The sequence below is a fragment of the Budorcas taxicolor genome, chromosome 25 (genome assembly GCF_023091745.1).
Source record: "Budorcas taxicolor isolate Tak-1 chromosome 25, Takin1.1, whole genome shotgun sequence".
In the NCBI taxonomy this organism is placed as follows: Eukaryota; Metazoa; Chordata; class Mammalia; order Artiodactyla; family Bovidae; genus Budorcas; species Budorcas taxicolor.
In genome coordinates, this window is record NC_068934.1 from 13,459,137 (window position 1) to 13,531,225 (window position 72,089).

The 72,089-nt window shown below is 42.4% G+C and overlaps 1 protein-coding gene across 1 annotated transcript; it reads left to right on the forward strand.

Moving 5' to 3' along the window:
- Positions 1-46,001: 46,001 nt before the first annotated feature.
- Positions 46,002-47,498, forward strand: FAM181B (family with sequence similarity 181 member B). Its single transcript, XM_052662507.1, has one exon. The coding sequence runs from the start codon at positions 46,002-46,004 to the stop codon at positions 47,274-47,276; it is 1,275 nt and encodes a 424-aa protein (XP_052518467.1). The 3' UTR covers positions 47,277-47,498.
- The last annotated feature ends 24,591 nt before the right edge of the window (positions 47,499-72,089 follow it).

Consider the following 72,089-nt stretch of genomic DNA (forward strand, 5'->3'; position numbering starts at 1 on the left):
TCTAGAAATTCATAGGGTCTACCTCCATTTCACTCTCAAATTATGGCTAATTAGTAAGTTCAAACCTCCATTTAAATATTATCTTACTCAGCTTACTTGTTCAGCCAATACCTTTAAGCAAATAAATTCATTTTTTTTAATGGACAAATAGCAGTGTAACAGAGTGTAACAATAATTGAGAGTATTGACAAAACAGTAGCTGAGGGAATCAATCCGTGGAGTTTAGATAGAGCTGAGGTTGGTAGCCTGAGATAGCATGGAAGAATTGAAGGACAGAGATCTCTTAGGTGATAGGAGAAGCTTATGTCAAAAAAGAGACAGAGTATAAAATTTGGAAAAACTGGAAGTTGTCATCAAAAAGTGAGATATTAGGGTATAATTTTTCAGAACTGAAAAATTTTCACATTTGGATCAAGCCCAGGGTCTGACAAGGGCAGTGGGTAGTTGAAATTAAGTGGTTTTCTGTACTTTTCCTCTTCCCTGGAACAAGGACACCTTTCCCTTTGCCATTCTTACTGACCAACTTCTGCTCAGTCTTCATGTTTCAGGTACAAAATTATCTCACAGAAGACTTTGTTGAGAAAAAGTGTCTAGAACATAGAAATAAGGCAAAAAGATAATTCCATGTCTTTTCATTGTCATACTAAAAAACATCTGATAAATTTGTCAAAGGATCATCTGACTTAGGGAGATAAAATTTGTTATGGTTTTATTGCCCTGTAGAACATCAACTTAGCAGTCTTATTTTAGGATTCTATTTTTTCCCCACTGATTTTGAACTGATTTTGTTAACCTACTCTTTCCCTTTGTTGTTCAGTCTCTAAGTCATGTCTGACTCTGTGACCCCATGGACTGCAGCATGCCAGGTTCCTCTGTCCTCCACTATCTCCTGGAGTTTGCTCAGATTCATGTCCACTGAGTCAGTGATGCTATCTGACCATTTGATCTTCTGCTGCGCCCTTCTTTTGCCTTCAATCTTTCTAAGCATCAGGATCTTTTCCAATGAGTTGGCTCTTTGCATCAGGTGGCCAAAGTATTTTTTCACTGATTTTGAACTGGTTTTGTTAACCTACTCTTTCCCTTACTTGTGAGTTAATTAAAATTATGGCACCCAATTTCTAGGTATTTTTTATGAGAATTATATTTTTAGCATTTTGAGAATTATACTTTGAGTCTTTCTCCCCCTTCTTCTATTATCTATCTCTCCCTTCTCTTCTCATAGCTTCCTATGCTTACTCCATACATTATTATCTGTCAGTTTCATTCATTTGAAGAATGTGTATTAGATTCCTCTTAGGATAAGTGCAGTGATGTGAACAAGGCAGATGTGGTCTAGCTCTCATGGACTTTTTCTATTGTACAACCTTCTCCACCTATCAGAGTGAAAGTACCATAAAGGTAAAGACAGTGTTTAGCATTGTGCTGGCCTGCGAATGTTGCCCAATAAATATTTGTTGGTAAGTACATAGATAAATGTTTAACAGTGGAAACATGGCATTCATATGCTATTATGTTAGATGTCTCCTTGAACATTAAACTAAGGCAATGGCAGGTATTAGAGCAGAGAAGCAGAGTACAATTCAGTCTTCAATAAATGGAGAGAGGAGACTGACTTGTGACAATAACCTTAAAATACAGGAGTTATTTTCATGATTGGAAGAGGAGAAAGGGCTGATACTGGCCCTGGGAATTGAATGCAATGTAAGACAAAATAGGATCCTTGGGGTAAATTTAGGCTTTAATTAAGTCAAGATGGTAGATGGAATTTGAAAGAAGAGTTGAAAGATGTCACGGGAGTTATTTTCAACGAAATAGATTTCTAGAGGGCTCTGAGGAAAAGTTTGGGTTAGAGGAATTGGGAACAGTGAGAGGTTGATTCAAATCAGAGGATGAATAGATATGACTTACATTTTGATCAAAACTTAAAATTGACCCTATCAAAACTCTCTCTTTCGAGTCCTGTTTTATGGCACTTTATCTCCTGCTGCCTGGCCTTGTGGTCATTCTCCCCATTGATTGATGGTGCCAGGCCCTAGCTTCCATGCCACTCTCCAGGCCAGTGTCTATCATTATCCTTAGTGACTTTTATATCTATATGGATAAGCCATCCAAACCTTTGTCTTTCTCTTTATTGAGCTCTTTATCACAAATGTTTATTGAGTGTTTTATTTCATTTACTATAATACATGGTAGGTTGGGAATGATTTTTAAAAAATGCCTCCCATTGTCAAGAAACTTACTCTATACTGCATGACATTGACAATTAATATAAATACGCAAGGAAATATATAATTGCATTATTTTGGTGCAAATGTTATGAAAGCAACAAGGTACTCTGATAGGGAATAATGCTGGAATCACATTTAGCTGGAGGGCCAGTAAAAGAAAGTCTCTCTAAGGAAATAATATTTCAACCAAGCATAGAAGAACAAGCAAGAGTTATCCAGAAAAAGAATGGAGAAAATAAATATTCTGGTGAAAATAGCTCTGGCCTAGGAGACAGAGTGATGTTCAATTACAGCTGGCTTGGATTGAGAAATTGTTTTGAGACTGAGAAACTGTCTTAGACAAGTCTTATTCCCTTTTTAATGTAAGTTTCTCCGACTTTCTTTTTGGAATGTCTGAGGATATTCTAATGGCAGATACACATTATTTTCATACTACTTTTATTTTCACTTTCTTGTAAGGAGTATGGTGGCTGGTTGGAAGGCCTTTAATTTAGCCAAGGCCTTGATGGATTTAGATAGGCAAATCTGGAGTTAGCGGTTAGAGAAAACTGAACTATCTTTTATAATAGAAGGAACAGAATCCAGTGATGACTGGGGGTGGGGGGCACACAGTTCAGGAAGGAAAGGATGAAGCAGTGATGAGTGAGTACGGGAGGAGGAGAGGGAGACTGGAGTCAGGGGCATAGCAGGATTTTGGGTATGATCTCAGATTGTAACAAATGCTACTAAGAAGAAAGCCAGAATAGAGTGGCCAGTCAGAGGAGACAGTAAGTGCAAAGGCCTGATTAAGGGAAAGGTTGGTGTATCTGAGGAACTGGTCAAAGCCAGTTGGATCTTTCTCTGCAAGGAGAGCCATCTCACTACTTCTACTTTATTCCAGTTCGTTTTCCTCTCTCTCACATAGTTCTGAGCACACTGGCTTTAACCAGCGGTGAAAGTGGACACCCTTGTCTTGTTCCTCATCTTAGGGAGATGCTTTCAGTTTTTCACTATTGAGAATAATGTTTGCTGTAGGCTTATCATATATGGCCTTTACTATGTTGAGGTGCGTTCCTTCTATGCCTATTTTTTGAAGGGTTTTAATCATGAATGAGTGCTGAATTTTGTCAAAGGCTTTTTTGGCATCTATTGAGATGATCATATGGTTTTTATCTTTCAGTTTGTTCATATGGTGTACACATTGATTGACTTGTGTATATTGAAGAATCGTTGCATTCCTGGAATAAACCTAACTTGATCGTGGTGTATGAGTTTTTTGATGTGTTGTTGAATTCGGTTTGCTGAGGATTTTTGCATCTATGTTCATCAGAGATATTGTCCTGTAGTTTTCTTTTTTGTGTTGTCTTTGTCTGATTTTAATATCAGGGTGATGGTGGCTTCGTAGAATGAGTTTGGAAGTGTTCCTTCCTCTGCAATTTTTTGAAAGAGTTTTAGAAGGAGAGGCACTACCTCTTCCCTAAATGTTTGATAGAATTCTCCTGTGACACCATCTGGTCCTGGAGTTTTGTTTCTTGGGAGATTTTTGGTCACAGCTTCAATTTCAGTGCTTGTAATTGGGTTGTTCATAATTTCTGTTTCTTCCTGTTCAGTCTTGGAAGATTGAACTTTTCTAAGAATCTGTCTGTTTCTTCCAGGTTATCCATTTTATTGCCATATAGTTGTTCATAATAGTCTCTTATAATCCTTTGTATTTCTGCATTGCCTATTGTAACCTCTCCTTTTTCATTTCTAATTTTGTTGATTTGATTCTTCTCTGTTTCTTGATGAGTCTGGCTAAAGGTTGATCCATTTTGTTTATTTTCTCAAAGAACCAGCTTTTAGTTTTATTAATCTTTACTATTGTTTCTTTCATTTCATTTTCATTTGTTTGGCTCTTCATGATTTCTTTCCTTTTACTAATTTTGCGATTTTTTTTGGTACTTCTCCAGTTGTTTTAGGTGTAAATTTAGGTTGTCTATTCAGTGTTTTTCTTGTTTCTTGAGTTAGGATTGTATTGCTATAAACTTCCCTCTTAGGACTGCTTTTGCTGCATCCCATAGGTTTTGAGTTGTCATGTTTTCATTGTCATTTGTTTCTAGAAATTTTTAAATTTCCCTTTTGATTTCCCCAGTAACCTGTTGGTTATTTAGAAATGTGTTGTTAAGTCTCCATGCATTTGTGTTTGTTACCGTTTTTTCCTGTAATTGATGTCTAGTCTCATAGTGCTGTGGTTGGAGAAGATGACTGATATGATTTCAGTTTTCTTAAATTTACTGAGATTTGATTTGTTACCCACACACCCTGGAGAATGTTCCATGTGCACTTGAGAAGAAGGTGTATTCTTCTTCATTTGGATGGAATGTCCTGAAGATATCAATGAGATCCATCTCATCTAATGTATCATCTAATGTATCATTTAAGACTTGTGTTTCCTTATAAATTTTCTGTTTTGATGATCTGTCCATTGGTGTGAGTCGAGTGTTAAAGTCTCCTACTATTATTGTGTTACTGTCAATTTCTCCTTTTATGTCTGTTAGTGTTTGTCTTAAATATTGAGGTGCTCCTGTGTTGGGTGCATAGATATTTGCAACTGTTATGTCTTCCTCTTGGATTAATCCCTGATCATTATGTTGTGTCCTTCCTTATCTCTTGTAATCTTCTATATTTTAAGGTCTAATTTGTCTGATATGAGAATTGATACTCCAACTTTCTTTTGCTTCCCATTTGCATGGAATATATTTTTCCATCCTCTCACTTTCAGTCTATATGTCTCTTTAGGTCTAAAGTGGGTTTCTTGTAGACAGCATATATATAGGTCTTGTTTTTGTATCCATTCAGCCAGTCTGTGTCTTTTGGTTGGAGCATTTAATCCATTTACATTTAAAGTAATTATTGATATATATGTTCCTATTGCCATTTTCTAAATTGTTTGGGGTTGCTTTTGTAGGTCTTTTTTCTTCTGTTGTATTTCTTGACTATATAAGTCCCTTTAACATTTGTTGTAAAGCTGGTTTGCTAAGTCACTTTAGTCGTGTCTGACTCTGTGCGACCCCATGGATGGCAGCCCACCAGGCTCCCCCGTCCCTGGGATTCTCCAAGCAAGAACACTGGAGTGGGCTGCCATTTCCTTCTCCAATGTATGAAAGTGAAAAGTGAAAGTGAAGTTGCTCAGTCGTGTCCGACTCTTGGCGACCCCATGGACTGCAGCCTACCAGGCTCCTCCATCCATGGGATTTTCCAGGCAAGAGTACTGGAGTGGGGTGCCATTGCCTTCTCCAAAGCTGGTTTGGTGGTACTGAATTCTCTTAACTTTTGCTTGTCTAAAAAACTTTTGATTTCTCCATCAATTTTGAATGAGATCCTTGCCAGGTACAGTCATCTTGGTTGTAGATGTTTCCCTTTCAGTACTTTAAATATATCCTGCCATTCCCTTCTGGCCTGCAGAGTTTCTGCTGAAAGATCGCTGTTAAGCACATGGGGTTTCCCTTGTATGGTACTTGTTGCTTCTCCCTTGCTGCTTTTAATAGTCTTTCTTTGTGTTTAGTCTTTGTTAGTTTGATTAGTATGTGTCTTGGCATGTTCCTTCTTGGGTTTGTCTTGCATGGGACTCTTTGTGCCTTTTGGACTTGACTGACTATTTCCTTTACCATGTTGGGAAAATTTTCAACTATAATCTCTTCAAAAATTTTCTCATACCCTTTCTTTTTCTATTCTTCTTCTGAGACTCCTATAATTTGAATGTTGGTGCGTTTGATATTGTCCTAGAGGTCTTTGAAACTATCCTCAGTTCATTTCATTCTTTTTAGTTTATTCTGCTCTTCAGAAGTTATTTCCATCATTTTATATTCCAGCTCACTGATTCGTTCTGTTTCAGATATTCTGCTATTGATTCCTTCTAGAGTATTTTTAATTTCAGTATTTGTGTTGTTTGTCTCTGCATGTTTATTTTTAATTCTTCTAGGTCTTTGCTAATTGATTCTTGCATTTTCTCCATTTTGCTTTCAAGGTTTTTGATTGTCTTTGCTATTATTATTCTGAATTCTTTTTCAGGTAGTTTGCCTATTTCCTTTTCATGTAATTTGGACTTCTGTGTTTCTAGTATGTTCCTTCATTTGTATAATATTTTCTGCCTTTCCATTTTTTTTTTTTTAAACTTATTGTGTTTGAGGTCTCCTTTTCCCAGGGAACAAGGTTGACTTCTTTCTTCCTTTTTTTGGTTTCTGCCCTCTAAGGTTGTTCCAGTGGTTTGTGTGAGCTTCTTATAGGGTGAGATTTGTATCCAATGGATCATGGAAAAAGCAAGAGAGTTTCAGAAAAACATCTATTTCTGCTTTATTGACTATGCCAAAGCCTTTGACTATGTGGATCACAATACACTGTGGAAAATTCTGAAAGAGATGGGAATACCAGACCACCTGACCTGCCTCTTGAGAAACCTATATGCAGGTCAGGAAGCAACAGTTAGAACTGGACATGGAACAACAGACTGGTGCCAAATAGGAAAAGGAGTACATCAAGGCTGTATATTGTCACCCTGCTTATTTAACTTCTATGCAGAGTACATCATGAGAAACGCTGGGCTGGAAGAAGCACAAGCTGGAATCAAGATTGCCAGGAGAAATATCAAGAACCTCAGATATGCAGATGACACCACCCTTATGGCAGAAAATGAAGAGGAACTAAAAAGCCTCTTGATGAAAGTGAAAGAGGAGAGTGAAAAAGTTGGCTTAAAGCTCAACATTCAAAAAACTAAAATCCTGGCATCTGGTCCCATCACTTCATGGGAAATAGATGGGGAAACAGTGGAAACAGTGTCAGACTTTATTTTTTTGGGCTCCAAAATCACTGCAGATGGTGACTGCAGCCATGAAATTAAGACACTTACTCCTTGGAAGGAAATTTATGACCAACCCAGACAGCATATCCAAAAGCAGAGACATTACTTTGCCAACAAAGGTCCGTCTAGTCAAGGCTATGGTTTTTCCAGTGGTCATGTATGGATGTGAGAGTTGGACTGTGAAGAAAGCTGAGTGCTGAAGAATTGATGCTTTTGAAGTGTGGTGTTGGAGAAGACTCTTGAGAGTCCCTTGGATTGCAAGGAGATCCAACCAGTCCATTCTAAAGGAGATCAGTCCTGGGTGTTCATTGGAAGGACTGATGTTGAGGCTGAAACTCCAGTGCTTTGGCCACCTCATTCGAAGAATTGACTTATTGGGAAAGCCTCTGATGCTAGGAGGGATTAGGGGCAGGAGGAAAAGGGGATGGCAGAGGATGAGAAGACTGGATGGCATCACTGACTGGCTGGACATGAGTTTGAGTAAACTCCAGGAGCTGGTGATGGACAGGGAGGCCTGACGTGCTGCGATTCATGGGGTCACAAAGAGTCGGACACTACTGAGCGACTGAACTGAATTGAACTAAACTTGGTTTGTTTGGGCAAGGCTGAGTGAGGTGGTAATCCTGTCTGCTGATGATTGGGGTTGTATTTTTGTTTGGTTTGTTGTTTAGAAGAGGTTTCCTGCACAAGGTGCTATTGGTGGTTGGGTGATGCCAGGTCTTGTATTACAGTGGCTTCATTTGTGTGAGTTCTCACTATATGATACCCCTACGGTTCATTCTCTGATAGTCTAGGGTCTTGCAGTCAGTGCTCTTGCTCCAAAGGCTCAGGCTTGATCTTGAGTTTTGCGTGGGTCTATACATTCTTTTCTGCTGGTCAGTACTCCTGTCAGCTCTTAGCTGGTTTTCTGCATGCACTTCTGTGTCTGAAGGTGTATTCCTGATGTATCTGTGGAGAGAGATGTATTCCATGTCCACCTACTCCTCTGCCATCTGTTCCTCTAACACTCTGTTCTTAAATGACATATTTATTCATACATGTTGTGATTTTCAGCCAGCTATCATCTTTGTATGGGCTGGCTTACTCTCTTCATGTCTTGCTGGGCTCCATGTTATACTCTGTAAAACCTTCCTCTTTTCTGTCTTTGCCTCTAACATATTATTTCATAATTAGAGCTGCTAAATACAATTGTCTCATATTTCTTTGTAAGGTCTAGGTATGCTTTCTTTGTTTTTTTTTTTTTTTTGAGAGTGGATAATTGATTGTTAAAACATTTCCTCAGTGATGAAAAACTGATCTTATTATATGTTGTTGTTTAGTCACTAAATAGTGGCCAACTCTTTGCAACTCTATGGACTATAGCAGCCAGGCTCCTCTGTCCATGGGATTCTCCAGGCAAGAATTCTGGGGTGGGCTGCTGTTTACTTCTCCACATTTACTTTTAATCTACACGTGTTTTATATTTCAAGAGGGCTTTTTTTGGTGGGCTGTAGGTAATTGGGTCTTGTTTCTTAACCTAGTCCAATAATTTGTCTTTAAGTTGATGCATTTAGACCATTATTGTTCAAAGTAGTTATTGATATAGTTGGATTAATATCTATTATATTTAGCACTATTTATTATTTGTTGCCCTTGGTCTTAGGTCTTTTTTTTTTTTTTTTGGTTGTTATTGTTGTCTTCCACTCTTTTTCTGCCTTTTGTTTTTTTAACTGAGCATTTTGTATGATTCCACTTTCTCTCCTTTCCTAGCACAGCAGCAGTTATACATTTTTTTTTCTTTTTTAGTGCTTGCCCTAGAATTTGCAATACACATTAACAACCAATCCAAGTCTACCTTCAAATAACACTATACTGCTTCATGGGTAGTGCAAGTGCCTCAAAATGACAAAATAATTCTAATTCCTCCTATCTCGTGTGTCACTGCTGTCATTCATTTCACTTACACATAAACCTACATAAGTGTATTGATAAATACATATTATGTATGTGTACATAAGTATCTATAATAAAATACATTATTACTGTTATTGTTTTGAACAAACTTATCTGTAAAATCAATTAAGAATAAGAAAAATAAGGACTTCCCTGGTGGGTCAGTTGTAAAGAATCTGCCTGCCAATGCAGGAGACACGGGTTTGATCCCTGATCCAGGAAGATCCCATGTGCTGCGGATCAACTGAGTCTGTGTGCCACAACTATTGAACTTGTGTTCTAGAGCCCAGGAACTGCACCTGCTGAATTCTGTGTACCACAACTACTGAAGCCCATGTGCCCTGAGCCCATGCTCTGTAACAAGAGAAACCACCACAATGAGAAGCCTGTGCACCGCAGCTAAGAGTAGCCCCCATTCACCACAACTAAAGTAAGTGCATGCAGCGATGAAGACCCAGCACAGCAGAAAAAAAAAAAAAAAAAAAAAAAAAATATATATATATATATATATATATATATATATATAGAGAGAGAGAGAGAGAGAGAGAGAGAAATAGAAATTTTATTTTAGCTTCACTATTCCTTCTCCAACATTCTTTCTTTATTTTTGTAGATTTGAGTTTCTGGCTTAAATTATTTTCTTTCTCTCTAAATAGTTTCTTTTAACATTTCCTTTAAGGCAGGTGTACTAGTAACAAATTCTTTCAATGCTTGTTTATATGAGGGTGTATTTATTTCTCCTGTACTTTTGAAGGATAATTTTATGGGGCACAGAATTTTAGGCTGACATTTTTTTTCCCTCTCCACACTCTAAGTATTTCCTTTTATTCTCTTCTTGCTTGCATGGTTTCTAAGGAAAAGCTGGGTGTAATTTTTATCTTTGTTTCTCTATAGTTGTTTTTTCTCTCTGGCATCTTTGAGGATTTTTTTGTCTTTGATTTTTGTAGTTTGAAAATTATATCGCTAAGTGTAGCCTTTTTGTTTGTTTCTGGTTTTCTTTTTCTTTTTTTTGGTGGGGGGTGGGGGTCATTTATCCTGTCTGGTGTCCTCTGATCTTTCTGAATCTATGATTTGGTAAACTCTATGATTTCTCCCAAACATTAACTTGGGAGAAATTCTCAGACATCATTGTTTCAAATATTTCTTCTGTTCCTTTCTTTCTTCTCCTTCTGATATTTCCATTACCCATATCATTTGTAATTGTTCTACAGTTTTTGGATATTCTGTTCTGTGTTTTCTTCAGGTCTTGTTCCTTCGTTTCTTAGTTTGGGTTGTTTCTCCTGAGATATTCTCAAGCTTATAAATTCTTTATTGGCCATGTCCAGTCTACTGATAAGCCCATCAAAGGCATTCCTCATTTCTGTTACTGTGTTTTGGATCTCTTGCATTTCTTTTTGTTTTTTCCTTAAAGAGTCCATCTCTCAACTTACATTATCCATCTGTTCTTGCATGCTGTCAACTTTATCTATTAAATAGATAAATGTTTTAAATTTCTTGCCTGGTAACTCCAGTATCCCTGCAATATATAAGTTTGGTTCTGAGGCTTGTTTTATCTTTTCACACTGTGTATTCTTTTTTTTTTTTTTTTTTTTGCCATAAAGTATACCTCATAATTTTTCTTCAATAAAATTCCAGGTAAAAGGAACTGCTGTAAATAGCACTATAATAATGTGGTAGTGAGGGGTAGGGGAGAGGAAGCATTCTGTGCCTATGATTTGGAATCATTCTTTTAGTGAACCTATGCCTCTGGACTGTAAACTTCACAAGTTCATCTCAGGGTTTTTTTCCCCCTCCTCTAAGTGAAACAAGATGACTAGAGTAGGCTGGAACTGGGTATTTTCCTTTCTCTAAGTAGGTTAGGCTCTGGTTAAATAGTTTCTTCTGAGGACTGACTTTGTTTAAAACTAGGAGTGGTGGCTGCACGGGTGCAGGAGGGCCAAGAGGAGCTATTCCACGTTCAAGGTCAGGAGGGGCGACCTCGTTCAAGGTAAGGAGCAGTGGCTGCGCTTTGCTGGATCAGCTGTGAAGAGATACCCCACGTCCAAGGTAAGAGAAACCCAAGTAAGATGGTAGGTGTTGCGAGAGGGCATCAGAGGGCAGACACACTGAAACCATAATCACAGAAACCTAGCCAATCTGATCACATGGACCACAGCCTTGTCTAACTCAATGAAACTAAGCCATGCCATGTGGGGGCACCCAAGAAGGATGGGTCATGGTGGAGAGGTCTGACAGAATGTGGTCCATTGGAGAAGAGAATGGCAAACCACTTCAGTATTCTTGCCTTGAGAACCCCATGAACAGTATGAAAAGGCAAAATGATAGGATACTTAAAGAGGAACTCCCCAGGTTGGTAGGTGCCCAATATGCTACAGGAGATCAGTAGAGAAATAACTCCAGAAACAATGAAGGGGTGGAGCCAAAGCAAAAACAGCACCCAGTTGTGGATGTGACTGGTGTTAGAAGCAAGGTCTGAAAAAAAAAAAAAGAAATTAAAAAAAAAAAAAAGAAGCAAGGTCTGATGCTGTAAAGAGCAATATTGCATAGGAACCTGGAATGTTAGGTCCATGAATCAAGGCAAATTGGAAGTGGTCAAACAGGAGACAGCAAGAGTGAACATCAACATTCTAGGAATTAGCAAACTGAAATCGACTGGAATGGATGAATTTAACTCAGATGACCATTATATCAGGAATCCCTTAGAAGAAATGGAGTAGCCATCACGGTCAACAAGAGAGTCTGAAATGCAGTACTTGGATGTAATCTCAAAAACTACAGAATGATCTCTGTTCGTTCCCGAGGCAAACCATTCAATATCATGGTGATCCAAGCCTATGCCCCAACCAGTAATGTTGAAGAAGCTGAAGTTGAACGGTTCTATGAAGACCTACAAGACCTTTTAGAACTAACACCCAAAAAAGATGTCCTTTTCATTATAGGGGACTGGAATGCAAAAGTAGGAAGTCAAGAAATACCTGGAGTAACAGGCAAATTTGGCCTTGGAATATGGAATGAAGCAGGGCAAAGGCTAATAGAATTTTGCCAAGAGAAGGCACTGGTCATAGCAAGCACCCTCTTCCAACAATACAAGAGAAGACTTTACACATGGACATCACCAGATGGTCAACACTGAAATCAGATTGATTATATTCTTTGCAACCAAAGATGGAGAAGTTCCATACAGTCAGCAAAAATAAGACCAGGAGCTGACTGTGGCTCAGATCATGAACTCTTTATTGCCAAATTCAGACTTAAATTGAAGAAAGTAGGGAAAAACCACTAGACCATTCAGATATGACCTAAATCAAATCCCTTATGATTATACAGTGGAAGTGAGAAATAGATTTAAGGGACTAGATCTGATAGAGTACCTGATGAACTATGGACGGAAGTTCATGACATTGTATAGGAGACAGGGATCAAGACCATCCCCATGGAAAACAAATGCAAAAAAGCAAAATGGCTGTCTGGGGAGGCCTTACAAATAGCTGTGAAGAGAAGAGAGGTGAAAAGCAAAGGAGAAAAGGAAAGATATAAGCATCTGAATGCAGAGTTCCAAAGAATAGTAAGGAGAGATAAGAAAGCCTTCCTCAGTGATCAATGCAAAGAAATAGAGGAAAACAATAGAATGGGAAAGACTAGAGATCTCTTCAAGAAAATTAGAGATACCAAGGGAACATTTCATGCAAAGATGGGCTCCATAAAGGACAGAAATGGTATGGACCTAACGGAAGCAGAAGGTATTAAGAAAAGGTGGCAAGAATACACAGAACTGTACAAGAAAGATCTTCATGACCCAGATAATCACGATGGTGTGATCACTCACCTAGAGCCAGATATCCTGGAATGTGAGGTCAAGTGGGCCTTAGAAAGCATCACTACAAACAAAGCTAGTGGAGGTGATGGAATTCCAGTTGAGCTATTTCAAATCCTGAAAGATGATGCTGTGAAAGTGCTGCACTCAATATGCCAGCAAATTTGGAAAACTCGGCAGTGGCCACAGGACTGGAAAAGGTCAGTTTTCATTCCAATCCCAAAGAAAGGCAATGCCAAAGAATGCTCAAACTACCGCATAATTGCACTCATCTCACATGCTAGTAAAGTAATGCTCAAAATTCTCCAAGCCAGGCCTTAGCAATACATGAACCATGAACTTCCAGATGTTCAAGCTGGTTTTAGAAAAGGCAGAGGAACCAGAGATCAAATTGCCAACATCTGCTGGATCATGGAAAAAGCAAGAGAGTTCCAGAAAAACACCTGTTTCTGCTTTATTGACTATGCCAAAGCCTTTGACTGGATCACAATAAACTGTGGAAAATTCTGAGAGATGGGAATACCAGACCACCTGACCTGCCTTTTGAGAAATCTGTATGCAGGTCAGGAAGCAACAGTTAGAACTGGACATGGAACAACAGACTGGTTCCAAATAGGAAAAGGAGTACATCAAGGCTGTATATTGTCACCCTGCTTATTTAACTTCTATGCAGAGTACATCATGAGAAATGCTGGGCTGGAGGAAGCACAAGCTGGAATCAAGATTGCTGGGAGAAATATCAATCACCTCAGATATGCAGATGACACCACCTTTATGGCAGAAAGTGAAGAGGGACTAAAAAGCCTCTTGATGAAAGTGAAAGAGGAGAGTGAAAAAGTTGGCTTAAAGCTCAACATTCAGAAAACGAAGATCATGGCATCTGGTCCCATCACTTCATGGGAGATAGATGGGGAAACAGTGGAAACAGTGTCAGACTTTATTTTTGGGGCTCCAAAATCACTGCAGATGGTGATTGCAGCCATGAAATTAAAAGACACTTACTCCTTGGAAAGAAAATTATGACCAACCTATATAGCATATTGAAAAGCAGAGACATTACTTTGCCGACTAAGGTCCGTCTAGTCAAGGCTATGGTTTGCCTGTGGTCATGTACAGTCGTGAGAGTTGGACTGTGAAGAAAGCTGAGTGCCGAAGAATTGATGGTTTTGAACTGTGGTGTTGGAGAAGACTCTTGAGAGTCCCTTGGACTGCAAGGAGATCCAACCAGTCCATTCTAAAGGAGATCAGTCCTGGGAGTTCATTGGAAGGACTGATGTTGAGGCTGAAACTCCAATACTTTGGCCACCTCATGCAAAGAGTTGACTCATTAGAAAAGACCCTGATGCTAGGAGGGATTGGGGGCAGGAGGGGAAGGGGACGACAGAGGATGAGATGGCTATATGGTATCACTGACTGGATGCACATGAGTTTGGGTGAACTCCGGGAGTTGGTGATGGACAGGGAGGCCTGGCATGCTGTGGTTCATGGGGTCGCAAAGAGTTGGACACGACTGAGCGACTGAACTGAACTGAGCATATTTCAAGCTGCTTCCTTTTCCCTTACCCATGCTGGAAGCATAAGAGAATTTTTCTCTATTATTCATTGTGAGGATAGGTAGAACTTCAGGAAGTAAAACTTATAAAATTGTAGGGATTCCACAATGACAGTAGCCCTTTGAGCTTTTAGCTCTCAAACTTTTGCACACTGAGCCGCCAGCACTGGTTCCAAAGATGTTTCTGTTCTAGTAACTTGTGATTCCTTGTATTCGCATATCTGTTTCTCTAATCTCAGAGGGATAGTGTTTTGTCCTGTGCCCTCATTTCTCTTATGGAGCTAGAGTTGATATTCCGCCCCCCCCACCCCCCAGCTTATTACTTGCTTGGATGAGGTAGCAATGTCTAAGCTCCTTACGTCCAGGGACCAGACATCTTTTAGACTTTTAATCATAGCTCCTAATTAAATTATTTGGTTTCTAAAATGATTTTTAGAATAAATTTTAATCTATTTTCTAAATGATATAATTTCAATATGTGAAGAAAGCTATTGTGTCATTTCTAAGTTTCCCTGAGCTAACATTTTCCTTTCATTTTCTCACATCCCCTTTTTTCTCTTCCCTTTTCTTTCTTCTCTTCCCTTTTCTTTCTTCTCCCTTTTTTTTTAAACTCCCTTGTCAAATATTTCTTAAACCTCTACCTGTTATACTTTCCATGAAGCACCAAGGATATCCTTTGTACTTTCTTCAGAAAGATCACACACTGATAGGAAAAAAGGCACATAAAATTTTATTTCTTAAAATAAATAGAAGAAGTCAAGGATATTCGGAATACTATTGAAGCATACTTTCTCCTGTGCTTTGATTTTGATCAGCATCACTTTCCTGGTCATTTTCCTTTAGATAAATTGTAACATACTAACATTCTCCCTTAACTCTCGGTCTGGCTGTGGTCAGATCCAGAAAGTTCTCTTATCTCTCATCTTTAAGGCTAAATGTCTTCTGAGTGGGTTGAAAGTTATTTATGTTAGATAAGCCATGACCAGAAAAGTACATTTGAATGGCTCATGCCATGTCTAAAAGCTAGACGAGTCTAATATGTATATTCTAATAAATATTTACTGTACTGCTAAATGTCAAAATATAGTCAGGCTCACACAGGGTGGCATAGCTGTTTTGAACTCTGGCAATCTTTGATGGAAGGTGAATGAAACTTTATTTGCTCTGATGCAGGTGTAGACCCTAGTAACCATCAGGGCTCACACTGAGCAAAGTCCCCCAGAAGTTGTCACAGGCAGCAGTATTTTATGAACCCAGAATTTCATGGTGAAGAGAGCCCATGATTTACATTGGTCAACCGTGACTCATTGGTGGTAGATGGACGAAGAATAAAACAATACTGCTTAGTGAGTCACCATAGTTACTATTAAAAATGAACACATTTAGAGATTATTTTTTCAACTTCAGGATACTTTCAAGGTGGCTTTGAATTGCTTGATGAAGAGTCCTAAAAAAATTAAATTGATGGCTTAGAATTCAAAATGAAATATAAGGTTGGTTCTAGAAAGAGAGCATAAAACTTCTTAGAAAGGAAGTTTTGCCTTTTCTCTACAGATTTGCAACTGAAAATCTGTGTTTGGATTCCAGTGACCCTGAACAATGAGGTTGGAAGTAGGCTTTATTTATTTCACATTGCCTTTCAGATTTCTCTTTAAATTCCCTGTGATGAGTGACTTTTGTCATTTCTGATGGTAAAACGATGCTTAAAGATGAAAACCAGGCCTTGACTAAGAAAGCCTGTGACATACCCAGGAGCCGATTTGGTACAAAGATTTGAAAACACGAAGGACTGGGGAGCTTGTAAAGAAGAATTCTCAGCTCATGGGAGTTTAGCGGAAAAAAGCAAGACCACCATATGGTTATGCCGAAGCACAGTGGCTTTTACTTCTTGCACGTGAGAGCTATTGGAAACCATAACATTCCAGCATATATTAGTAGAAGTTCAACCTCACCATGCTAAGAAGTGATGTAACTCAGGTTGAAGGGGAAGTTCTTTGCGCCCTTACGCATACTGCTGACAATCTCAAATCTAAGAGGGGAGCTTGCTGAGTTAGAGTGCACAGTACTCAAATCAAATATAACTCTGAGCTGTAGTGTGAGGATAAACAACTAGATCTCCTCCTGGAGAGATTCCTTATTCCCAAAAAAGATCAGAAAAACCAAAAAGAATGGCTCTTGGTCCTTCAAATGTCCCAAGAATGAAAGAGAAATCCTGGTCTTAAATAAAATAACTTTAAAAATGAAAAAAATAAAAAATCATGTCTTGTGGCCTATTGCAGAGTCCCTTCTTCATATTTCCTTCCCCAGATTAGATCAATCCTTTTTCTCCTCTGAGAGCCCAAGACTCACTTTGGGGTGATGCTAGTGAATATAAAGCATCACTATCTTAAGCCCATGTTCTCCACTTTTATGTCTCATGGCCTGTCACAAGGAAGCTTCCTGGACATTTTACACTTTTTAAAAAACTTCAGTAAAAATGAAGATTTTCCTTTTAGGTCACCATTTCTTCTGGCAGACTGAGTCTAAAGTGCACTTTATTTCCCTTTAATTTAACAGCTCCAGCAGCTTTTCCAGTTAAATCGACTGTTCATTATTGAGCCCCATTTATGAAGGGGCTGTGCAGTGCAGTTTAATGAATCCTTGGCACAAAGCTCCCTTTCAGAACTGGGAAAGAATAGGGGCTGTTCAGACCCTGTAGGGCTGTATGTCAAAGCCAGCCCATAATGCCTGTCAGCCAAGGGCAGAAATTCCCACTGATATAAGAATGTGCAAGAAATCAACTTTCACCACCGACGAGCAGATTAAGACACGATCAGGAAATGAGACTGTAGGTTGAGAACAGTGACACCTGTTTGAACAGAGCATTTTCCCATCCCTTGATCACTGTGTGGCTGCGGTGGGGGCTGGTAGAAGCGGCAGCACAGCCAAGTCCTCATAGCTTTCCAGGGTCTCCTGAGCGAGGAAGGAAAGATCAGACCACTGGGGGTGGGGCCACCTTTGCTAGGTCCTGTGCTAAGTGCATTCATGCTCCTTTTTCTACTTTAATGATTATAACAAGCCTATGAGAGCTATTTGCATGTGACAGGGGAAGAAACTGAGACTCACATGATTTCACTTCTGGCTCAGGGTTACACTGTTAAGGGGTCATGAAATGGCCACGATGGGGTAGACCATAGGCCTGTCTGGCTCCCAGGTGTTTGTCTCCCAGGGCTCTGAAGTGAGGTTTATCAATATATTTGGTCCCTTCGAAATAGCCAGTCTCTAGCCATTGCTGCTGCTGTTGCTGCTAACTCACTTCAGTCGTGTCTGACTCTGTGTGACCCTATGGACAGCAGCCCACCAGGCTCCTGTGTCCATAGGATTCTCTAGGCAAGAATACTGGAGTGGGTTGCCATTTCCTTCTCCCTCTAGCCACTAGGATACTTAAAATTTTAAAAATTGCATGGGGTGTATACTGAGTACCTCCTATGTAGTGGACATATCTGACATACACTGGGGATTCGGGTAGATGAGACACATCATGCAGGTATGAGTAGGATAGTTACAGGCATGCTTTTAGTGCTAGACAGGCCTGGGTTTGAATCCCAGCTCTGACCATGTATTGTGTTGGCCAAAAAGTTTGTTTTTTTTCCCATAACATCTTACAGAGAATCCCAAATGAACTTTCTGGCCAACCCAATAACTTTCACAACTTTCAGACCTCGGTAAGCCCTAGGGAAGTCATTAAGTCTTGGCCATGCTGTTCTTTTCCCAGCTTCCCACCCCAGCCACACAGTGATCAAGAGACAATGGCTCTGGGCACTCTGGTATTGCTGACTGCTCTCTGAAAGGGTAATGTGGGCCAGAGGATTTCTGCAGAAAGGATGCCTCAGTGATGTGTGTTACATTAACATCATATGAGTCCTGCGTTCTCAAGATGGGTACGTGGATTGGTTTGCATCCAGTATCATGGCGCAGATCAAGCCTGCTGAAGTATAGTTTTTAAAAAGATAAAATCACTGCATATATAGAATGAACCACAGGTAAGAAATTCTAGTTAACTCATGAATTAGTGAGGGAACCGTTAAGATGTTATGACTGATTCAAAGAACATTAAGAATGTCAGGTATATATTATATAATGTTAAGGTAAATTGATTGGGTTACATAAAAAAACTGGATTGTAAATCTTTGTGGTTATCTGTTCCATGGACAGAAATTATTTGCATATCTATGAGATAAAACCCTACCAGATAATAAGCAACGTCACTAAATCAGAGACCTTCAATCAATAGTATATTGTGGGAGAAATTAGATTCATATCTCTAGATAATCTCTGGGTGGTCTTTGTTCCTGTATAACACTGAAAGAATGTGGGATCTACCTTTCTGCCTTATTTCTAAGTTTCAGACAAATTTTCTGAAAAGCTCTGTATTTTATAGACAAATAAATTTGGATTCACCTAGCTTCCCCTATGGGAAGGATTTGCCTGCAATTGAGGAGACTTGAGTTTGATCTCTGGTTCAGGAGTATCCCCTGGAATAGAGAATGGCAACTCACTCCAGTATTCTTGTCTGGGAAATCCCATGGACAGAGGAGCCTGGCGGGCTACAGTCCATGGGGTCACAAAAGAGTTGAACATGACTTAGTGACTAACCAGTAGCAAGAGAAAGGAAATTGTTTGCTCACATGATAGTGCGTCAGTGGCAAGTTCAGTTCAGTTCAGTTGCTCAGTCGTGTCCGACTCTTTGCGACCCCATGAATTGCAGCACGCCAGGCCTCCCTGTCCATCATCATCTCCCGGAGTTCACTCAGACTCATGTCCATTGAGTCCGTGATACCATCCAGCCATCTCATCCTCTGTCGTCCCCTTCTCCTCCTGCCCCCAATCCCTCCTAGCATCAGAGTCTTTTCCAATGAGTCAACTCTTTGCATGAAGTGGCCAAAGTACTGGAGCTTCAGCTTTAGCATCATTCCTTCCAAAGAAATCCCAGGGCTGATCTCCTTCAGAATGGACTGGCTGGATCTCCTTGAAGTCCCAGGAACTCTCAAGAGTCTTCTCCAACACAACAGTTCAAAAGCATCAATTCTTCGGAGCTCAGCTTTCTTCACAGTCCAACTCTCACATCCATACATGACTACAGGAAAAACCATAGCCTTGACTAGACGGACCTTAGTTGGCAAAGTAATGTCTCTGCTTTTCAATATGCTATCTAGGTTGGTCATAACTTTTCTTCCAAGGAATAAGCGTCTTTTAATTTCATGGCTACAGTCACCATCTGCAATGATTTTGGAGCACAAAAAAATAAAGTCTGACACTGTTTCCACTCTTTCCCCATCTATTTCCCATGAAGTGATGGGACCAGATGCCATGATCTTAGTTTTCTGAATGTTGAGCTTTAAGCCAAATTTTTCACTCTCCTCTTTCATTTTAATCAAGAGGCTTTTGAGTTCCTCTTCACTTTCTGCCATAAGGGTGGTGTCATCTGCATATCTGAGGTTATTGATATTTCTCCCGGCAGTCTTGATTCCAGCTTGTGTTTCTTCCAGTCCAGCATTTCTCATGATGTACTCTGCATAGAAGTTAAATAAGCAGGGTGACAATATACAGCCTTGACGTACTCCTTTTCCTATTTGGCACCAGTCTGTTGTTCCATGTCCAGTTCTAACTATTGCTTCCTGACCTGCATACAGATTTCTCAAGAGGCAGGTTAGGTGGTCTGGTATTCCCATCGCTTTCAGAATTTTCCAAAGTTTATTGTGATCCACATAGTCAAAGGCTTTGGCATAGTCAATAAAGCAGAAATAGATGTTTTTCTGGAACTCTCTTGCTTTTTCGATGATCCAGTGGATGTTGGCAATTTGATCTCTGGTTCCTCTGCCTTTTCTAAAACCAGTTTGAACATCAGGGAGTTCATGGTTCACGTATTGCTGAAGCCTGGCTTGGAGAATTTTGAGCATTACTTTACTAGCATGTGAGATGAGTGCAATTGTGCGGTAGTTTGAGCATTCTTTGGCATTGCCTTTCTTTGGGATTGGAATGAAAACTGACCTTTTCCAGTCCTGTGTCAGTGGCAAAGTCAGAACTAAAACCCTGATCTCCTATCTCCCTATGAGTGTTTGCTTCATTTTACTGCTGTGGAACCACATAGCAATCCTGCTTTCTCCACTAGAGACTAGAGACAGGGGAGAACTTGCACTCGTCTGATTGCAAAAAATGAAGTGGCATTGTGTTTTCTGGGATAGTTTTTAAATTAAGATCGATTAGATGTGAGAACAAGACATATATGCTAATTGACATATGTTACTGAGGTAAATATTAGGAAGTTAACCTTGAGTTTACTTCTTACTAATGGCACAGAGGCAGCTTGGTTCCTTGGATAGGGATCCCTGCAAACAGATCCTGAGGTGGAGAATTGTGGGTGGAAGGCTGATTGAGGAGAACTCCTGGGAGATAATATCTATAGAAGAGTCAAGATTGAGCCAGAGGAGAAGCCATTACTCTCAGCTGAACTTACAGAAAGCTTGGAGCTGGGATGGCCTTCCAGACTTGACTCAGATTGAAGCAAGGCAGATTCTGGCTTTTGTATCCTTCCATCAAGCAGCCATTGGTCTCCAGTGTATTTGAGAGAGGACATGACCTTGGGCAAGGCAGTGACCTTCAGCTGTGGGCAATGCTTGGTGAGGGGTCCATCTGTCAGCCATCAGCAGATAGATTCAGCAGCTGAGGGATGGGTTCATCAGTCCTCGGAGGAGAACTAGGCAGAGCACCGCAGTATCCACTGTGTTAGTCTTCTGCTACAAGATTAACTGTAATAAAGAAATTTCAATTCAAGGGCCACAGTGACAGATTAGCAGTGTCAGAAGCACTTGTTCAGAAGGGTTCTAGGCTCTCCTGGGTTCAGTGGAAAGTGTGAGGATTGATTAGTGATGTCTGTAGGACAGTGGGGGTGTGATGCTACGTTTCTGCTTGGATTTAATGGTGGTGTAGGGTGACCACAACCCACAGTTTGCTGGGACCATCCTGCTTTATGCTTGCAGGGTAATTTTTTTTTTTTTTTTTTTTTTTGGCCACCCCAATGCGGCTTGTGGGATTTTAGTTACCCAACCAGGGATCAAACCCAGGCCCCACAGCAGTGAAAGGACTGAATCTTAACCACTAGACTGCCAGAGAATTCCCATTCCAGGGTAATTATTAATAAATGTTACCTTCTCAAAAACACCCTCTTTTGCAAGATTGATTTTGTGGGTTATCATAAGAAACAGATTCTTCTCAGTCTTGCTTTTCTTGCCCCTCTCTTCTGCAAAGTATTGCTTTCTCTCTGAACTCTATTTGGGACAAATAGCCTTATATCTTCAGTGCACTGAGGGTTTCAAAGAAGACTGGCAGAAAGAGTGTTCTTTAGAAACTTCTGTTTCTAGCTTAGCAACACAAATCTCTCTTGAAGCATAGGTGCAAACATCCCTGGAAACCTTCCTAGAATTGGGCAAGGAGGAGGTAGAGATGTGAGACAGAAATTATTCTGACAAAGTTAAAGCAGAATTTTGTAGATATAGCCACTGTTGGGCCTAGCTGAAGGCACATTGACCCTATGTTTAAAATCAGGAGATTTTAAGTTTGGAGAGGAATGTAGAAATCATCTCTCCATTTTAAAGAAGGGCCACAAGCAAAGGCTACACTCCAGGTACTTGTAGAGCAGAGGTCAGGACTCCAGTTCCTTAAGCCTCCCAAGCTAGTACTGCTCCCACTGGACCAAATTCTATTCTCCAAGGAGAAAATAGCAGGGTCTGTGGCAGTGACAACAACAAGGAGGCAGCAATTTGGCCTTGGATAAAAGAGAAAGACTGCTCTCAGACCTGAGGTGACTTGGCAGAGGGGTTCATGAGAAAATTGCTATATGTAAGAGCATAGGCATTATTTTTTCCTGTGTAAACAGAGCATGACATCATGTTGGGGGCCAGAGTTTTCTCTGGTGCCAGGAAAGTGACAAATGCTAAAAACTGCTACCAGGAGCAAGGCAGTGTGCCACACACCGTGGAACACAAAGGTAAGTAAGCTCCTCTGCTCAGAAATTTCCAATGGTTTTCTGCATTTTCCTGAGATCACCTCTCAGTTCCTTTATTGTCGCTTTTGAGGCACCTTTTCCAATTTCATCTCCCTCTCTCTACTCCCTGCCTCACACCCCACATTTCAGCCACATGATGCTGTTTAAATTACCCTGAGGCTACCCTGAGGTTTTATACCTCCATGTCCTGGCTCATGAAGACTTCCTCGTAGGATGCCTTACCTCTTTTTGAAAAAATCCGTCAAAATTCTCCTTAAACTATAAGGTCCAACTCATCTTCTCTATGAAGCCTTCTCTAAACTAGCCTTACACAGCAAATCATCCCTCCAGTGATGCTCTGCTTGGGCCTCTGTTCAAATACTGCCCCAAGGAAAGGAGCATGACTGTGCCCAGAATATAGTCCCTAGGATATAGCAGGTGCTCCCCACATGTCTGCCTATTGAATAAATAAATGACATGACCTTTAGACTCAAATAGATCCTTGGGGGAATTCCCTGGTGGTCTAGTGGCTAAAACTCTGAGCTCCCAATACATGGGGTTTGAGTTTGATCCTTGGTCAGGGAACTAGATAGATCCCATGTATTCGCATGCCATAACTAAAGATTCCGCATGTCGCAACTCGGCGCAGGCAAATAAATAAATATTAAAAACAAAAAACTAAGAGATCCTTGGGAATATATCTGTCTTCTTGGGGCCAGGACTTCAATGTGTATCCCTGGTGTTTAGGACGGTGCCTGGCACAGAGTAGACCCTAGTAGATATTTATCAGTGACAGAGAAAGTACACACATAGCTGCTACAAGGCAGGCTGAGTTTTGGGATAGAAAATTTAGATTTGAAGCTAAATATTGTCAGCACCAGCTGTTAGACCTTTGGCAAGCTGCCTGTTTTTGTGAGTTTAGGTGTCTTCAGTGAAAGGGGGATGATATTAACTACCTGAAAGTGTTACTATGAGGATTAAATGAATAATATGTGAAGGTGCCTAGAACTGCTTCCAGTGTCGTGGGAGCTCAATAAATGCTTGTTGAGAGGATGGACCAATGAGTAAAGATGTGCCCTAGAAGAGATAAAGTAGCAGGGAAGCACTAGGGAGGGAGCTATGACATCCTTGAGTTGGTAACAGACACCTGGGAGGGCTTTTTGAGAGAGGTCGACATGGACAGAGGAGCCTGGTAGGCTCCAGTCCATGGGGTCAGAGTCAGAGATGGCTTAGTAATTAAACAACAACAACGAAAATCACTGAATGTAGATTTTGAAAGCAAACTAGTATCTTCAGAAAGTGCAATGGAGTTCGTGATACCCTAGTTCTACCTAATAGAAATCTTTTCAGATTGATTTTCCGCTGCCCTAAGTGCTATGGCCAACAAACGTCACTTTAATAGCAATGAGAGACAGAGCAAGTATAATATAGCAAAACTTTAGCCCTAGGCAGGGGAGTATAAATTTAGATTCTTTTTTCATAAAAGTGATATTGACGGGTTGGGGGAGGGGGATTGAAAGAGAAGTGTGGTGTCCTAAGACCCAAAGCTCCCCCGTAACTCATTTCCTTCTCGATGCAGTCAGGAAGTGCTTTCCGGAAAGAACAGGCAGGTTTAATGCAATTATGCGGTGTTGGCCCTCCCCAGCGCGGCCATGTGCTCGGCAACTCCAGCTGGCCTCACACAAGAAGCAAACTTCAGCTGCCCCCGGGGCTATTGTTTTAGCATTGCGCGGAGAAGTGTTCCAGCGGCTGATCGGAGCTGCTTAAGCTGTCTAATTGAATGAATTCAACCTCATATAATAGGATCTAGGTCTTTAAGCATTTCTGTCTGGCACACCGGATATTGCACAGGGGCCTGCTCAAGTTACCCGGCTTCGCGGAAGCTCTAGTCTCCCTGGTGTACACACTTGTCACATTTTGCTGTAAACCTCCCTGGACGCGGCGCAGCCTTCTGCTGTGTTCTGATAGAATTGCTCCGTATTGATTCAACTAAGTCTACTGTCTCCAAGAGGAGTAAGATAATCAGGTATTTGTACGGAATCTGAACAAAAGCAGATTCCACATGGAGGGCCTGGTATAATTTTCCTCATTTCTAGGGAAAGGAAAGGACACAATTGCTCTTTGGAAATCAAGCCCTCCATTTCTGTCCTGGACTCCTCTGTGTGGACCAGGGCAGACTGGCCACGTGACTGAGGAGACCCTGAATGAATGTAATGAAAGAGGAGGCAGGTTCATCTTCAGCCTTGCTCTCTGCTGATCTATCCTTATTACTCACACCTGGGTGAGATTTCTTTTTTTTTTTAACGTATATTTTACAAACACAGACATGACAGTTCCATGAGTGTTGACAAACACGCACATCCATGTAAACAGTACCTCAATGAAGAGATATGTTTCTGTCACCAAAGAAAGAGCCCTTGTGCTTCCCTGCAGGCAGCCCTTTCCCCCCAGGCAACCACTGTTCTGATTTCCAGCACCATAGTTTCCCTGTTCTAGAATTGCATATAAATGGAATCATACTGTATGCACTCTTTTATAGCTGGCTTATTGGACCCAGTAATAGTGTTTTTGAGATTCATCCATCTTGTACCGCTTTGTGCTCAGTTGCTCAGTAATGTCTGACCCTTTGTGACTCCATGGACTATAGCCATGGGATTCCTCCCTGTCCATGGGATTTTCCAGACTGGAGTAGGTTGCCATTTCCTCCTCCAGGGGATATTCCTGACCCAGGGACCCAACCTGTGACTCTTGCATCTTCTGCATTGGCAGGCAGATTCTTCACCACTATTGCCACCTGGGTATTCTTTTATCTGTTTTATTGCATCAGAACTTCATAATTTTTTACATTAAAAATTTTATTTATTCACAGAAGCACTATTTACAATAGCCAAGACATGGAAACAACCTAAATGAACAGATGAATGGATAAATAAGATGTAGGATAATACAATGAACTATTACTCAGTCATTAAAAGGAGAGAAATAATGCCATTTACAGCAACATGAAGAGACTGTCATATAAAGTGAGGTAAGTCAGACAGAGGAAGACTAATGTCATATGATATCACTTATATGTGGAATGTAAAAAAAATGATATGAAATGTAAAAAAATGAAATGAACTTATTTACAAAACAATAATAGACTCAGACTTACAAAACAAACTTATGGTTACCAAAGGAGATGGCAATGTGTGGGGGGAGATAAATTAGGAGTTTGGGATTAACAGATATACACTGCTATATGTAAAATAGGTAAACAACAAAGATGTACTGTACAGCACAGGAAACTATTACTCAATATCTTATAAAAACCTATAATGGAAAAGAATCTGAAAAAGAATATATATGTATAACTGAATCACTTTGCTGTACATTTGAAACTAATACAACATTGTAAATTATACTTCAGTAGAACAAGAAACAAGAGGATTAAAATTTTTTCTTCATTTTATTAAAGTATAGTTATTGTACAATAGTATATAACTTCAGTCAGTTCAGACGCTCAGTCGTGTCCAATTCTTTGCCACCCCATGAATCGCAGCACTCCAGTCCTCCGTGTCCATCACTAACTCCCAGAGTTCACTCAGACTCACGTCCATTGAGTCAGTGATACCATCCAGCCATCTCACCCTCTGTCATCCCCTTCTCCTCCTGCCCCCAATCCCTCCCAGCATCAGAGTATTTTCAAATGAGTCAACACTTTGCATGAGGTGGCTAAAGTACTGGAGTTTCAGCTTTAGCATCAGTCCTTCCAAAGAACACCCAGGACTGAATTCCTTTAGAATGGACTGGTTGGATCTCCTTGAAGTCCCAGGAACTCTCAAGAGTCTTCTCCAACACCACAGTTCTAAACCATCAATTCTTTGGCGCTCAGCCTTCTTCACAGTCCGACTCTCACATCCGTACATAACCACTGGAAAAACCATAGCCTTGACTAGACGGACCTTTGCTGGCAAAATAATGTCTCTGCTTTTTAATATGCTATCTAGGTTGGTCATAACTTTCCTTCCAAGGAGTAAACGTCTTTTAATTTCATGACTGCAGTCACCATCTGCAATGATTTTGGAGCCCCCCAAAATAAACAATAAAACACTGTTTCCACTGTTTCCCCATCTATTTCCCATGAAGTGATGGGACCGGATGCCATGATCTTTGTTTTCTGAATGTTGAGCTTTAAGCCAACTTTTTCACTCTCCTCTTTTACTTTCATCAAGAGGCTTTTTAGTTCCTCTTCATTTTCTGCCATAAGGGTGGTGTCATCTGCATATCTGAGGTTCTTGATATTTCTCCCAGCAATCTTGATTCCAGCTTGTGCTTCTTCCAGCCCAGCGTTTCTCATGATGTATTCTGCATAGAAGTTAAATAAGCAGGGTGACAATATACAGCCTTGACGTACTCCTTTTCCTATTTGGAACCAGTCTGTTGTTCCATGTCCAGTTCTAACTGTTGCTTCCTGACCTGCATATAGGTTTCTCAAGAGGCAGGTCAGGTGGTCTGGTATTCCCATCTCTCTCAGAATTTCCCGCAGTTTATTGTGATCCACATAGTCAAAGGCTTTGGCATAGTCAATAAAGCAGAAGAAGATGTTGTTCTGGAACTCTTGCTTTTTCCATGATCCAGCAGATGTGGGCAATTTGATATCTAGTTCCTCTGCCTTTTCTAAAGCCAGCTTGAACATCTGGAAGTTCACGGTTCATGTATTGCTGAAGCCTGGCTTGGAGAATTTTGAGCATTACTTTACTAGCATGTGAGATGAGTGCAATTGTGCGGTAGTTTGAGCATTCTTTGGCATTGCCTTTCTTTGGGATAGGAATGATAACTGACCTTTTCCAGTCCTGTGGCCACTGCCGAGTTTTCCAAATTTGCTGGCATATTGAGTGCAGCACTTTCACAGCATCATCTTTCAGGATTTGAAATAGCTCCACTATTTCAAATGAAGGAATGGAGGAATTCCATCACCTCTACTAGCTTTGTTCGTAGTGATGCTTTCTAAGGTCCACTTGACTTCACATTCCAGGATGTCTGGCTCTAGGTGAATGATCATACCATCATGATTATCTTGGTTGTGAAGATCTTTTTTGTACAGTTCTTCCGTGTATCTTGCCACCTCTTCTTAATATCTTCTGCTTCTGTTAGGTCCATACCATTTCAAGCCATCTTTACATGAAATTTTCCCTTGGTATCTCTAATTTTCTTGAAGAGATCTCTAGTCTTTCCCATTCTGTTGTTTGCCTCTATTTCTTTCCATCGATCACTGAAGAAGGCTTTCTTATCTCTTCTTGCGATTCTTTGGAACTCTGCATTCAGATGCTTATATCTTTCCTTTTCTCCTTTGCTTTTCACCTCTCTTCTTTTCACAGCTATTTGTAAGTCCTCCTCAGACAGCCATTTTGCTTTTTTGCATTTCTTTTTATGGGGATGATCTTGATCCCTGTCTCCTGTACAATGTCATGAACCTGCGTCCATAGTTCATCAGGCACTCTATCTATCAGATCTAGTCCCTTAAATCTAGTTCTCACTTCCACTATAGAATCATAAGGGATTTGATTTAGGTCATACCTGAATGGTCTAGTGGTTTTCCCTACTTTCTTCAATTTAAATCTGAATTTGCAATAAGGAGTTCATGATCTGAGCCACAGTCAGCTCCTGGTATTGTTTTTGTTGACTGAATAGAGCTTCTCCATCTTTGGCTGCAAATAATATAATCAATCTGATTTCAGTGTTGACTATCTGGTGATGTCCATGTGTAGAGTCTTCTCTTGTGTTGTTGGAAGAGGGTGTTTACTATGACTAGTGTGTTTTCTTGGCAAAACTCTATTAGCCTTTGCCCTGCTTCATTCCGTATTCCAAGGCCAAATTTTCCTGTTACTCCATGTGTTTCTTGACTTCCTACTTTTGCATTCCAGTCCCCTGTAATGAAAAGGACATCTTTTTTGGGTGTTAGTTCTAAAAGGTCTTGTTGGTCTTCATAGAACTGTTCAACTTCAGCTTCTTCAGCATTACTGGTTGGGGCATAGACTTGGATTACTGTGATATTGAATGGTTTGCCTTGTAAACAGAGATCATTCTGTAGTTTTTGAGATTGCATCCAAGTACTGCATTTTTGAACTCTTTTGTTGACCATGATGGTGACTTACAGGTGTACAACACAGTGATTCCCAATTTTTAAAGGTTATGTTCCATTTATTGTTATTATAAAATATTGGTTATATTCCCTATGTTGTGAAATATATATGTATATTTATTACTAAATGGTATTCCATTGTATATATATACATATATATATTCCATATATAATATATAATACAATGTCCCTATATATAATTAAAATATATACACTATATATAAATAAATGTATATAAAATATATATACTATGCTATATATATATAAAATACTTTCTCTTAAATAAAGAACTGACCATTCTGATGCATGTGTCCTCCATCCATCCCCCCCAGCTTATGTAATGATGCCAGCTTTTTAGGATGGCATTCAAGTCTCTCTCCTCTGACTCAGCCTCATCTCCTGCTGCTCCCACCCATGCAAACCATATTTTGTGTACACATTTCACTGTTGTGCTAATACATTCTGTCTCCTACCTCTGTGTATTCTGACCTGGCTGTGTCCTCACCCGAAATGTTCTTTGCTCCCTTTTGCCTATGGCAGTTTCCATCCCAGACTTCAAGCCTGTGTGAAGCCCCCCTCACCTCCTAGCCAGTTATTCTTCTGACCTCTGCGTGACCATGACCCCTTATACATCCCACAATTACAGACTGGACGTTGTGGTCCTCGAGAGTGGGACAGTGCACAATTTTCTTCGCAGTCCTGGGGCAGAACAGTGCTGTGCTCTGTGAAGAGAGGATTTTGGAATAGCAAATGGATACTTTCATTGTCTGGATAAGGAATCAGATTGTACGGCAGAAAGCAGGACAACTTGAACAGCCTGTGTGAGTCAGGTTCTCTTCACAGTCTATGAAACTGGCTGGAAAAGCAGGCAACGAAAGTGAACCACCTCACTGCCAGCTCCAGCACTTCAGAGAGCTAGTGCCCATCTCTCGATCGCCTTCTGGGCTCCTTCTCAAACTTTTGACGTTGGAGAACTTCTCAGTGGGAACTCAGCACACAGGCATGTCACTAATTTTTTTGTGTTTGAGATATAATTCATATACAATAAAAATTCAGTCTTTTAAAATATATATTAATGTATGTGTTTATTTGGCTATGTTGGATCTTAGTTGTGGCACACGAGATCACTGTTGCATCTTACAGGATCTTTCGTTGCAGTGCATGGACTCTCTAGAAGTGCTGCTTGGGCTCCAGAGTGCATGGGCTCAGTAGTTGCAGCTTATGAGCTTAGTTGTTCTGAAGTATGTGGAATCCTAGTTCTCTGACCAGGGATCAAACCCCTGTCCCCGCCATTGTAAGGCAGATTCTTAACCACTGGACCACCAGGGAAGTTCCAAAGTCCGCCCTTTTAAAACATACAGATCAGTGATTTTCAGTATATCCACAAAGTTGTGTAACTATCACCAGTATCTAATTCCAGAGCATTTTTTAAATTACCTTAAAAAGAAATCTCACCCCTACTAATACAGATCACCAATTTTAGGCAAATGAAATTTAAGTGTTAAAAAATTAATCATGGATTATAACAAGAGAATACAGTTTTTAAAAAGTAATAAAAATGCTTCATATCAGAGGAGTGAAATCATATGCAGTTTTTAGCAAGATGACTATCCAGATCAGTAACATATTGCTTCAACTTCTACTCCTAGGCAATTTTTCTTATTCTTTATTTATAGTAAGTTAGAAGTTCTTACTCCTGTTGCCAAAACTTGGCCTCTGTTTACTGGTGCTGAATAGAAACTTTGGATGAAGCAGAAACTTTGGATGAAGTAGAAACTTTGGATGAAGTAGAAAAGGGAAGCTTTTACTGCTTTGCTAGGCAAAAGGGGGCACAGAGGACTAATGCCCTTCAAGACTGTGTGACCCACCCTGAAAGGGGTAGTGAGGAGTCTCCTAGTGATCAAGGAGCAGGTCGTGGACATTCTTCTGATTGGTTGGTGGTGAGATAAGGGGCAGTCAGCATCATCAACCTTCTGGTTCCAACCAGCCTGGGGCCTACATGCTTGTGGGCAGTGTCAGTTAACTTCTTCCAGCTGGTGGGGGTGTCTGTATGTACAAAACAGCTTAAAGGATATAACTCAGAATATTACGTATAGTCTTTAAGGAAGAACTAAAGGTCTTTGACATTGTTTAGTGGCTAAAATATTATTATTTTATCTTGCCTGACTGTTTTCCTTTCTTCCTGCATTTTCATGCTTCTCTGATTAAATTTATTCTTTGACTAAAATTTTTCTACAGACAAAAGGCAGGAGGAGGACAAGGGTGGGAGTATATTTTGGAAAGGCCTCAGAGGGTCCAGCCTGGTTAAAACTCCCAGTTGTAGGTTGTTGGGAATGACAGGAAATGTTTGGTGGTTTTCTTAGGCAATCTGGATATTTGGATCAATTGGGGCATCTTGTCCTTTTTATAACCAAAGCCACCTCCTGCCCCCTTTTTCTTCTAGCAGAACACTTATCTGTTTAGGTGTTGAGCAAAGAGCCCTCCATCTCAGTAAGTGTAGATGTCTGTGTGATCCAGGGGTAAGTTATGATTGTCCTAAAGAAAGTATTGTAATATCCTTCCCCATGGTTACTGAGTCATATAATGGTAAGCATGTAATCTCGTTCAGGGTAATGAGATGTTTTTCTGGGGAGGGAAACTCGTTATTCAGTCACTCAGTCATGTCCGACTCTTTGCGACCCCATGGACTGCAGCTTCCCTGTACCAGGCTTCCCTGTCCTTCACTATCTCCCTGAGTTTGCTCAAACGCATGTCCGTTGAGTCAATGATCCAGTCCAACCACCTCATCCTCTGTCATCCCCTTCTCTTACTCTCCATCTTTCCAGCATCAGGATCTTTTCCAATGAATCGGCTCTTCACATCAGGAGGCCAAAGTATTGGAGCTTCAGCTTCGGCATCAGTCCTTCCAATGAATATTCAAGGTTAATTTCCTTTAGGATTGACTGATTTGATCTCCTTGCAGTCAAAGGGACTTGCAAGAGTCTTCTCCAGCACCACAATTCAAAAGCATCAATTCTTTGGTGCTCAACTTTCTTTATGGTCCAACTCTCACATCCCTACATGACTACTGGAAAAACCATAGCTTTGACTAGACAGACCATCCTTTCTGTATAAAGTCATAAAGCTCCTGAGGAAAAGCCCCTTTGTCTTTTTGAAATAGAGGTTTGAGGTCTGGAAGTGGATAAGTCATCTTACAACTATGAGGTACCCAAGAATGCAAACAAATACACTAAGGAAGATGGAGCAGAAAAAAAAAACCAAGAGTTTGGGCTCATGATGCTAGCAGTGTGCAGCTGTACCAATGCCAGGATTTGCTCACATTAGGATCTCTTTCTTTATCTATCTATCTATGTAGTTTTCTCTGACCACCAGTCCACCTATGTGTGAGAGTATGCATGCATGCCTGCTCAAGGCATGTCTGACTCTTTGAGACCCCATAGACTGTAGCCTGCTAGGCTCCTCTGTCCGTGGGATTTTCCAGGCAAGAATACTGAAGTAGGTTGCCATTTCCTTCTTCAAGGCATCCTCCGGACCAAGGGATTAAACCTTGTCTCTTGTATCTCCTGCACTGGCAGGCAGGTTTGTTTGTTTTCAATCAGCTGAGCTAGCAAGTCCCAGTCCAACTATAAAGACCAAAAAATTATACAGATATTTCTAATACAATATCCCATGAGATGTTACTTTTTAAAAGCATGCTATGCTTGAATATTTTAATTTGAGAGGTAGGGATGAATGGATTTCTAATTCCAGTTTTGGCTGCATGTGGATCTAGAAAGTACTTTTTTAATGCTCCATTGCAATATGTTGATATAGTTTTGAAATACTTCTTAATAATGTGCCTTTAACTACTTTCTTGGATAAGTGAAGAAAACCATCACCTAAAAAGAAAAGAAAATCAGTTCTTAGGTTATCAAGTTGCTTTCTCCACTGTTTTCTTCCTAAAAATCCTATTACCTTATCCTCAGCATAAAGCAGTCAATATTTCAGCTCTAACGTGATTAGTCCTGGCTATTCAGGGTACTGAATATGTTGCTAAGATAAGGTACTTGAGAAATACTCTTGACATTGCTACAAATACCCTTATTAGTATTATAGTATAATTATTTCTGCTTGGAATAGAGTAATTGTGGGAAAACTCCTATGGAATGACTTTTTAAATTAAAAATTTTAACTTATTAATTAAATACGTGCATGGTTTAGAAAGAAACATATTAGAATTTTCTTCCCTCTTATCCCTATTTCTGACTTGAAATGTTTTTAAAATTATTTTTTCTTTCTATTTTTGCCTACATGCTTCAAAATAAACTCATGCAGCAGGCATGGAGATGAACTGCGGAGATCCCTCTTCAGAAAGGATTCATTGCCTAGCTGCTCTGAGTACAGTGACTGCACAGCCTTTAGTTGTTAACTTGTTCAGGCTTCCTGCTCTTCTAAGCTGAGGCCACATTCTTCTAGAGGTGACTCCATCCAGTGATTGGGCAAAGGGGTAATGTACAGGCCTAGCCACTTCTGCCTGGTACATTATTCCTTCACTGAGTCACCTTTGCTCCAGAGGTCCCCTCCGGGCTTGCAGAGACTTGTCGGGTCCATGGAACTGTCTGAGGTCCTCCCTGATGGATTCAGCTTTCTCTTTCCTTTCCTTTCACAGATCTCAGATCGGTACTGTAGTCCAGAGGCTTTCTTTGTCCAGTTCCATTTTCTCTCCCCTTTACCTTTTATAAGTGTTACCCCTTAAAAAACTGCTTGCCCTGAAAACTCTATTACTTATAGAACACTTAAACCTTTCCCACCTGTGGGTATGCCGCCTCTCTCCTGTCCTAGTCCTCTCAGTGTAGTTATAATACAGTTTGGTTAAATTATTATTTAATGATTATTCTATCATCAGATAAATTTTGTTCACAGTTCCTCTACATTTTATTAAAATTTCTCATACAGCTTTTTGCCTTGCCTGGAGTTAATAATTGTCTTATTTTGAGGGAGTGCTTAGTTTTCTATATATATTTCATTTTATTCTTCCCTAAACACATTAACAGAAGTAGAACACCTTCTTAAAGAATTTAGAATGCTTTTGATTGCAAAGTAGCACCATATCCAACTAAAAGTAGCCTCAACAAAACAGTGTTATTATCTTACTCTTAAAGAAGTCTGGAGCTAGGGAGTTCTGGGGTTAGTTAACTCAGTAACATTACAATGTCAACGAGGATTCAAGTGCTTTTCATATTTCAGCTCTGCCAGCCTCAGCATGTTGATTTTTTGTTTTTTAGGTTTGAGTCCTCATGGTTTTAAGATGGCTGCTGCAGCTCCAAGTATCACATATATATCAAAGGCAGGAAGGGGAGCATTTCTCTTTCCTTTTTCCCCTTTTATCTCTTTTTAAAATATATAAAGGAGGGGAGACTTGTCTAAAATCCAAGAGTAGATTGCTCTTAATGCCTCATTGGCTGAGACTGGCTCTCATGCTTCTGCTGTGGTTAAACGGGACATGTAACTCTGTGATTTTCAGCCTCTACAGGGGGAAGTGCACTCTGTCAGGAAGAATAAGGGTAGGATACTCAAAGCAGCAAGAGTATCTGCCATCCTCTACCATCATTGTCAAGTACAGAAGAAAATTGATCACTCTTGCTTATTTTTCTTGGCAACATCCCCTCTTTCTCTGGGAATTTTCCATTTTCCTATTCTAGTTTAGACTGATCACCACCAGTCAGCCTGCTATATGGCTGTGGCGATTCTTCTCTCTTTCACTGTCCGGGGAATTCTCTTTGACTCTACCCATAATGGATCCCTTGTTTTCTGGATACTATTTTCTTCTATGTTTTTCATGAAGCACATTACTCAGTGGTTCCTTGAGAAAAGGAATTTTCATAAGATATTATATATATGAAAATGTTATTCTGTCCTTATGTTTGAGGAATCGTGGAGCTTGGTATAGACTGCTAAGCAGGAAATCATTTCTTCTCAGATTTTTAAGGGCATCACTCCAAGTTTTTCAAGTTCCAGTATTGTTAATGAGAGGTCTGATGTTATTTTGATTTTATTTTTTGTACATAATGTTTATCTCTCCTGAGAGATCTTTTTTCTTCGATATTCTGAAACTTTATAATAATGTACTTTGTTAGGGGTCTTTAAGTTTACTAGGCATCTAGTGGATTCTTTTATTAATCTGGGAGTGCATATCCTCAGTCCTATAACATTTCCTTGTTTTATTTCTTTAATAGTATTTTCTCCTTCATTTTATCCCAAATCCCTATAGATTTAATGTTGAACATTTCTTTCACTTTTTGTTCATCTTAGGAAATTTCCTTAACTTTACCTTCCAATCTCTCTATTGATTTTTAAAAATATATAATCATAGATTTCTAAGAGAACTTTCTTACTTTTGATTTACTCCCCTCCTTGATTTGTAGCATCTATTTTTTGTTTCATGGTTGCGATATTTTTTATTTCTTTAATCTTTAACCTTATTTTATCTCTTTGAAATATAATTTATATGAAAGTTTTCTTTTGTTTTTTGCATTATTTATTTCCTCTGGGATTCTCTCCTCCTAATATATTTCTTTTTTTGGTCTCTGTTATCTGTGTTGGAGACATTGCCAAACTGTTTGATGAATGTTGGATGACAATTTATATTTAAGAGTGGATAGCAAAAAAGCTTATTGGAAACCCACCCAGTCCTTTCTCTTGTGCTATTAACCCTTCAGAGAAGACTATTCCAATTGGGGGGTATATGACTTTCTGCAAATATTCTAAAAACTGACTGAAAAAATGAGGGTCATTGCTCTTTATTGATAAGGTAAAATCTCATTTAATCCCTTTGTTTTTAGTAGTGTGTCATTGCTCACTCTACATTGTGTCAACACATAGAATCCCCTACAGTAGAACCATTGAAGTTCAATTCCATAGGAAAGAAAAATCTTGTTTTTCAGTTGGATGACAGTATGGGGTGGGGGAGGGGATCTTGAAATCTAATTGCTTCCTTTAAAAAAAATTTAAATTGAAGTTTTTTTACAATTTTTTTTTTTTTACAATTGGAGTATTTTTTTTTTTTAACAATTGGAGTATTGATTTACAATGTTCTGTTAGTTTCTGCTGTACAGCAAAGTCAGTTATACATATATACGTACAAATACACTTTATATTCTTTTTCCATATATGTCATTATAGAGTATTGAGTAGAGTTCCCGGTGCTAAACAGTAGGTTATTATTAGTTATCTACTTTCTATGTAGTAGTGTATATATGTCAATCCTGATCTTGCAATTTACCCCATGCCTCCCTTTTTCTCCCTCAGTAACTGTAAGTTTATTTTCTACATCTGTGACTCAATTTCTGCTTTGTAAATAGGTTCACTTGTACCATTTTTAAAGATTCCACATGTAAGCATTGTCATATGGCATTTGTCTTTCTCCTGATTTACTTTTAATTGATTCTTATATAGACTTTTAGCCAATTCTCCTATTTTTCCTTTTCCTCACTCCTACTTTCTCAAGTACTGAGGCTTTCCTGGGTTCTGTGCCTCAAATCAGCTAGTTTCCAAATTCCTTCTTCCTTTTTTTTTTGCAGTTCTTATACAAATTATTATATTTACATATATGTTTATGGCAGCATGTATATTTTATATTTTAATTTGTCTTATTTATCATATGTATTTATAATGTTTTAAATATTTTTCTCACTATTTTAGTACTATAAAAACTGCTTTGAAGCCATTGATATGCTTTCATATATTTAAGATACAGATATAATATGTAACATTGAGGAAAATGAAAATGTAACCAATAAAAACTATGATATGAAAATTACTTAAATGAGGTGGAAACTGCATCTATTAACTGATCACGTAATTTAGCCAAAAAAAATACATGTAGTCTTTGAAACACATGTGTAACCACTAGGATGTGATTATAAAGAAAAAGCTAATTTCTATGATAGCCATAACTTTTCATTTAAAATTTATGAAACATATGTACACAAAATTGTGTCAGCTCTTTTTCTTTTGAAAATACCAAGCCATCTGGGGATCAGCTGAGTGATCACTGGTGAAAGTAGGGAGTAGAAGACACAGTTTAGAAAACACTGACTTAGTGGTTATCCAGAGTAAGGAGAATCCAGTGTTGCTGTTGCCTAAAAAAATTTTTTTTTTAAAATTTATTTATTTGCTTTTATTTTTGGTTGCGCTGGGTATTTGTTGCTGCATGGGCTTCCTCCAGTTGTGGTGAGCAGGAGCTGCTCTTCACTGCAGTGCATGGGCTTCTCACTGCCGTGGAGCACAGGCTCTGGGCTTGCAGGCTTCAGGGGTTGAGGCATGTGGGCTCAGTAGTTGTGCCATGCAGGCTTAGTTGCTCTTGGCATGTAGAATCTTCCTGGACCAGGGATCAAACCCATGTCCTCTGCATTGGCAGGCAGATTCTTATCCACTGGACCACCAGGGAAGTCCCATATAGTGTTTTTTTAATGCATGTCCTGCTTGCTGCCCTGCTTTAGCAATCTTCTGGAAAGCCCATAGCAATTTTTAAAAATCTGGACAAATGACTATTGGTAGGATCTTCTCCAGTTAGCAAAGTGCTTTCACATCCATTATCTCAGTTGAACTGTGCAGTGCAGGGATTACCTTGCTCAAGAGAGATTTCCAAGGTGTTCAGTTGGAATGAAGACTTTCTGTTCAGTTGCTTTGGATAGATGTACTGGAGTTTGGTACTATCCTTCGGTAGTGAGGGCTATTATTTTAAAAACAGCTCATCAAACTTTTGCATAACAAACCATCCCCAAATTTATTAGCCTAAAATCAAAATGCATGATTTTACATGATGGTATTTGTTATGAGTGGTTGTCTTGCAGGTCTTTCCTGGAATCTCTCATGTGGCTTCAGTTATATGATGGTTTGACTGGGTTTGGAGGGTGCAAAAGGGTCTCACTGGCCTGTCTGGCAGTGGTGCTGGCTCTCATCTGGGGAACCTTGTTTCTCCTGGGATTGTTCATAGCCTGGGGTCCTAGTTTTGCAACAGTGTGGAAGCGGAAGCTGCTATGCCTCTTACATTGCAAGGCTGCAAAGGTTTGCAATTTGTGCACTGTCTTCTGCACAGATTCAAAGGTGTGGAGAAACAGACTAGCTCATAATGGAAGAGGGGTAATGTCATACAGCAAAGGAGCTTGGACCCAGGGATCAGTGATTCCTTTAGGGCTGTTATCACAAAGACCAGCCACAGCTGTGTGTATGAAGATTGTTCAGTCTATTTTACATTTTCCTCTTCATCAGGACCCTTGAGAAAAATACTTGGCTGGCTCTGGTACTAAGGATGCTTCTATTGGGTTGGCCAAAAAGGTTCAGGTTTGTTCTGGTTTTTCCATACCATCTTACAGAAAAGCCTGAACAAACTTTTGGCTAACCCAGTATTTATCCTAAACAATTGGTTTCCTTTTATCTTTTGGGTAGTGTTAATTATGGTAACTGACTAGATTTCACTTTTCTCATTGATTCTTAGGAAGACTAGAGCCAAGATTGCAATGATTTCACAAGGATATATTTGTTTGCAAGGTTTAATGTCATTCTGGGTCCCACTTAATACTTTACATTTTTATTTCTTCATGAAACCCTCCTATCTTTTTCTTTTTTAAAATAAGCCTTTTATTTAATAATGGTTTTAGATTCACAGAAAAATTGCAAAAATGGCATAGAGAAGTTTCTATATGTCCTGTATCCTGTTTCCTTACCTATTGTTAGTATTTTACATTACTAGGGCACATTTTCTGCAACTTATGAACCAATGTGGATACCTCATTATTAGCCAAAGTCTATAGTTTAGATATCCTTAGTTTATCTAATATCCTTTTGTCTGCTTTGGGATCCCATCTAGGAGACTACATTACAGTTCTGTCTTAGGGTCTTCTTGTCTGTGACAGTTTCGCAGACTTCCTTTGTTTTTTTTCGCACACTTCCCAGGTGTCCTTGGCAGTGTGGAGGGGTACTGGTCAAGTATTTTGTAGAATTCCCTTCAGTTGAGATTTTTCTGATTTGCTTTTCTCATGATTAAATGGCAGCAACGGCTTTTTGGGTAAACCACAGAAGTAAAGTGCCATTCTCATCACATCGTATCAAGGGTATATACTAACAATATTGCACTGTTGTTAACTTTGATCACCTGGCTAAAGTGCTGTTTGCCAGGTTCCTTTACTCTGAAATCATTCTTTTCCCCCTTTTTTCCACGCTGCTTTCTTTGGAAGAAGGTAGCTACAATAAAGTTACACTTAAAGCATGAGAAGTTATACTGTGCCTGCTTGAGAGCAGAGTATTTATATAAATTATTTGGAACTCTTCTTCATGGGAGATTTAGCTATTATTCTCCACTTATTTATTTATTCAATCATTCACATTAGTATGGACTAATGAATATTTATTTTATTCTTTGGCTTGTAATCCATTACTACATTTTTATCTTGTTGCTTAAATTGTTCCAACTTTGGTTATTGGGAACTCTTTTAGTTGGCTCCTGTGTCTCTTTTAACATGGTTTAAGCACTTCTTTACTTTCTGGTACTAAAAAAGTTCCAGGGTCATCTTGTACATTCTCTACCTTCCGTCCTAGAATTAGCCATTTCTCAAAGAGGTCTGGTTCCTTTTATTGGGGAATGGTATTAGGAACCAAAATTTGGGCACTGATTTCCAGTTTGAGTTGTGTTATTTCATTGCATTTTACATAATCTCATAATTGGTCTAAATTTTTTTCTGAAATGAAGTAGAATAGAATAATAATTTATTCTATAAACAAAATGCATTTAAACACTAGATCCAAACCTTAAATCTAGGTCTTTTCTCTCCAGGTCTTATTTTCCTTTGACATGAACCTAGCCCAACAATATCTCAAGAGATATGGAAAGAAAGAGGCCCACTACAGAGTTCATATTGTCTCTTGGCTTCGCATTTAGTATTTTGATAATCCCAGCCCATTTAGTGTAGTCTCCTACTATTTTCCTATGCATGTCCAGGAATATAGAAATACTCATGACTCATTGAAAACGCCATCCACATTCAGTTGAAGAATTAATATTTTACCTAGATATATAATGTATATAAATAAATAATACATTAATACATTCTCTTCGTAAAAATGAAAAGATCCTAGCTAAGGACAAACATTAGAACTATTTCTGTGCAGTGTGTATCGAGTGTCTGTCTTTATGTACTTTGGGAAATTCTGCTCTTTCCACTGTATTCAAATGTCACACAATCAATGTGTCCTTCCCAATTTCCTTTATCCTAGTGGATTTCTCTATTGACCCCTCAGTGTTTTGCTTACACTTTATTTTATATGGCTTTGCTATCTGTTGAATATGTGTCTGCACTGTCTACCAAGTCATGGATTCTTTGAAGGTAGGACTTTGCTTTATGAATCTTTATATTCCTCCAAATTCATAATGCTTTCTAACACAAAGTCTGAGTTCAATAAATGTTAAATAAATGAAAAAAGGGATGAAATGTAAATTAGTATATGCCTTGTTTTTATAACCATACCAATATTATGAAAGGAACACCAGACCAGTAGTTGAGACCTTGGTTTTATATTGAAGCTATTCATTGCAGCACAATTTATAATATAAAAGGTCTAAAAAAACCCAAGTGAGTTAATCATAACAAATAAATGGTGGTAGAGCCACCCAGTGGGATACTACACAACTATAAAAAATGAAGGGAGATGCATTATTGTTAAGTTAAAAAAAAAAAGGAAGAGGAAAATGTATAATAAATATATTAACTAAAAAGAATAAGCCTGAACTCAAACAAATCAAAACAACAACAATTACCTATAGGAAGAGGGGAGAGAATAGGGTGGAGGGCCCACAATAGAAGCTGGCTCTCTTTGAACATATCTTGTGGTATAGTTTTGACTTTGAAACCATCTAAATTTTTAAAAAAACTATAAAACAAAATAAAGATTTATAAAGGAAATTTATATAAAGCAAAGTAAAACAAATAAACCTAACCTTTTTCAATTATGTAGTGAAATGATGGCATAACCACACAGAGAGGATTTTAAAAAGTGAATTTAAAACATGGTAATTGGACTGTTTATCATTAGTGGGATATATTTTGAGGACAAAATAATGGAAAAAAAGGAAAAATTTGTAGTAATTATTAGTAAGAATATTGGCATTGTTATTCTGAAACATATACATTGTAGCATATATTTTATAGTATGTGTATGTGTGTGTGTGAGCACATAGCATAAAAAAGAATATGAATTTGACCAAACCCCTACATCTACTTCTCATTTTCAGGAAATACAGGGGCCAGAGAAACGTATTAAATGATGCCAAGGAGAAGGCTGCAACCAACCAAATCCAGAATGTGGGAGAAGATGATGAGGTAATGACCAGCTTCTTCAATAAACCAACTGAAGAGAAAAGAAAAAAGGAGGGTGATATAGATGAAAAGAGATTTAAGACACAAACCAAACAGATTCTTTGATGTTTCTTCCATTGAGAGCTAGATTCTAATTTCCCTCCTCGGGAACAGGCCTTAGTGATTTGTTTGACCAATAGAATGTGGTGAAAGTGATGTTCTGGGAATTCTGGAGCCAGGTCTCAGAATGCCCGACAGATGCCTCTTGCAACACTGTCTCTGGGATTCCCAGGCTTCCATGTAAGGAGTCTGAGTACTGTTACACCAACAGACCGCCCATGTAGGCGCAGGTGAAGTCATGTCATCCAATGACGCCACCTTGGATCATCCATGCCAGCATAGTCAACGTCAGCTGGACCGGAAGGATGGAGGAAAGGATGAGAAAGAAAATAAGAGATACATTTTGGAGAGTGCATAATTTGTAAGGTAACATTATTCCGTGATGAAACTGATCCTTTATAAATTGCATGGTGAAACTGAGGAATTGATTTGTTTTATCTGAGGTTTCCAAAGTAGTGAGTGACAAGCAATTGGCATGGGAAGAGGAAAAGAGAGAGGAAAAGATGCATAATTATTTCTCCCTTTATGAATGTACATTCCTGACATCTCTGAGCACTAAGATTGTCCTGCAGGGAATATGATTAAAGTTACAAAGAGGAAAACAAAATAAGTAAGTCAGCTTTTGATCCCGCTGCTATATTTACTCACAAGAAAGGAGGCAGCTCTCAGGTGGGCCTTTGTCTCAGTAATGTCCTGAAATCCATGTGTAAAAGAACAATATGAAATCTCAATTCTCCCAAACGGTTTGGGGCGAGTTCAGCCCTTGAGTCCCTGGGGGGATTGGTTCCCAAGGAGACTAATCCCACTCGCTCAGCATTAGGTATCAGTGGGGCAAAAGAGCTCACTTTGGAGCTCTGCAGAGAGGCCCTCATGCAGGCTGGAGCCAGGTCCCTCTGCCCCAGAGGAAGTGGAATGGATTGATGTCAAACCAGTCAAGTGAGCCTGCTCACTCAGGGTGCAGGAGGAGGGGCTGATGGGCCGGCAGGCGCAGGCCACCGACTTTGCTGAAACTCATTCCATCTGGAATAGAGCTCTTCTGCAAAGGAGATGAAGAAAACAACTGGGACCACAAGGTGGGGTCCACATGAGCAATTTAGCCGCACTTTGGAAGCTCTGAGGATTTATTTGGTCTCAGGTAGAGTTATTTCAAGCAGAAGTTGTTCATTGTTGTCTTTTTATTTATAGTTTTCCATAAACACCAATGCTTTTGTATGACCATCCTTCTGCCTGGCTGTTCCAGAGATGTCACTTGTTTGCTTGGTGTACACAAATGTATCATTCAAGTCTTGGCTCAAATTGTACCTGTTTATGCAGGCTTCATCCTCTGGACAACTTGAAGGTCTTTAATCTCATCAACTATTGTACCTTTAATTTACTTCTATTGAGAAGTATCACATTATATTACAATGGCTTATTTGCATGTCTGTCTTTCCACCAGAAAGGGTAGGAATCATGGCTTTTTATCTCTGTATCCACAGTACTAGCACAGTGCTGAGCATATTGTTGGTGTCATTATCTTTTGGTTGAATGAATAAGTGATTGAATGGATATTTTATACATAAGGATCAATTTTGTGATTTAGGCTGTGGAACTTCTAAGCTATGAGGTCTTATATTTGTATATAGAACTTTATGGTTGACAAAGAACTTCCATTTCCATTATCTCACTGATTTTCACAATAGTCTTATTGATCTTTTTATTTATTTATTGTTTTCTTTGCTGTGCAAAAGCTTTTAAATTTAATTAGGTCCCATTTGCTTATTTTTGTTTTTACTGTCATTAGTCTAGGAGGTGGGTCAAAGAGGATCTTGCTGTGATTTATGTCAAAGAGAGTACTGATTTTGTTTTCCTCTAAGATCTTTATAGTTTCTGGCCTTACATTTAAGCCTTTAATCCATTTGAGTTTATTTTTGTGTATGGTGTTAGGAAGTGTCCTAGTTTCATTCTTTTACATGCAATTGTCCAGTTTTCCCAGCACCACTTGTTGAAAAGGCTGTCTTACCTCCTTTGCCCACAATAGCCTTGTTAAATTTACATAATTATTCCCATTTTATAGATGGGAATATTGAAGTATAGGGTTTTAAGTAAATTTTTATAGCCAGATGGATAATGAAAAGGTATACTGGCTCCAGTCTCAATCTCTGGTTCTAATTTCAGCACTCTATTACACTGTCTGTTTCTAAGTTTCTACAACCTGAAAGTATAACTGCTTTCTTGCATTGGAAAATAGTCACTCATTTTGTTGGGGGAAAGAACAAATGATGTTGATTTTATAGGGAGATATATTGGTAAGAAGTGAGCGGAGGAATAAAAAACATGGGCATTTGTTGAGCTGCTATTTTGTGCCAGGAGCTTTCACATATACCATCTCCCTACAACCCTGAGGAGTTGAGATGATCTCCATTGCACAGATAAAACAAGCAAGACTCAGAGATACTACCTGCCTCTACATTTACCTAATTCTCACAAAGACTCTGAGGATAGTTAGAACCACCCCCATTTGCAGATGAAGAAACAGCTTTAGAAAGGCAGACTGACTTGCCCAGGGGCACTCGCCTCGCAGGTGGCAGGCCAGAATTTGAACCTATCCTCATCTAATGCCAAATCAATTTTGATGCTCAGAACTCCAATGATCTGGAAACAGGCTTTTATATATGAATATTTTCATATTCCATTCATCTTGAATATGATTATGTGAGGGCTTAGCTAACTCTGGGAACTAAGAGAGATTTTTTTTTCAGACTAAAGATGTCAATTAAATATATTGTCCTATACAATCTCTGTCTGGGGATTTGTAAGAGCTGCTCAGTTGAAAGAAGTTTAAAAAAAAATAGAGTTAGTGCTCTTGGCTGCCAGAGGTCGATGGAAGGGTCCTGCTGACAGGGAAAGGGAAGTGCTGACATCCACATCTGAGGGGGGGTGAAATGGAGCTCAGCGACAAGTCCATACAATTTTCTGAGTGCAAGGTCACCAACAATAAAACAGTCCAATCATGGAGGACAAAATCTTGTGTGTAACGCAAAGGAAAGGTACATTATAATTGAGCCAACTTGAGTTTTTCAAAAAAAAGTTTGCTTTGGCATGTCAGCTTGGGAAAAGTACTTCATCTCCCAAATGAAAAGTGTTTATCTGGCCCTTTCTCCTTTGTTAAGGCTGTGCCTTCAGGGTACCCAAAAATGGTTTTGCTACATCCTGAAAAATGAGGCTTAAAGTAAGGAGTTTTTAAAGAGATGGTTTATATCTGCCCTGGGTAGACCCTGCACCTAAACTATAATAACTTATTTAGGGAACACTTTATCACACACACAGCATCTTCATATGTAACCTCACTAAACCCTCAGGAACACCTTGTGATTGAAGTGTTCTATTGCATATTCAATGTCCATGTAAGGAAACATAGTCACCTTTTTGTGTTTTAAAGAAATAAGGGCAAATACTCATCATAGGCTATAGAACAGTTAACAGATAAGGATTTTTCCGCAACATGTTTCCTTTAAAGATCACAAGTGCCCTGTGAGGTGGGCAACCTAACCTGTATTTAACATGTGAGAGCTAAGGCAGAGAAAGGTTAGCTGGTTTGCCCAAAGTTATGTACTCATCAGAGGTAGGATTTCAACCCAACACAGAGGGACTGAGTGGTGAGGCTAAGATCAGAACCCAAGTCTTTCTGAATCATTTGTCATGCTCTGCCATATTACTCATTTTTCCACTCCGAAGAAGCTTGCCCAGGTGAGAGTGGGTCTAAATGAACTTCAAGGAGATTCTTGAAATGCGACAGAAGTTCCAAAAGGGCAACCTAAATGGTTTGACATGTAAGGGAGAGGTTCTGGTCCATATTTTGCCTTAAGATACTGAGAGTTTCATACACACACAAGGCTCTTTCTCTAAAGCACCAGCTGGCTTAGTGGGAGTGACTTTCTCCCTTGCCTCCTCTATCAACTACTAATAAAAGATGAGTTGAGCGCTGGCCTCAAGTTGCTGTAAACTGTTGCCTGTAACAATTAACGGGTAGAAGAATGAGCATGAGTTGAGAATGAAAATCTGAATATTGAGTTAGAATCTTAGGACCAGGGCTAGACCTTGTAGAGACACTAGCTTCCTTTTTCCATCTGATAGGGGAGGAAGCCTGAGGCCAAGAAAGAACCTAGGTTTTGTCAAGGTCTTAGGAATAGTTTTGGAGTCAGCCTGGACTGGATATAGCTTTGGCCAACTCCCTGAAACTCTCTGAGGCTCAGTCTCCTCATTTGTTAGATAGTGATAATAGGTACTTCAAAGGACTATTGTTCAAAGATTAAATGAGGTAATGCGGTGACAGTGCCTGGCATAAGCAAGTTCCTGGTGTGTGTTAAGTTGCCTCAGTCGTGTCCAACTCTTTGCTACCCTATGGACCATAGCCCCGCCAGGCTCCTCCGTCCATGGGAGTTTCCAGGCAAGAATACTGGAGTGGGTTGCCGTGCTCTCCTCCCTTGAATCGTCCCAATCCAGGGGATTGCACCTGGATCTCTTACACCTCCTGCATTGCTAGGCAGGTTCTTTACCACTAGCGCCATCTGGGAAGCTCCCAAGCTCCGTAGCCGGTGGTTACTATTATTACTAGAGCTGGGGTTGAAACCCTCGTGTCTTCTTGCCTTCTCAGCCTTAGGGAGAGTGCCCCACGCCCGGGTGTGGTTGTATAGGAGCTGGAGTTTGAGCACGCGCCACCCCATCTTCACATCTTGCGGCTGGAGCTGGCCAAGAGAAACGCGCGGGGCGAAGGGAAACTAAGGGGTTAAGATGAGCTTGAGAAAGCCTAGAAAACTAGAAAAGCGACTCCTTCGCCCCGACTCTTCGACTAAGCCCCGCTAAGTAAGCCCCTCCCCTTCGCCACCGGGGCGGTCGCCGCGCGCTCCCTCCCTCCTCCCCTCGCTTACAAGACCTAATGAGCTCCCCCGGGAGGCCGAGCAGCGAGCCGGCCCCGAACGAGGAAGCTACCCCGCGCGCACCGCGCCAGGGCGGCAGCCGGGCCTGGGCGGCGGGCGGGAAGCGGCCGGCGGCGCACCGGCCGCCCCGGAGCGGAGGCGATGGCAGTCCAGGCGGCGCTCCTCAGCACGCACCCCTTCGTCCCCTTCGGCTTCGGGGGCTCCCCGGACGGGCTGGGAGGCGCCTTCGGAGCCCTGGACAAGGGCTGCTGTTTCGAGGATGAGGAGACCGGGACGCCGGCGGGCTCGCTGCTGGCGGGCGCCGAGAGCGGGGACGCGCGCGAGGCCACCCGCGACCTGCTCAGCTTCATCGACTCCGCGTCTAGCAACATCAAGCTGGCCCTGGACAAGCCCGGCAAGTCGAAGCGGAAGGTGAACCACCGCAAGTACCTGCAGAAGCAGATCAAGCGCTGCAGCGGCCTCATGGGCGCCGCGCCCCCGGGCCCGCCCTCCCCGGGCGCAGCCGACATGCCTGCCAAGCGCCCGCTCGCCGGCGCCCAGACGGTCCTGGTCCCGGCCCACGGCAAGGCGGCTCCCCGGCGGGAGGCGTCGCAGGCCGCAGCGGCCGCCAGCCTGCAGAGCCGGAGCCTGGCCGCGCTCTTCGACTCGCTGCGCCACGTCCCCGGGGGCGCCGATCCGGCCAGGGCTGCGGAGGCGGCGCCCGCGGCCGGGCTCGTGGGAGGGGACACGGCCGGCTCCGCGGGCGGCCCGGCGGTCCCTGGCTCCAGGAAGGTCCCGCTGCGGGCTCGCAACCTGCCGCCGTCCTTCTTCACCGAGCCGTCCCGGGCGGGCGGCGGCGGCGGCGGCGGCGGGTGCGGCCCGTCGGGGCCCGGCGTGAGCCTGGGTGACTTGGAGAAGGGCTCAGAGGCCGCCGAGTTCTTCGAGCTTCTGGGGCCCGACTACGGCGCGGGCACCGAGGCGGGTGCCTTACTTGCCGCGGAGCCTCTCGATGTGTTCCCCGCCGGGGCCGCCGTCCTGCGGGGACCCCCGGAGCTGGAGCCCGGCCTCTTTGAGTCCCAGCCCGCGATGGTGGGGAGCCTACTGTACCCCGAGCCCTGGAGCGCCCCGGGCGGCCCCGGGACCAAGAAGCCGCCCCTGCCCGCGCCTGGCGGTGGCTTGACCTTGAACGAGCCCTTGCGCTCCGTTTACCCCGCCGCCGCGGACTCTCCGGGCGGGGACGACGGGCCCGGCCTCTTGGCCTCGTTCGCCCCCTTCTTCTCAGACTGCGCTCTGCCCCCGGCGCCGCCGCCGCCGCCGCCCCAGCAGGTGTCCTACGACTACAGCGTGGGCTACAGCCGCACGGCGTTCGCCGGCCTTTGGAGACCCGACGGGGCTTGGGAAGGGGCGCCCGGCGAGGAGGGGGCGCCCCGGGACTGACTGCGCGGCACCCTTCTTCCACAGCAGACACTGCGCTTGGGGCTCCCCGCTCTGGGTCTCTCCCGAGCCTTAAGAACGACCGTCAAATGCACGTGGAGTTGAAACGGGATTTTAAAAATTCGATTAATAAAAGAAACTTCAGAAAAAGAGATGAAAAGGAGTTGGGGGTTGTTTTAACCACAGCCTCATGTTTAAAAAAAAAAAAAATGCCGGTGATAGGTTCTTACCGAATCAATCGAGCCAAGAAACCAAGACGGGATGGGGGAATGGGGTGGGGATGGCAGAAGGGGCAGGAGGTGGCTTCTGCAGCCCCCTGTCCCTTTGTCAACTTTTCATCAAAAAGTTAGTGTGTTTAGTGTAATAGCCCCTTCCCAACAGTGCTCTGGGCTCTCCCCTTCCCTCCCCTTTGAGCGCGTTGTGAATTAAAGTCTGTATTGAAAAGACTGGAGCAGAGGTATGTTGTTATTGATTTGGGTGTCTTCTTAGAGGATGGTTTCCTGTGTGGTCTCTTTGCCTTGTTAGTGACTGTTATTGAGGACGTGAGGCCAGTGCGCCACCGCGACCCTCCCTTTCCTGATCCCCGGTTGGGGACCGGGGTCAGTCTCTGTCATTTTTCCGCCTGTTTTTCTTCCACCCCCCTTGTTTCTTCCATCTCTTTATCTCTCCCATTCTTATCAGTGCTGTTGTTCATTTTTCTTTTTCTGGACTCTCATTGCTCTCTCTGATGTTTTTTTCCTGTGGGCTTTTCTTGAAGATTTCTGGTATGGGAGAAAGTCAGCAAACCTGGAGTCTGTTTCTCTCGTTTTCCCACGCTTCAGCCACTTTGGGAGGTGGCTAGGTCACTTCAGTCGTGTCCGACTCTGTGCGACCCCATAGATGGCAGCCCACTAGGCTCCTCTGTCCCTGGAATTCTCCAGGCAATACTACTGGAGTGGGTTGCCATTTCCTTCTCCAATGCATGAAAGTGAAAAGTGAAAGTGAAGATGCTCAGTCCTGCTCGACTCTTAGCGACCCCGTGGACTGCAGCCTACCAGGCTCCTCCGTCCATGGGATTTTCCAGGCAAGAGTACTTGAGTGAGTTGCCATTGCCTTCTCCTTGGGAGGTGGAGACTAGGCCAATTATAACATCTTTGCATCCAAGTTTCCTTATCTCAGAGGGTGGGGATGACAATATTCCTCTGCTTTTCACTCTTTTACTGCTTGTTGGGTAGCTCAGAGGGAAAATACCTAACATGCCTTGAGCCTACCCCACCCCCCATTGTTGGATTGGTACTGCAGGTATATGGATTTTATGCACATAGATAAATGTTTTCTACACATGGAAGCCATTAGGGTTGTGAGCCCCATGCTCTTTGCTGGCTGATCTGTTTGCTTTTCCCTTACAAGCTGTACTCTCTCTACCCTCTTTCCTCCTCTTCCCCTCCCCATCTGTTGGTTTCTGCCTCTCTGCGCTTCCTCACTGCCTAGACCTACATTCTCTCCTAGAAAGGGAGTAGAGAAGGTGTGAAGTTTCCAAAGGAGTCTTCCCTGGATAGCAGGTTTGATGAATAGAACCTGAAGGAGCCCTGGAGAGGAGTCTGATCTGATTATCATAGGGAGATTGGGGAAAAGAGACATATTTTAACCAGCCATGAAGTGGCAGCATAGCAGGATGGTTGAGGGGCAGAGGAGGAAAGAGTGGGTGGGAAGTGAGCCGCTGGAAAGAAGAAAGGGGGCCCTTCAGTTCTGTAGACTTTTCTGGTAAAAATGTCGAGAGACCAACACCCCTTCAATAGAAGATATTGCCTACTGGTTATATTGTAGAGCAGAGAGCTGCTTCTGTTCAGGTAGCCAAGATAGAGGGTAAGAGTGTGTACATGGGAGAAAGTTGAAACCCAGTGTTAGGCAAAAGATTTTAGAATCTAGGTCAGTGTTTGTGTAAATCAAAAGTACTGCCATCTTTTCAGAAAAGAATTTGGGGAAAGAACAAATGGTACTGAGCCATGGCAGACAACTTTCAATGCTATCCTGAAGTCACTTCTGAAGAAAAGCTGTCTTGAGAAGGCACTACGGGAAATACAGCAGCGAGCCTTGTTAACTATGAAAAGAACTCTTGGCATCTTCAGACACTTGGTGTCTATTTAATTTCAAGGTGGTGACGAGTGAGTAATTTCATTGTGCTAGCAGAAAATTATTCAGCAATAATTTAACTTATTGAGGTGACTTTATGCTATTATGTTCCCCATTTGAAAGGTAAGATGCAAACAGGTTAAATACCTTGCCAAAAGCACGTAGTGGGTCCAAGATCCAGATCTACAAGCATCCTATCACTGCGACCTGTTACTTGTGAGACCCTGTTGTGCTTTGTTAGCGTGTGTGATTCCCAGTCCTCTGCATTATGCTGCTAGCAGGGGTCTACCTCACCACCAGTGACATTTTGGGCAGGTGAATTCTTTGTTGTGGGGGTTGTGCATAGTAGAATTTTTAGCAGCATCCCTGGCCTGTACCCACTAGAGACCAATAGCACCCCCCTACTTGTGACAATCAAAAATATCCCCGTTGCCACAGATCCCCTGGGGGCAAAATTGCTACCAGTTGAAAACTGCTGTGCTGGACAAATAAATGAGCAGCATCTGTGGGGGTGCCTGGCACTTTCACATACATGATCTCATTTAATACTTACAAAGGCCTCTGCTTAGGTATTGTTATTATCCTCATTGTTACAGGTGAAAATAAAGAAGGGCAAAGGGAGGGGCTAAGTCAGTCAGCTTAGCTACACCTCATCCCTGTTAATTTACCAGTCATGGACTAGTTAACCATATTGAAACACAGTCTTCCCCGTTGGCAACGCTGGAGAACTATCTCAAAGGATTATCATGGGGATTTGGCATAGGGTATGTATAAATGCCCACCAAGAAGGAGAGAGAGTTCTCAGTATCAGGCAGCCAAGACTTGGCATTAGGTCAAGGTGCCAAGCCATCCAGGGTGCTGGGAATGTGTGCTTGGCCCCTCTGTAGGTTCCAAACTGCCCGATCTCTGATTCTGCTTCCTGTGTTACTTTCCAGCCTGGGCTCATGTGTGTTGGATTGTGCCCCCTACAGCAGTGCTGTGAGGAGTGCCCATTTAGTAACAGTCCTGCCAAAGGCTGAACACACTGTTGCTTTCTCTCATGTCATCTTTCCCTGAAGCTTGTTTAGCAGGTATTTTTGTCTCCTGTTTAACCATATACTTGCCCATAGACAATTCTTAAGTGCAATGGTAGATTTTTTCAAGGAGCTTCCTTGGCTCAATGGAAAGAATCTACCTGTAATGCAAGAGATGTGGGTTTGATCCCTGGGTCAAGAAGATCCTCTGAAGAAGGAAATGGCAACCCACTCCAGTATTCTTGCCTGGGAAATCCTGTGGATAGAGGAGCTTGGTGGGCTATAGTCCAAGGGGCCACAAAGCGTTGGACATGACTCAGAGACTAAAACAGCAACAGATATTTTTCAAGAATGGAAATATGTTATAATATGCTTGCAGTTGTATGACTTTGGACAGGACCTTAGCTTAGTTGGTAATAATAATTACATTGTACTCTGCATATTCATGACTCCCCATCTCAGCTGGGCATTCCTTGTTTGCTGGAATGTGTTTTAGTCTTCTTACATCTGAACAGCTGTTCCACGCCTTTGCTCATCTCCCTTCAAGCCTCAGTCCCACCTGTCTCCTCACTCCATGTCCTGACAAGATGGAAAGCATCTGTTGTAATCCCCTTCGATTTCCCATCCCCACTTACACACATGGAATTTTCTCTCAAGCAGGTGGGACCTTTTTCCTTCAGGACTCAGCGTCTGCCTCTTCTGCTTCTTGAGGACAAGATGCTGCCCCATCAATTATCCCTAGTCTCTTACAGCTCCAACCTCATCCTCACCTGTTCCTTTCATTGTAGAACTAAGCCTTTAGCATGGCTTTAAAGTAAGAAAGAGGAGGAATAAAGAAGTCTTAAACTGTTGATCCTGTTTCCTTCTCTACAGGGAATATTACTCTACATTCTTCTTTTTAGAGTTGGAGTCTCAGAAAAAGAATCCACACTTTTTGCCTCCATCTCACTTGCAACTTAAACCTTAACTATTTTGAGTCCTAAGGTGACCAACCATCCCAGTTTGCATAGCACTGTCCAGTGTTAGCATTGAAAGTGCCATGTAGCAAGAAATCCCCCAATCCTGTGCAAACTGGTACAGTTAGTCAATCTACTTCTGCCCATTGAAGTGAAGTGAAATCGCTCAGCCGTGTCCGATTCTTTACAGCCCCATGGACTGTAGCCTCCCAGGCTCCTCCATCCATGGGATTTTCCAGGCAAGAATACTAGAGTGGGTTGCCATTTCCTTCTCCAGAGGATCTCCTTGACCCAGGGATCGAAGCCGGGTCTCCTACACTGCAGGTAGACTCTTTACCGTCTGAGCCACCAGGGAAGCCTACTTCTGCCCATTATTTCCCCCAGATTGTTCTCATGAAGCCGCAGTTACCAACTGTAGAGTCTTTGGCCTCAAACTTTCAAGGCCTTTGCACTGCATCTGAACAACTGGGCTCCATCTTCCTGAAACTCCTCTTGGGTCTTTGGAAGTCTGGTTTCCCTCCTAACTTTCTGGCCAGGACTTCTTCCTCTGCTTGCTGGTGCTCTCACACTCTGGTGTGCCCCCGGGTGTCCTCACTTCTGCCCTTTGCTGTTCACACTCCACATATTCTCTCCATGTGAGGGTGGCACTTCCCAAGGCTTCCTTGATCACAAATGCCCTGACAACCCCAAGATCTATCGTTGCAGCCTCAGCTTCTTTCCTCCATCCTAGAGCAGTTTCCCGTTTATTTCCTGTATAGCTTCTCAGGGGGTGGGGCGGGGCGTAAACTCCTTCAACTTTATGTCCCAAAGCTAAACATACCTGAATAGCTATTGTCAACCTAGCCACATTTTTTTCTTGTAGCCTCTCATCTTGTCCAAATGGTTACCAAGGCCTATTCTGAACTAGTCTCTAAGTCAGTATGTTTCAAATATTTTTATTCATGATCTTCAGACAAACTTAATTTTATATCCTGACAATATAACTATATTCATACAAACATACCGATATTTAATAACTTAAATAGTAGTAGATTATTATCTGTATTAATATTCAATGATCTGTTTTGGTAGATAATTGAAGTTGTGTGTGTGTGTGTGTGTGTGTGTGTGTTTTCTTTCCAAAGCCCTGATTCATGTAGGAGCTGTGTGGTACATCAATATATTTTTTCCTATTTGTTAATGAAGCCTGGCTATTATCCATTGATTGCTGTTACGACTCACTAGTAGGTTGGGCCTGCAGTTGGAAAGGCCCTGTTCCTGTGTCTCCTCTGCCCTTCTGTCCCAGCCCCTTCCTTGGTTGGGGTCCTCATCACCCCTCACCTCATCTCCTGCAATGAGCTAAAGACCTCGTTATCTCTGAACTCTCCATCCTTTAACTCATCCTCCTCATTGCTGGATGATGCGTTAGTGCTAAAAAAGCAACTCTGTGTCATCACTCCTTTGCTTATAATCCTTCAGTGTTTTTTGTCGCTTTCAAGGTAAAGTTTAGAATTGGTAGCTCAAACACACGGGTCCTGTCAGCCTCTCCAGTCACTGCTCCAGTCCCTCCCACTCCCCTCTACTCTCCATGTTGTAGGAATCTAGTACCAACTATAGATAGGTGCTTGAATGCTCTATATCTGTGGCACTTTCATGAATTTACCCCTCTTCTGCCTATACCTGGAATGTAATCCCCATTTTCCCTGCTTGTTTGTTTCCACTAAACCTGTCATTCTCAGCTTAAGTGTCACCTTTTAAAACCTCTCTGAGTCAGTTAAGTGCCTCTACCATGGAATCAGCTATGCTACTCCAAGACCTCCCGGCTCATCTGCTTGCAGTTAATCATACTATTATAACAGCAGATATTTATTCCTCTGACTTGTCTATAGAGGGCGGTACTAACCTCTGCATTCCTATCATTTTCTGGAATTTGGCAATAATTACATCTAATAAATGATTATTGAGTGAATTATATGGGGCTTTAAAGTTGAAAAAGAAACTTCACATTGGACCTTTCCCCAGACTTATGGCAGGCATATGGTCAAATGGCCATATGCCACTATTTGCTAAAGAGCTAATGTTCAAAGAGAGCCTACTTTCTGTGGAAACCCTAATTGTGGCAGGATTCATGTATGTGGCAAGAACAACTATGCTAGTAATGTTGTTGAACCAAAGGACAAAGTTATTTTGCCTGGAGCAGTGCACTTGGTGGGAGGGCTTCCCTGGTGGCTCAGCTGGTAAAGAATCCGCCCGCAGCGCACGAGGCCCCAATGCAATCCCTGGGTTGGGAAGATCTGGAGAAGGGATAAGCTGCCCACCCCAGTGTTGTTGGGCTTCCCTTTGTGGCTCAGTTGGTAAAGAATCCGCCTGCAATGCTGTGGCCCCAATTCCATTCCTGGGTTGGAGAGATCTGCTGGAGAAGGGACAAGCTGCCCACTCCAGTGTTCTTGGGCTTCCCTGGTGGCTCAACTGGTAAAGAATCCGCCCGCAATGCACAAGACCCCAGTTCGGTTCCTGGGTTGGAAAGATCTGCTGGAGAAGGGATAAGCTGCCCACTCCAGTATTCTTGGGCTTTCCTTTGTGGCTTAGCTGGTAAAGAATCCACCTGCAGTACGGGAGACCTGGGTTTGATCCCTGGGTTGGGAAGATCCCCTGGAGAAAGGAAAGACTACCCATTCCAGTATTCTGGCCTGGAGAATTCCATGGAGTGTATAGTCCATGGGGTTACAAAGCATGGGACATGACTGAGTGACTTAAAAAAAAAAAGTGCACTTGGTGGCAGGCATAGTGAATATTAAAACATGCTTTCAGTCATTTGTTTCATGTATAGAGTGTGACCAGAATTTTCTTCCTTGAGATTAACCATAACTAGAAGCCCTGTTCTCAATGAGTCTAAAATTGAGTTGGACAGTTAGTTCAAATTATAGATACAGGAGATGTTTAGTGCTAATATGAGAGTGAAGAAGCAATGCAGGAAAATAATCTGAAAGATGTCACAAAGTACTAGCTAGTTTAATTGCTAAATGAAAGACTTTTTCACTTTCAAAATGTGAGGTTCTTAGAAATATATTCCAAGTTGAGAAAAATCATATTTAGTTTTTCATAGAATGTGATGGTAGGGAAGGAGAGGGAGGGGAGGGGAGGAGGAAGAAGAATACCTGGCTAGATTTTTGACAACAGTCTCAAGATCACTTATTACCTAGAATAAATGTTATGCATTGGATTGTATTCCCTCAAAAGTCCTAACTCCCCAGACAGACCCTCAGAATGTGACCTCATTTGGAAATAGGGTCTTAAGTCATCAGAGGTTATCAAATTAAAATGAAGTCACTAGGGTGGAAGCTATTCCAGTATGACTGGTGTCCTTATAAAAAGGAGAAATTTGGACCCAGAGATAGATGCAGAGGGAAGACAGTGTGAAGATATGCAGGGAGAAGATAGCCATGTGATTGCAAGGTGTGTCTGTAAGCTAAGGCGTGCCAGAGGTTGCCCACGAATAGCAGAAGCTAGAAGAGACCGGGAAGCATGTTTCTCCAGCACCTTCACGGAGACCCTACTGACACCTTGATTTCAGACTGCTAGCCTCTAGGACTGTGAGACGGTACGTTGCTATTTTTCGAAGCCACCAATTAGTTTGTGGTGCTTTGTTATAGCAGTTCTAGGAAACTATAAAGGAATGAGCACTATGACAAGCAAAATTAAATCCTATTTATTGTGCCACACAAAGGTTGTGTTTTTTTTTTTTTTGCATGTGTGTGTGTATGTGTACTTACACAAGACTTAGGTTCAGTTCAGTTCAGTCGCTCAGTCGTGTCCGACTGTTTGCGACTCCATGAATCGCAGCACGCCAGGCCTCCCCGTCCATCACCATCTCCCAGAGATCACTCAGACTCACGTCCATCGAGTCCGTGATGCCATCCAGCCATCTCATCCTCGGTCGTCCCCTTCTCCTCCTGCCCCCAATCCCTCCCAGCATCAGAGTCTTTTCCAATGAGTCAACTCTTCTCATGAGGTGGCCAAAGGACTGGAGCTTCAGCTTTAGCATCATTCCTTCCAAAGAAATCCCAGGGCTGATCTCCTTCAGAATGGACTGGTTGGATCTCCTTGCAGTCCAAGGGATTCTCAAGAGTCTTCTCCAACACCACAGTTCAAAAGCATCAATTCTTCAGCGCTCAGCCTTCTTCACAGTCCAACCCTCGCATCCATACATGACCACTGGAAAAACCATAGCCGTGACTAGACGGACCTTAGTCGGCAAAGTAATGTCTCTGCTTTTGAATATACTATCTAGGTTGGTCATAGCTTTTCTTCCAAGGAGTAAGCGTCTTTTAATTTCATGGCTGCAGTCACCATCTGCAGTGATTTTGGAGCCCCCAAAAAATAAAGTCTGACACTGTTTCCACTGTTTCCCCATCTATTTCCCATGAAGTGATGGGACCAGATGCCATGATCTTTGTTTTCTGAATGTTGAGCTTTAAGTCAGCTTTTTCACTCTTCTCTTTTACTTTCATCAAGAGGCTTTTTAGTTCCTCTTCACTTTCTGCGATAAGGGTGGTGTCATCTGCATATCTGAGGTTCTTGATATTTCTCCCGGCAATCTTGATTCCAGCTTGTGTTTCTTCCAGCCCAGCATTTCTCATGATGTACTCTGCATAGAAGTTAAATAAGCAGGGTGACAATATACAGCCTTGATGCACTACTTTTCCTATTTGGAACCAGTCTGTTGTTCCATGTCCAGTTCTAACTGTTGCTTCCTGACCTGCATACAGATTTCTCAAGAGGCAGGTCAGGTGGTCTGGTATTCTCATCTCTCTCAGAATTTTCCACAGTGTATTGTGATCCACACAGCCAAAGGCTTTGGCATAGTCAATAAAGCAGAAATAGATGTTTTTCTGGAACTCTCTTGCTTTTTCCATGATCCAGCAGATGTTGGCAATTTGATCTCTGGTTCCTCTGCCTTTTCTAAAACCAGCTTGAACATCAGGGAGTTCACAGTTCACGTATTGCTGAAGCCTGGCTTGGAGAATTAACCATGCCTTATTTTGTTTTGTTTTATTTTATCTCATTTGATTTGATTTCATTTCATTTTAGGGGAATAGGAATACCAGGAAAGGGACTCGGAACAGATGTAACACAGCCTGTCGGAGCTGTCCACAATTTGAGGGTGGGCTCTCCTCAGACTGAAGAATGTTGGAAGCAGACTGAGCAGCTCAGAGTAAGCCCGGGCTTGGTGGAATGAGTGCATCTGACAGAGGGCTGACTTGTGGCGTGTGTGCATGCTCAGTCGCTTCAGTCCTGTCTGACTCTGCGACCCTGTGGGCTGTACCCCGCCAGGCTCCTCTGTCCATTGGCTCCTCCAGGCAAGAATACTGAGTGGGTCACCATGTCCTCCTCCAGGGGCTCTTCCCAACCCAGGTACCACACCCGCGTCTCCTGTGTCTCCTCCTACTTGTGACACTCTCTGAGGCTATTGTTGAAACTCATTGCATCCAGCATCGCTTGGCTGCAAATACTCAGCCTCTGGGCTGGGAAGAACCTATCCTGCCAGGGCCTAGGGGGTCTGCTTCTCACCAGGAGGGGGGTCCACTGGCCAAGTGATGGTGGTGGGGAAGCGAACAAGCATCTGTGTGCTCAGGTGGGGCACCTTTCCCCTGCCCTCCTCTCTGTGTGTCTGATCTGCGTGGCACCACTTTGGTCCTGTCTCTCGCTCGAGTTCAGCTGTGTTCCGGAGCTCTGTCAGGAAACCCAGCTCACTCAGCTGGGGCCTGGCCCTTTGTCTGCACTAGACTTGAGGCTTGTAAGCCCAGGCACTGTGTATGTCCCTTTCATTGTTGTACCTCCAGGGACTACCTGTGTCTGACGTACAGGGAGAGGCTTACCATGTGAACAAATTGCTGGCCCTCCTTACTACTGGACAGACTCTGTGCTTCCCTGCTACCAAATGCTCTGCCAGCTCCAGCCACTGCCTCAAGATGCCTCTGAGGATGGCTTGGAACTAAGATACTGCCTTTCACGTGACTGCTGTTCCTGGATTCTAATAGTGCTGAATGTCTCACCTGCCCCTCTCAACTTCTTTTTCCCGCAACAGATTCCCAAGTTCAAGTTCCACTTGCCTCTGGGACCTTGTGACTAAGCTGCTATCCAAACCTGGTCCTCATCAGTGTCTCTAGCCCTGTTTTATTGCCTTTGTAATATTTACCCCATGAAAGACCACCACTTTTCATTTTCCAAAAGGAGAAGTTTTTGTTAAAGTCAGAAATTAGTAGAATTGTTAAAAACATGAAATTAGGGGCTTCCCAGGTGACTCAGTGGGTAAAGAATCTATCTGCAATGCAGGAGACACAAGAGTTGTAGGTTTGATTTCTGGACTGGGGAGATCTCCTGGAGGAGGGTAGGTCAACCCACTCCAATATTCTCGACTGGAGAATCCCATGGATGGAGGAGCCTGGAAGGCTACAGTCCTTAGGGTCACAAAGAGCTGGACATGACTCGGCACACACACACATGAAATTAACCATATAAGTCATGATTCTATTTGTTTGGCAGCAGTGTAAGAATGACTATTTTTTCAAGGCAGGAAATAGTAATGAAGAAATATTAGTCAGGAGGAGGGATGTCAGCGAGATGGTGGAAGAGGTGGTTCCTTCCACCTCTTTCACAGAAAGACTGACTAGCAACTGTGCACAATAAGATGCCTCTCTGAAGATTCCAGAACCCAGAAGTGGGGCTGAGGCATTCCCTGGGATCACGGAAACCAGGGAACAGTGCATTAGAAGAGCAGGATTTCACTTTGCATCACCTCTCCCCAAGGCTGGCGTTGCTCTCTGAAGGGTCCCCCAGGGCCTCCGTCTTCTCCTGTGGGAGGAAGAGAGTTCAAGGTTGACATCCAGCTTCCTCAGTGTTCCAGGATGCCTCCTGGGAGGACTACTTGCCCTGTCTCATCTCCCAGGAATCCCTGGAGGGGTGTGAATCAGTAGGGTTAGATGGCCAGGGGTCAGCTAGGCAGGAAGCAGCGCAGCACATGGGTCTTGGCCGACTTTGTTCCTCCAGGTGGTGGCACCTGAGCAGAGGGCCCAGCCAGTGGTCCTGCTTAACCACAGAGCCGAGCTGTGGCCCTCTCTGGCCAGGGAACTCTGTGGGCAGTTCTGCCCAGGTTGGGTTCGCAGCCAAAGGGCTATCTGGCTGTAGATCTCATCCTATGGCCCCACCCAGACAGGGTGCCAAGCCCCCAGCCCTGACTGTTTGCTGAGCATAGCCTCCAGATCTGGTTGACAAGAAAGCCTGGCTAGAGACCCTGAGCAACCTCTGAGCCCAGTTTGCTGCCCTGTTTGGGCAGGGAGCCAGGCCAGCAACCCTGCATAGCATCAGAGCACCGATTGTGGCCTCGCCCAGCTGGGGAGGTAGGGTACTAATCCTTCCCAGTCTCAGAGCTTAAGGCCCAGGTTGATTATTGAGCACTGTCTGTGGCCCAACCCAGTCAGGGAGCCAGCCCCATAGCATGGCACAGCCAGCACCCTGTCCAGTTGTGGATTACAGCCTGTGGCCCTACCCATCTATGGGGCACAGCTCATGGCCCTGTCTGATCATTGTCAAGCCAGCTGCATTGTGTGAGGCTAGCATCTCCCTGATACCTGACAACTTTAAAAAAAAAAAAAAAAAAAAAAAGCACAACCTAAATGTTGAGAATTATGCTTTATTCCATGGGTAAAACTGAGGACTTAAATCCAGGACACAGCATCTCAGAGACTGTTTCCAAAGAGGTAAGGGAGGAGCCAGGATATATAGGCGTTTTTAACATCAAAGACCAGGTAGTCGGAACATCAAAAGATCACTATTAATTAAAGAAAACCAGATATCTCAGGTGGAATCACCTGCCAATGCAGGAGATATAAGAGACGTGGATTTGATCTGTCAGTTGGGAAGTTACCCTAGAGGAGGGCGTGACAACCCATTTCTGTATTCTTGCCTGGAGAATCCCATGGATAGTTGTGGTGGCTACAGTCCACTGGGTTGCAGAGTCAGACATGACTAAAGCAACTTGGCGCACACACACCACACACACACACACACAAGTTAATTCTCCAGTTAAGGAATTTAGCACTTTTCTATATATGGAAAGATGCAAGGGTCTGGGCTCACTGAAATCATTCCTTTGATAAGCATCTCAGCTACCTGGGGGCCAGAATCCTGTGCTTTCTCACCCTGAATCCCCTTAGTCTGAGCAGCTGGAGGAGACTGCAGTGGCTGAGGACTTGGCAATGGACAGTGCATCCGTCTCCATCCTGAATCCCTTCAGTGGGTTGATGAATCCCTTTAGTGGCTTGATGGCTACAATATCTTTTGTTTACTGATATGGCTGGCAAGATATTTTTCATTGACATACCACAGCCAGACAACACTACAAAGAAAGAAAATTACAAGCCAATATCCCTGAGGAATATTGAAACAAAATCCTCAACAAAATATTAGCAAATCAAGTTCAACAGTACATTAAAAGGATCATACATTATGCTTAAGGGCAATTTTTTCCATCAAGCAGTTCATGCCTGACCATGAGAATTCCCACTATGTATGGTCATAGGTTCGATCCCTGGGTCAGGAAGATCCCCTGGAAGAAGGCATGGTAACCCACTCCAGTGTTCTTGCTTGGAGAATTGCCATGGACAGAGGAGCATGGTGGGCTACAGTCCATGGGGTTGTAAAGAGTCGGACATGACTGAGAGACTAAGCACACACACGTGGTCACAGAAGATAGAGACACAAGAGCCGCACTCAGTGTGAAGGAGCTCGGAGTCGTCTAACTTGCATAAACGAATCCACAGAACTGGGAACAACTGCAACTGGGTTTCTTCACAGACTGCTCAAATACCTTCTGCCTTATTTGTATGAATTCTTACTATCTCTCTGCTAGAGTCCTCCCCTCTCCCCAGAGCATACCAGACCCTGGAGGCTTACATGACCCAATAGACATTTAGTCCTAAAAGGGGATCCAGACTGGCTTGGCCATTCAAGTGGGTTTAGAACTGGGGTATAAAGATAAATCTGCTGCTGTCATTGCTTGTCATACAACTCGGTTTCACTGAGTGATACAGATCATAGACACTGTGGAGTCTGCACAGCCAAGGAGATAAGTGGAAACTAAAATCCAGCCCATGCCGATTCTCGCGCCACTAAACTGGGCACCCAAAAAGGGGATGCCTTCTTCTTTTTAAGATTTGTACAAAAACACTGTATAGGCAGCTCTCACTCTGGGTTTCACCACTGGAAACTCATCTTACTTTCAGGTACAGACCTGTTGGTGCAGCTGACCCCATTTGCTGCTAAGGTCCCATGTGCACTGTGGGAAGACAGTCTCCTCCCAGGAGCTCTAGGTTGGGACTCGTCCAGAACCACCAGCTCAGGGACCCAACAACACAGACACTCTCCTTCCTCTCTTTCTAGGATATACTTGGGTAATCAACTTTTCCTTTTAAAGCTTTTGCCTGAACTACGAGTGTTATGGATTGAATGTGTGTGTCCTCCCTCAAATCTAAATGTTGAAACCTTAATCTCCACTGTGGTGGTATTTGGAGATGGAGCCTTTGGGAGTTAATTAGGTCATAAGGGTGGAGTTCTTTATGAATGGAATTAGTGCCTGTAAAAGAAGACACCAGAAAGTTTCCTCACTCTCTTCCCCACACTGTGAGGACATAGAAAGAAGCAGGGGCCTTTCCAAGGACCCTATCCCACTGGCCCCCTGATATCAAACTTTTAGCCTCTGGAACTGTGAGAAATACATGACTGTGGTTAAGCCTCCCATTCCATGGTAATTGTTGAAAGAGTAAGACAATGGGGCCCTCATTTTTAAGGGAGGCTCCCTCAAGGTTCCCAGTTGATTTCCTGTTCCAGCCTACTCTAGTTGGCAACTCCTACCTAGCCACTCAATGGACATGAGTTTGAGCAAGCTCTGAGAGATGCTGAAGGACAGGGAAGCTTGGCGTGCTGTAGCCCATGGGGTCACAAAGAGTCTGACGTGACTGCGCGACTGAACAGCAACCACAGGTAGGTCTTGGCTACATTGGTTAGGTGGTCTGAATGTTGAGGGGCATCTTTGGAGTCAGGCAGCCAGACAGAACTGAATGTGAATTCCTGCACTGCCTTCTCAGCTGTGTGCCCTTGGAAAAGTGAAAGCGAAAGTCGCTCAGTAGGGTCTGACTCTGTGATCCTGTGGACTATACAGGCAGATTCTACCAGCTGAGCCACAAGGGAAGCCCAAGAATACTGGAGTGAGTAGCCTTTCCCTTCCTCAGGGGATCTGCCCGACCAGGAATCAAACTGGAGTCTCCTGCATTGTAGGCTGATTTTTTATCAACTGAGCTATCAGGGAACCTCTTGGGTAGAATAGTAAACCAGAGTCTCAGCTTTTTCTTCTGTCAGTTGGCAATAATGATATCATAGGGGGTTATGGGTCCATTAGACGATGTATATAGAGACCCAGGCATTATATAAAGATCTCTTTAAACCTGTCTCTGTTATTTTTACTACTGTTGCCCAGAGAGTCCTCTACAGAGAGCAGGAAAAGAGCCTCAGACGCTGTGGTCCTTTCTCTTCTCTGCATCCACTGAGGAAGGGCTCTGGATTTATCTTTATTTTTCATCTCAGTATTTAAAAGGTCACTGGAAGCTCCGGCACTGAAAATGCCCGATCCCTCCACAATGACTCGGAATCCGTGACTAACGGGCCCCTTCACATGAGCTGGTTCCTAAAGGGGTGATGGAGGAGGGAGCCTTTACCCCAGAAGACAAAACAAAACCGGCACAAAGCACTCGCAGCAGCGGGCGGGAGAGCGCTGGCCCCTCGCTGTGCACTCCATCCTGCTCCTGGCCAGCCCTCCCTCCGAGGCCCCAGTGGTGGGTGGTCATCTTTGTGCCAGGGGAGCCCCAGGACACCAGAGTCCTGGGTGCAGAGTGCTGCGCAGAATCCAATCTCTCAATCAGTTATGCCCCAAACAGCAGGACTTCATTGCGTGGCAGGGGACCAAAGGGCCCAGTGAAACCCGGGACACATTTGAACAGTAGCCCGGAACTCCGGCAGAATCTGAAACCCCTTGGCACAGGCCCAGGTCATGGGTGGCTGCCAGAGGCAGCCGTTCTCTACCCCACAATGGTGTGAGGAATCAGGGAGCCTGCAGCCTGACTTTAATTACTGTCCTCTCTCTGAGCAGAGGTGGGGGCAGGGGGCTTACCTTTGCCCCTATGTGTCACCGCACATCAATTGCCCAGAGTGAGTTGGAAAACAGTGGGGGAACCATCACGGCTGCAACAACAGCAACTTGGACCCACAAGGCACAGCCCGGTGGACCTGGGCTGAATTCTATTTCTGCCTTTTCCTACTGATGCCACTGGGAGTTAAAGAACCTTTCTAAGTGTTGGTTTTCTCATCTGAAAAGTGGGAAAAAGGACATTGCATGCTGTTTACGGTGGATCTGACCATTAGAAATCATGTATATAGTTATTAGCAAAGGGCCAGGCGGACTTCCAGGAGATGGTCAGTGCCCTTGTTTCTGATTGGGATGTAACTAACTCTGGTACTTGCAAGCACTGGGTAGGTCAGTCCCTTGACCATTTTTGAGTACCATCTCTGAAAGGAGGACACTGTTGTCTCTACATGATGGTCGTGAAATGAACTGATATGTAAGCAGCCTCCAATACTGTCTGCCATGTTTCAGACACTAGCAAATATTTGTGGAATCTGAAAATCATGTGGCCAGAGGATGCAGTCCCCTCCTTAACTGTGAATTTATTCCCATTTCACCTGGAGTCTTTGGACGATCAAAGTCCTGTTGGCTCTTTAATGGTTCCCAACTCTGAGCTAATGCTTGTAGCTGACTTTTAGGTCAGTTTGGTATCATTTCTTCTCATGAGATTATCATTTCCTTTCGGCTAAGGGAAAAGATCTGCTTACAAGGGCAGATCATGGGAGCAGAATGATCCTCAGTCCTGACTGATCTTCTGAATCACCCGGGGTGAGCGGGCAGCTTGAGAAACAGCCTCAGCTCTGCCTACACTGCTGAAGTGGCTGGTGCAGGCAGGCCAGGGTTGGAAGCCAGTCTGAAGACCTCTGTTCTGTGCCACAAGCTTCTCATGCGAGCTCGGAAAGACTGGCCACTTCTATTACCTGCCTGCTCCTCGGCCTCTGTCAATGCCTTTATTTTCTACTTTCTTCATTCACACAGTTGACAAAATGTACAACAGGAGCATGTAAAAGATTGGGGTGATTTCGACACTGATCGAAATTATAGGATCATGTCTGGTGGGAGAGAGGAAAAAGGCCTTTTCTAAACATCTGAAAAGAATTTAAATATTTATATGCTATGTGGCAGGAAGTAGAGAAAATTGGCCTTTTGGCCAGTTACAGTGTTTGGCGTTTGGGTTAAAATGCCTGTTTGAAGAGGAAATCTAGACATGTGAATTATGGCCTTAGTCTTGCCAAATGGGCAGGTTGCTTAGACTTCCTCTGTGAAATGAATACAGTTTTATTTCAAATGAGACCACTTGTCATCAGTATGCCATAGTGAGGAACAAGGGGATCAAGTAATCCGCAGTGATTTATGAAATGCAGGGCGCAGAACAATGGGAAGACTGGCAAGTTCTGCCTCTGCCTCTTACTTGCCTTGTAACCTCAGGCAAGTAAGTTTTCATTTAGTCCCTCTGTTCCCCCACCTGCAAAGTGGGACCAGCAGTGCCTAACGCCCACTGCAGTGGGATGTCATGGGGACAAAGGAGAGAGTGTTGGTGAAAGCACTTGGAAAAGCCGGAAACTTGTAGGAGATGTCCGCGGTGTTACAGTCTCCACTTCATGATGGAGATGGAAGTAGTGTGAGACGCTGTTCCATTGAGCATCTCAGCTGGAGCCGGGGCTCTGGCCAGGCCTTCTCTGCCTCCAGTGGAGGTCCCCCATGCCCTGCTTAACTGCAGTGCCTTCTCTTCTCTCTGTTGCTAATCTCCCTGAGGTACACGCAGGCCCAGACCCGTTCTTTGGGAGAGGCCAGGAAGAATAGGGCCGTTTATATCTCTGCTCAGATGACTGGAAAATCCTTTTATCCTGCTTCACTGGAAGCTCTCTCAGATCAAATCTTGGGGAATCCAAAGGCCTAGAGAGCCACCTAGTGATGGCAGGCGCACAGGACTCTGTGGCCAGAAGCTTCCCTGCTGCTGCTGCTGCTGCTAAGTCGCTTCAGTCCTGTCCGACGCTGTGCGACCCCAGAGACGGCAGCCCACCAGGCTCCCCCGTCCCTGGCGCTCTCCAGGCAAGAACACTGGAGTGGGTTGCCATTTCCTTCTCCAGTAGCTTCCCTGGTGTAGAGGTGAAAGGAATGGGTTTGTTTTCTTCCTCTCTTCACTTTGTGTCTGCCCGGGCAATCACGAAACAGAGATTGATGCAATGGTGCATCTTCTCTGCTTGTAGACTGGACTGTGGAGTGATGCTGGATGCAAGTTGAAGACCGCTGCGGGCCTGAACTGCTACAAAGCAAGGTCTCCACTCTCGGCTCCCTGTTTGTGGTTAGATGAGTGCATGTGACTGAGTTTTAGGTGATGAAGTGTGAGTGAGAGAGGTATGCTTCACTTGTGGGTGGGCCCCTAAAACTGCCCATATGTGACCCTCCATGCTTTTTCTCCTATGTGGTTTGATTTAACTGGGCATGGCAGTCTTGGAATTCATGCACTGAAGATGGAGCCATAGGTGGAAGGAACTATTTAGAGGAGAACTGCCAGTCAATAAAGAAAATCTCTTCTGGACTGTATATGAGCAAGAAATAAACCTCTAATGTGCTTGGGCTGTAAGTCATCTTTGTGTTTGTTACAGAAGTTAGAGTGACTTTCTGTGGCTTCCCTGGTGGCTCAGACGGTAAAGCGTCTGCCTACAATGTGGGAGACCTGGGTTTGATCCCTGGGTCAGAAAAATCCTCTGGAGAAGGAAATGTCAACCCACTCCAGTACTCTTGTTTGGAAAATCCCATGGACGGAGGAGCCTGGTAGGCTACAGTCTATGGGGTTGCAAAGAATTGGACACGACTGAGTGACTTCACTTTCTTTTCACTTTCTTTCTTTCTTAACCCATACAGTTGTGCATGCTGGTTATGCTAATCAAATCGACAATAGACAGGCTTATCACGCCTTACCACTGATTTACCATGAAGTCAATAAAACTCTATTTTCAGGGCTCTTCACTTACACAAGACCCTTCCAAGGCCCAGGATGTGTGTATCTGTGTGTGTGTGTGTGTGTGTGTGTGTGTGTGTGTGGTCCTCTGGCAATGTGTTCATATGGCTATGTTTTTTGCAATTTGCAGAAGTTAAGATGTTCTTAACTGCATGCAACTGGTAATGATGGCTGTCTCCTACCTTTTCAACTTCCCTGCACCACACTTCCCTTTGTATTGGATGCTGTTGGAGAGACCATGGGAATTTTTTGGGTTCATCTAATGGGAAGCTGAGAGGGATAAGTTTAGTCTGAGTTTAGTGGATATATTTATATCTTTGTCTTCCATGGAGAATTGTTATTGCCAGCTGTTCAGATAGAAAGATTTCTAGAGTATTCATGCCCCCACTGTGCAGTTATTAGAAGGTTCACAGTTAGAGGCTGTGCTGTAATAGAATCTAGAGTGCCTGGTCTGGGAGCAATACGGGCAGGAGAGGAGAAACAAGGTCCGATATGTATGGAGTCAGAGCTCGTCTGTAGAAATTTCTTCTAATTCATCACATATATAAAACTATAGACTATTCAGTTCTTGTTGATACTTTGTCAAAGCTGAATTTCTTTCTCAGAGAAATATACTTGGTAATTTTTAAAAGCATGTACAATTCTAAACACTTTACATTTCTCCCCTTTTTTGACAGGAAGAGTTGATAAAATAGGAAAAATTGATAAAACTTCAACATGCATTTAAACTGATTTCTGAAAGATGTTTTGGACCATTTCAGTAAAAGTTGAATTACAGAAACTACAGACTTCTGATTTGACCTTATTTTGACAAATTTAAAGTTATTTTCAAAGAACTGAGAGAAAATACAGGTAAAACTGAGAGAATATAAAATATGAAAGCAGTAAATGAGAAAAATAAAAAAAATTATTCTGACTACAAGAAGTACATTGAAACATAATTCTTTTCAGATTATGCCCCAAGCAGTAATTCACTAGAAGAGAGAAATTTCAAATAGAAATAACTATTAGGCTCTTGGATTATTTGGTAATCCATTTATTGAAGAGTTGTAAGTTATATGAACACATCAGGAAACATTTGTTCCTTAGTAATTCTGAAACTGAAAAAATGCTATACAACTCAAAATACACCAGTGCAGCAAGAATATTAACAGCAAACTGGTTAATAAATATAACAATTCAAGGATGGTTTAGGCTAATCATTGCACAAAAAATCTTGAAATATCCTGGAATCTTAACATTCACACATGAAAGAAAATTAATAGAAGGTTCCCAGGATCTTGACAGCAATTCTAAGATTTCACATGATACTGTAAATAACAAGCTGTGAAGGTGAAAAAATTTCCTTAAATAAGGAGAAAAAAGAATCAATCACCCACGCTAAAGACTATTGTCTATTTTCTCCATAGAAAATAAGATTACAATATCATTGCCATATGAAGGGGCAATTAAACAAAACACAGCCAAAACATAGGAAAGAAACATTTTGAGAGCAATTAAGAAAAATGCTAAAGTACTTTTTTTTTAAAAATAAATCTGTGTCATCTTATAATTTTTAAAATTTTGAAATAAATATTTGCATGGTGATTCATCTTGTGATAGTAAGTTTGTATTCTTTTTCTTTAGTGGGTCCTAAGACTGTAAAAGCTTCCTTCTCTACAGAAATCCAAATTCACCCTTGGGCCTGGAACCTGTTGGTGCCTTTCCTGAGCAAGGCTCTGTAAGACTGACCTTAAAGGGTGATCGCAAAGGCCTGGTCAATGGGAGGCCCTGGTAGGAGAAAATAGAGTTTGGGGTGCTTATTTCCCTGCCTTTCCCACATGGGTAGGGATCTTTGGTTCTGACAACAGCTGTTCCTCTTTGGCTTATATTATTGGGTTGGCCAAAAGGTTGGTCAACTGTGCTGTGCTCAGACAGTAGTGTCAGACTCTTTGCAGCCCTGTGGACTGTAGCCCTCCAGGCTCCTCTGTCCATGGGATTCTCCAGGCAAGAACACTGGAGTGGGTTGCCATGCTTTCCTCCAAGGGATCTTCCTGACTGAGAAATCAAACATGAGTCTCTTGCATCTACTGAATGGGCAGGGGCATTCTTTTTTTTTTTTTTCCACCACTGAGCCACCTGGGTGATTCTAGTAGTACTTAATTGTCTTTAACTTCATTTGAAACAATTTTGTTGCATTGGATTGTGACAGCTAACCTAATGAGACCAACTGAAGGCAGTACTTGATGAAAAGAGTCTGCAATTAGTCAACAGAGAACATATAATCTGTCAGGATAACATGAGACTTTGTGGCTCAGATGGTAAAGAATCCGCCTGCAATGTAGGAGACCTGGGTTTGATCCCTGGGTTGGGAAGATCCCCTGGAGAAGAAAATGGCAACCCACTCCAGCATTCTTGCCTGGGAAAGATCTCACGGACAGTGGAGCCTGGTGGGCTACAGTCCATGGGATTGCAAAGAGCTGGACATGACTGAGCGACTAACACATGAACGATAACATGTGTCAGGATAATACGAGATCACATATTTCTCTGATGGCCAGGCAAAAACTGTCCCATTTGGGTGGAGAGTTCTGATTCATCTGCATATTCATCTTCAGATTTCAGAAAACTTTCAGAATTTCAGAAAAACTTTCAATTTCCTGGAAGATTGTAAAAGGCAGTTGAAATAGTTCTTTGTTCAAAAAGATAAAAAGTTTAGGGAAGACGGAATTATGAAGTTGCCTGGAAAATGGCAGAAGGTAGTGGAACAGAACAAATACGTTGTTCAATAAAGTCTTAGTGAACATCAAATACGTGGCTTTTATTTTTACTTAAAAACTGAAGGAAATTTTGGTCCAACCCAATAGTTTCCTATTGCTGCTGTAAGAAAGCAGCACATTTATTGGCTGAAAACAACACCTATTTATCAGCACACAGGTCTGGGAGTCAGGAGTACGTGTAGACTCAACTGAGTTCTCTGTTCAGGGTCTCATAAGCCTGAAATCAAGGTGTCAGCTGAGTTGGGTTCTCAACCGGAGGCTCAAGGTGGGGGCGGGGATGTCTGTTTCCAAGCTCATTCAGGCTCTCAGGTTTGGTTCCTGCTGCCTTAGAACCAAAGTCCAATTTCCTGGCTGGCTCTTGCTGAGCTGCCCACTGCTCCTAGAGGCTGTCTGCGTCATCCCCACATGATCCCTCCATCTTCAAGCCAGCCATGGTATGTCAAGTCCTCAAAGTCTAAGTCTTCCTGGCTTCTCCTAGCTTCTCTTCTTAGCAGCTAGATTCTCTGCTTTTAAATGCTTGTGTAATTAGATGAGGCTCCCCTGGATAATCCCCCTTAGTTAAGGCCACTGGTGCCACATGACATATAATCTCATAGCACAATCTCAGGAGGCATAGCTTATCACAGTCAGCCACTCTGAAGATGAGAGTGTAGTCTTGGGACCATTCCTAAATATTCTGCCTACCACAGGCTGCCTTTCCAGCCCTGTGGCCCTACTCTGCGTCTCCAGCTCTGTCCAGGCTCTTCTACCACTGTTTTTCTTCCCCGGGTCCTTTTGTGCCTGAGGTGGTAAAGTCTTCCTGCTGTAGGTAGTGTCTGGGTCTTCATCCATCACCGTTTCCCTCACCTCCACCAGCATAAGATAAGACCTTTGTAAAACTCCATTCATTTTTTTCCCCTTGAGCATATCATCTGTTTACTCTGAAGACTCTGACTGATGGAGCTGGTAAAACATAGTTTGATGAGATGCCATTATTCTTGTGTTCTCCTTATACTCAGAGAAGATGTTAGAGCTTAAGTCCAAGGAAACCCATAGGGAGAGGAAGGAGTTTTGCAACTATGAACTCTAAAGAGTAAGAATGGTTTGTTCGACAGGTGCCAAGGATGGAATCGGATAATTCTATCTTGTGATTTGGATAGAGCACTAGGCATGAATTCAGATTGTTTATGTTCAAACTCAATCCTTCATTTTTAAAAACTGAAGTATAGTTGATTTACAATATTATATTAATTTCAGATATACAACATAGTGATTCAATATTCTTATAGATTATATTCCGTTTAAAGTTATTATAAAATATTGGCTGTATTCCTTGTGCTGTATAATATATCCTTGTAGCTTATATATTTTTTAGATAGTAGTTTGTATCTCTTAATCCTCTACCCCATTTTGCCCCCTCTCCACTGGTAATCACTAGTTTGTTCTCTATATCTGTGAGTCTGTTTCTTCTTTGTTTTATTCACTAGTTTGTTTACTTTTTAGATTCCTTATACAAATAATAACATACAGTACTTGCCTTTCTCTGTCTGACTTATTTTGTAATAGCCTCCAGGTCCAACCATGTTGTTGTAAGTGGCAAAATTTTATTCTTTTTATGGCTAACATTCTATTGCGTGTGTGTGTGTGTGTGTGTGTATGTATGTATAGTAGTATATATGGATATATATAAATATACATATATATATATGGTATGTGGTAAAGGGCTTCCCAGGTGTCTCAGTGGTAAAGAATCTACCTGCCAATGAAGGAGCAGCAGGAGACGTGGATTTGATCCCTGGGTTGGAAAGATCCCCTGGAGGAGGAACTAGCAACCCATTCCAGTATTCTTGCCTGGGAAATCCCATGGACAGAGGAGGCTGGTGAGCTATGGTCTATGAACTCAGAAAGAGTTGGACAGGACTGAGCGTGAAAGCACCATAGGCATAGGTATAGTTTACTCTAGTGTCATTATGATGCTAATATTTCTATGTAATTCTCTTAGTCCCTTTTTAGGTTCTGCTATTTGGTTTGTTAGCTTTAACTGTGAGCGGTGATTCTGAACTGAGGGGTTCAAAGCAGTCCTTTCACGTCAAAGCACGTGCAGACATTGTAGCTAGACTGCCTGGCTGTACTCCTTGCTGGTTCTTGCCATTTGAGCAAGTTATTAATATTTTCTTCTCTGTTTTGGTTCTGTCTTCTAGAAAAGATCAATAATAGTAAGATCTACCTCATAGTGTTATTATTAGGAATCAGTGCTTCGCACATAGCAGGCAATAGTGTCTAATAATTTAAGCCGAAGCTCAATTTTCTAGAAGAAGGAGAATTCCCTTCTTCATTATAATAATTCCTGGCCCAACTAGCTCTCCTTTTATTTACAGTGATTGAAGCCAGTAGATAGGACTGAAGAAGGAGAAGGAAGCATTCCAAACTTGAGTCTTTTCATTCAAAAAATGTTTGTTGAATGTCTTCCAGGTTTGCCAGTCTGTGCTGAGCAGTGGGGTTGCAGCGGTGAGCACACTGCACATGGTCGCTTCTTCCCTGGAAGGAGAGAAGGGGTGGGAAGAGGACAGGGACTGTGGCTTCCACAGGGAAGTTTTCTGATTTTGCTCCTAAGCACAAGTAGACATGTTCTGGGAATTCTTCGAAAGACTCTTGTGCAATTTTAATCAATTACATAATAAGATATGACCATGGGCTCTGATACATTATATGAAGGAAGGGTACATATTGTATGAGAGTGTGAAAAGCTTATCAGCCTGAACTAGCCCGAGAAGTCACAGCTGTCTGCTGTCTAGGAGGGTCCAGCTCGTCAGAAGCCTATTTGCTGGATGTGTGTTGGGGGGCGGGGCGGGGATGGGCAGAGTTTGGAGGAGTGTTCTGGGCTTCCCAGGTGGTATTAGTGATAAAGAATCCACCTGCCAATGCAGGAGATGCAAGAGATGTGAGTTTGATCCCTGAGTTGGGAAGATCCCCTGGAGTAGGAAACGTTAACCCACTCCAGTATTCTTACCTAGAAAAGTCCATAGACAGAGGGGCCTGGTGGGCTACGGTCCACGGGGCTGCAGAGTCGGACATGACTGAGCAACTAAGAGCCGCAGGTGAGGAGTCTTCTAAACAAGGTCTTGCATGCCTACTCAGTTGCTTGAGTCACGTCTGACTCTTTGTGACCCCATGGACCATAGCTCCACCAGGCTTCTCTGTTCATGGGACTCTCTAGGCAAGAATACAGGCATGGGTTGCCATTTCCTTCTCCAGGGGATTACCCTGATGAGAAAAGGAGCCAGCTTGGACAAACTAGAAACCGGGGGTCTTGGTAGTAGGTTGGGCAGGGCAAGTTTGAGTAGAGTGTGGCATCTGCTATTTCAGTTTGTTTCCTCATCCAGTTCCCACTAGTTCTGGATCTGAGTTTTTGGAAAGCAGAGAAGGGGTGGGAAGAGGAGAGACTGTGGTCCCCACAAGGGAGTTGCCTGATTTTGCTCCTGAGCACAGATAGACATGTTCTGGGAATTCTTAGCAAGACTCTGCAGTTGTTCTGCAGAAGTTGAGGTTCTGCATACACACATGGAGGCAGGAAAGAGTGGAATTTGGATTTTGACTGTTCCTGTGACCCAAACCTTACTTCCAGGTAGAGTGTGAACTTGGGGTGATATGGGATACATAAAAATTTCAAACACAGTCTTCACTGTTTGGAGCAGTTATAAATTCTAGATTATAGCACAATATAGCAAACACTGGGTTGTCTTTAATATGACGTGACACAGCTTGTTCCTTGCTCACAATTTGGAAGTGGATATACAGGACATTCAGTACAAAGATG

What these genes read in the sequence shown, in the direction of transcription:
- FAM181B (XM_052662507.1), top strand. Translation starts at nt 46,002, where the DNA reads ATGGCAGTCCAGGCGGCGCTCCTCAGCACGCACCCCTTCGTCCCCTTC.